Source organism: Salmo trutta, chromosome 16 (genome assembly GCF_901001165.1).
Source record: "Salmo trutta chromosome 16, fSalTru1.1, whole genome shotgun sequence".
NCBI classification, from domain to species: domain Eukaryota; kingdom Metazoa; phylum Chordata; class Actinopteri; order Salmoniformes; family Salmonidae; genus Salmo; species Salmo trutta.
Genome location: NC_042972.1, coordinates 28,359,214 through 28,417,912, shown reverse-complemented (window position 1 = coordinate 28,417,912; position 58,699 = coordinate 28,359,214). Strand labels below are relative to the sequence as shown.

General features: G+C 43.2%; 1 protein-coding gene and 1 pseudogene across 1 annotated transcript; one reads left to right on the top strand and one right to left on the bottom strand.

The window, feature by feature from the left end:
• Positions 1–563: 563 nt before the first annotated feature.
• LOC115150482 (single-strand selective monofunctional uracil DNA glycosylase) lies at positions 564–3,380 on the bottom strand. The gene is made up of 3 exons (XM_029693834.1): positions 3,322–3,380; positions 2,813–3,113; positions 564–2,484 (listed from the first exon to the last, which is right to left on the bottom strand). Exons 1-3 carry the CDS (start codon positions 3,342–3,344, stop codon positions 1,957–1,959), a joined length of 852 nt encoding a protein of 283 aa, XP_029549694.1. The 5' UTR covers positions 3,345–3,380; the 3' UTR covers positions 564–1,956.
• Positions 3,381–14,777: 11,397 nt separating this feature from the next.
• On the top strand, positions 14,778–56,978 carry LOC115149797 (heterogeneous nuclear ribonucleoprotein A1-like 2; annotated as a pseudogene).
• The last annotated feature ends 1,721 nt before the right edge of the window (positions 56,979–58,699 follow it).

Genomic DNA, 58,699 nt, shown 5'->3' with positions numbered 1-58,699 from the left:
AGCATCATTGGGCTGAGCTTGTTGTCATTGCAGGCAATCTCAACGCTGTGCATTACAGGGAAGACATCCTCCTCCCTCATGTGGTACCCTTCCTGCAGGCTCATCCTGACATGACCCACCAGCATGACAATGCCACCAGCCATACTGCTCGTTCTGTGCGTGATTTCCTACAAGACAGGAATGTCAATGTTCTGCCATGGCCAGTGAAGAGCCCGGATCTCAATGCCATTGAGCACGTCTGGGACCTGTTGGATCGGAGGAAATGTCTGGGAACTTACAGGTGCCTTGGTGGAAGAGTGCGGTAACATCTCACAGCAAGAACTGGCAAATCTGGTGCAGTCCATGAGGAGATGCACTGCAGTACTTAATGCAGCTGGTGGCCACACCAGATACTGACTGTTACTTTTGATTTTGATGCCCTCCCCCTTTGTTCAGGGACACATTATTCCATTTCTGTTAGTCACATGTCTGTGTTGTTGAATCTTGTTATGTCTCAGTTGTTGAATCTTGTTATGTTCATACAAATATTTACACATGTTAAGTTTGCTGAAAATAAACACAGTTGACAGTGAGAGGACTTTTTATTTTGTTGATGAGTTTATTTTTAAACACTAACATCAGGTACACACTAAAGTGCATTACAAGGCAATAGCATAAGATTAATTCCATGCATATCTAAAACGATCATTCTTATTAAGGGAACACCTGATTTAGGTTCACACATGTAGAGTGGCACACAGAAAGCTTGATCACCTGACCTGTGGAATTTTGCCTGAGGTGTACAGAATGTTGTGTAAGGGAGGAAGCATCATCGGAGAGAAACCTGCAAGGGAAACACTTTAGTCCCTTTTCCATTACAAGCTTAGCCTCCTGCAGAGCTGAGTGGTATAACAGCATGGTGCAAGACCATTTGATTGGCATGCATGTCAAGGGCTTCTTCTAATTATGCATGACCTATTGGGGCGTCGTCCCAGTACAAACATTATAGAGATGGCTTTATACCTAGCTATGCAGTAATGTGGGTATAGGAACTTGAAGGTCAGAATTTTGCTTAGTAATAATTATAGGATGTCAACATGGTAAGACCTGCTAAGATGTAACAGGTAAGGACAGGGCATCCGCATGCATAAAGCATCAGCCAAGCAACAATGGTTGGCTTGAACATGTACTAAATTGACCAAATGAGAAACATTGCTTTAGCAATGTTGTTACAATGGGCCAAAAAAGAAGAAGAAAAAAACTAGCCCACATTAACTCCAAATTTGCAAACCACTGTCGAGACAGAGAAGAAAATAATAAATCTACTGCAACATGACTTATTTTTTTTGTTAACAAATTACAACACATTGTCATTTAACAGTGAAAATAACTCTGAAGAACAAACTAAAACCTATTCTAGACTAACTGGTCAGTTACATCACCAGTCTGATAGCAACAGAGCTATTAAAAGACCTAAAGCAAGCTCCTCCTAAACCTGTATACAGTATCTACTGTAATCCTGAACATCTGTAATCTTATAATTGTTGTAAATGATATCATTATAAAACGTTTAATTTCTTCATTAGTCTCTGGAACTACTTCCAGGTAATATGCTACAGAATGTCCTCACAAAGGTCAGAGATGAGTACCTGTCGACATGCTGTGAGGCAGTACACACCACAGTAAATTACATACAGACATGACATAATGTATCTTCTCTGTAATGGATATAACAGCATCTGAGGAGAGTCATTGTGATGCAGTATTTCTCCACATGACCTATAAATATGAGAGCTCTGGGGGGGGGGGGGGGGGGGGGGGGGGCGGGCCTGGGTGATGTGTTCTTCCCCCTAAAGATGAAGGTTAGGATTTGGAAAGGGTAAGCTGACCCTAGATCTGTGCTAGCGGGCAACTTATACCCCCAGGCCAGCATACAGCAAATACAGTATTCGCTCATGGAGGCTGATTAGCTAGGGGTCACATGGTCAGCAGGGATAGGACACCCAGTTCCTCCAGCTTGGCCTTGGCTACCGCCTCCCAGCCCTTATTGGCCAACGGGTTCCTGGGGGATGGGTGCATGATGCCCTCCACCCGTACCTCCATGCCCGCCGCAGAGAGGGCTCGCCGCGCTCGCTGCTCTGCCACTCTGCCAACCCCAATCACCATGGTGACGCCAAGGGCAGCCACAGCCTGGCACAGTGCCGTGTCACAGAGAGCCAGGAGGGCCTCACGTTCCCCAATGACCAGCTCGGGGGGTGTTAAGTTCTTGCCGGTGGTACCCATGAACATAAGTGGGCACAGGTTGTGTACGAAGAAATGGCGGAAGAACACATCTGGCTCACCACACAGCTTGCGGAAGAAGCCCCAGAAACGGGCACCACTCACTTCACTCTGAATGCAGGCCAGGCCTTTGATTAGTCGCTTTGGGTGCTCCAAAGGGGGATGTCCCACCTCCCCAGTGATTTTCAGCCAATCACGGACATAGTTTACCTCACCAAAGGGTACCTGAGAGCAGAGGAGGACTTATGACTAGGTGGATAATAATACAACTCTATTCTACCCTGACTTTGATCAGATTCAAACAGAGTGGCAATATTGACTTATTCATGTGTACGCCTTATTCCAGACATTTCCATTCTGCAATGGTGAATATGAGAAAGTGGTAATTCCCAGTATTCACACATGATAAACGTTTATATTATCCTCTATCAACCAAAAGTTCTAGGAGGCTACTATTTACCTTTTGCCTTGAATGGAAGTAGGCTAACTTAACAATGTAGCTAACAAGTGGGAGTTGTTGCTCTCTCCTTTTGGCCTGCCTGCACATCCTTACCCCGGTCTGAGCCATTCCGAAGGGTCCCGGGTTCATCCCCAGAAAGAGAATACTCTGTCCGCCGCGACAATACGTCTCAACAAAGCAGCGGTGCGGTTCCCAGGCATACTCCAGCGGGTTGTAGATGTAGTGCACGGGCTCACTGAACGACAGCCGGCGAAGGTGAACGTTCAACTCCAACTCTACGTGCAGAAAACGAGAGGCTACCGTGGAACCATCCAACATCAACCCCGGACCCAGAGAGAGTGAACAAACGTTGTTCTCATCCGGTTCGTGTTTCTCCGCATCTCCCTCTCCAACCCTGCGGACAAATAAATAAAACACTCCCGATATTTAGATTATCAATAGGAATGCTAACCCGCTTAGCCCTCAACGTCAGCGGATATTAAATTACTGAGCCACAGAGTTATTTTAAAGTAGGCATAATATAATGCACATGTCCCCTTATAACAGAACGGCTGCATTAATGTCCTTAAAACAGCACATTTGTCGCTGTAGTTGGACTGTACCTTTTGAGTTCATGTGTGTCCATCCTGAGCGGATGTTTTCCGGAAACAAAGACCAGCAATTGCATTCTGGGAATAGTAGTTCCACGCAAATAGGCGACCAACCCTTCTTATTATACGGTAGCGCAGCGCTACCAACCAACGAAGGTGATGGTTTATGTGTTATGTAAACAGCTCCACCTATCGTCTACTGCACTAGCACCAAATTGCATGTTTCTACGTGAACACAGGAGCATGCGTATTTTGTTCTGGGTCAAAGCGCAATATTCGATGGCTTTCGTTCTCTGTGATGAGTCTCCTATGATCTGCACCGAGAGGGATTTGACAAAAAATAAACACATATCATGCACTTGCACAGGGTTGGGGAGTAACTGATTACCCTACATGTAATCAGTTACATGTAATCTGATTACTAAAAACGGTACTACCTGTAATCAGTTACTTTACCAGCAAAAATATTGTAATAAGATTACAGATACAGAAAAACGAAATCATTACTTATTGGATTACTTTTAAATTCAGAAAGGATACATTGACACCTTTCTGTTTTCTCAATGACATTCAATTCAGCATTGAAAAAAGGTGCAAGTTGAAGTTTCTTCCACCTGAGCGAACCTGACCACAAGTCAGAGACCACTATGATGACCCACCAAATGCATTTGATGGATCATTTATGTCTTCTTCTAATGCCTCTTAAGGGAAAGGTAATAGAAAAGTAACTGAAAGTAATTCCGTTACTGAGTTTGGGTAATCTTAAAGTTACATTACTGACTACAATTTTGGATAGGTAACTAGTAACTGTAACAGATTTCATTTAGAAAGTAACCTACCCAACCCTGCACACACACACACACACACACACATTTAAATGGGTAACATTACATACACACAAGCTTAAAGGAATAAGGTAGTCGGTTTACTTAGAGCCATCCCATCCTCTCTCTCTCTCCTTGTCCTTTGCATGACATCGAACATGGAGAAAGTAGAGTTAGCATAGCTTTGACCCTCATATCAGACGAACACTGCCACCAATCTTCGATGTTACTAATGGGTAATTGGTTATCACTGACGTGTGCCAGTGTTATCTCCTGTCCTCTGAGACTTCAGGTCAAAGGTTTAACACGCTGCTACGGTTTATTTTTAATTAGCGACATTTATGTAATTACTGTTTGCATTAAAAGCTTCCTTCAAAGGTTCGTAGCACGGCTATATTGCACAAGCTGACCTCCCACTTTATTCAATATTTGTCTACAACATCCCCTAACCATTTCATAGGCCTTCTTGACTATCCGTGGCAATCCCAGGTGAAATTTAATTAATGTTTCTACAGCACTTTATTATCACCTTTATTCATCTCATTGGTCCACAGTTTTTAAACAATAATTGAACCGCAATTAAAGAACAACAAACACTTAACACTAATGGCATATGTTCAAGGGTGACATATTTATTTTCCGTATTGATGATTTACCATAGAGTTTCCTTGTGCATGTATATTTGTCATGGTTCTTCCTTCACTGCAGAGCTCAACAAACTGGAGAAAGAATGCTGACGATAAAATGAAAGATACACCTGGAGGAAGAGTAGGAAATGGGGGAAATTTACAAATAGAAAGAGAGAGGGGAGAGAGGGAGGGAGAGAATGTGGTTAAGGATTGAGTGGGAGAGATGACAGGAGTGTTACATTTGAGACCGAGACTCCAGCTCCTCTGTGCAGCCAGTCTAGTGCTGTTGCCATGGCAGCCCTGTATCTGCAGAGCAGGCAGAGAGCCTACAGTCCGCAACAACACACACACACACTCACACACCCCTCCCACGCCTGAACTGCAGCTGAACCTGAGTGAGGTTATAGGTTGGAAGGCTGGGAGCAAATAGGTGACAGTGAGCGATGAGTAGAGGATAGAGAAAAAGAAGGAGCAAGTGAGGGAAAGAGAGAGAGAGAAAGAGGAGGATGTGCCACACAAATGGGGCGAGGGGGGACTGAACAGGATCTAATTATCATACAGGGGGAAAATATATTATTGACAGCGGAAGGGTTTCTGCTTCTTTTGCCATGAAAAAGGAGGGTTCCTATCTCCTTGTTTTTTTATTATTCTTCTGGGTGGGGGACCGCTATTTTTGCTTATTCTTTATTTTGTATGGAAATGTGGGTTTAACAAAGGATATCAAATACAAACGCTTCATACATTTCACCATGGATCATTTCACTCATGTGTGGTGTGTGCATGTATCTCTATGAGTGTGTGTTGGCGTCTTCTTGTTGAAGATGAGTGAGGTTTGAGGGAGTATGTGTGGAACTTGTTCCTGTTTGCGAAATGAGTTTGCCTGCATGTCTGTGTGCATTCTGCATGCATTTGTCTTTGTGCAATGCCTCACAATGGTGTTAGACACAACACGTGTTTGAGCTGTGTGTTGTTCACTCTACCTGTCCTGCCTGCCTTTGTACACACTCTGTGTGCGCATGTGTGAGTGTGTATTGTAAGTGTGTTTGCATATCTGGTAGATGAACTCACTTGATGGATGGTATTTACACATCCCCCTGTAATTTCCCACATAATGCTCAGGGTGGGTGTGTGCGCTGGGTGACTGTGTGTGGGTGCATGCATGTTTTTGTGTAACCTGGTGCCACAAACCTGGTTTATGTTATATTCTCAATTTCCATGAAGTACAAGCATAGTCAGGTACTGTAAACACAGATCGTGACGTGTCTTGGTTTCTGGTATTTGATGTTCAAGGTTACAGCTTCATTAAATAGTACGTACAGAGGCCCATTATCAGCAACCATCACTCCTGTGTTCCAATGGCAACTGAGCAAGAGAACAAGTACATTAGACTGTCTAGTTTGAGAAACAGACGCCTCACAAGTCCTCAACTGGCAGCTTCATTAAATAGTACCTGCAAAATACCAGTCTCAACATCAATAGTGAACAGGCGACTCCGGAATGCTGGCCTTCTAGGCAGAGTTCCTCTATAGAGTGTCTGTGTTCTTTTGCCCATCTTAATCTTTTCTTTTTATTGGCCAGTCTGAGATATGGCTTTTTCTTTGCAGCTCTGTCTAGAAGGCCAGCATCCCGGAGTCGCCTCTTCACTGTTGATGTTGAGACTGGTATTTTGCAGCTACTATTTAATGAAGCTGCCAGTTGAGGACTTGTGAGGCGTCTGTTTCTCAAACTAGACAGTCTAATGTACTTGTTCTCTTGCTCAGTTGCCATTGGAACACAGGAGTGATGGTCGCTGATAATGGGCCTCTGTACGCCTATGTAGATATTCCATTAAAAAAATCAGCCATTTCCAGCTACAATAGTCATTTACAACAGTAACAATTTCTACACTGTATTTCTTAGCAATTTGATGTTATTTTAATGGACAAAAAATGTGCTTTTCTTTCAAAAACAAGGACATTTGTAAATGAGACCAAACTTTTGAACGGTAGTGTAGTATAATGGAGTAACGGTCTCCGTCAGGGTTTCTAACCGTTCTAGAGGTCTTGATAGGATCTTATCCAACAGTGACTTGGATACAGTGGGGTCAAATGAGTTCCCCGTTGACCCCTCACCTTACTAAGGGGTCAAACAGTTGAGGTCATGGCTGCAGGTCTGTTTGTGAAGTGTCCTAATATTTAGACATACACAGTTATCACTGTTGACAATATTGGCATTAACAACAGTATTGGTACTATTAATAATAATATCATATTGTTTCATTATCATTAGTAGCAATAATAGGAGGGGTATTTAGTCAGTCCTTGATTACTAATAGCTGCTATAAAAACAAACATTACAGACATTTTTAGGAAACAGAGAGAAGAGGATTGTATACTGGAGCCTCCATAGAAAATGAATCACAGAGTGCCCTCTAGTGGCCTGCTGATATCTCATTATTATCTACAGGGGCTGATTGTTAAGTGGGATGATGTTATTGCAACGCATGCAAGTGTCATAGAAAATGTCATGTTCTCACATAATATTCTCTCTGACGCTCTGTCTCTCCCTCTCTCTCTCTTTCTCATGAACTCAATGCTCCCCCCCACCTGATCCTCGGTCACAGCCTGTAAACATATTAGGGGGGTACAGGCAGACATCTACAGGAGCCTCTCCATCCATCAGAACACAGCCAATGGCTTTAGCAGGGCTCCCTGGGTCCGGCTGGGATTGGTGTACACCGGAATGTACAATGACCCAAAGCAACCACACATTCGTAGAATGGACACACACACACACACACACACACACACACACACACACACACACACACACACACACACACACACACACACACACACACACACACACACACACACACACACACACACACACACACACATACAGGTATGCCTCATTCCAAGGCATCTAGCAAGTGCAAAATGGTGCTCAACCACACGCATGTGAAACCACACGCTAACACTGAGCTCTATGTTCTCTATGGCTAGAGGCTGGATCAGGGCGGTGAGGGTCATCATCCGTTCTGCCTCCTCGTTACCATGCCGTGACTCCAACCTCCAACCTCCACACACACACACACACACACACACACACACACACACACACACACACACACACACACACGCACACACACACATTACCCCAGACAACTCTCACTCTCTCTGCACCCCAGTCAAATCTGTTTTCCAATATCGATTGTCTTATGGTCAGAAATGGTAAACCAATACTTTTACTCTCTGTATTGTAATACACGGTTTTGAAAAGCAGGTGTATATGTTACTGGGATGTGGTAATGTGTAATCTGATTGAAGTACTATAATGCTTTATTGTTGATTTCCCCCTGTGTATCTCTTTTTAAGTCAAGACTTGGGTAACAGGAACTAGGTTTTCCCCTGAGCTTTCAAAGAGTGATTTCTGAGCTTTTTTCAAAAGTATTTCCCTTTCTACCTAAGCTATCATATGCATTAAGCCATTATATGCTATTATACTATCATTTTCTGTGCACTGACTATAGATAAGAGCAACAGCTAAATGAATAAATATACAATAAGAGCATCAGTGAGGTCTGATGTGATTTCCAGGCCAGGCAGACTAAACTAATGCAGATCCTGCCTGGTGCCTGGTGCTGTGAGTACAGGATGTGAACCACATGCTCTATCTGATGATGATTAGGCTGTGCTCCTGGATTACCCTGTCTGTCACACCACTCAACTCCTGCACCATCGAGCCTCTGTTTCATCTTCAAGTGTCTTCTGCTGCCTGCACCGGGCTGCGAGTACCCTCAGAGTGTGTGTGTGATTACTTTTGGAGTACATATTTGCGTGCGTGCGTGTGCACGTCTGTGTCTTCCTTCCCTGTCTCTGTGCACAGCTGTTCCATCCCTTCACCTCTTCATCCTTCTTTTCCCTCACCTCAGGGTGCATACAAAGCTGAACCAGAAAAAATAATCTTTCCCTCCATCTCTGTTTAGCCTTTAGCATATCTTTCTCTTTTCATCTCTCGGCTTCCCTACCCTGCCTCCTCCGCTCTCTTCCATTCTTTATCTCCCGCTCTCTCCTGTTTTGCTTTCTCTTTTTCTCTCCATCCTTTCTTATACACTTTCCTTCCGCTCTTTCTCTTTTGCATTTTCTTCCTCATCTCTCCATCTCTATCTCCCTACCACACCTCTCTCTCATACACTCCCTCTCTCCTCTCTGTCTGATGGATCACCTTCCCCTCCCGTTGAACTCCTCTGATAATCCAGGGAAGCAGTAAGACTTCATCCATCAGCAACGCTGACAGAGCCGCAAGCTGGTGCAGTCTGCCATACCACCACTCTGTCTGTAACGTGTGCGTGTGTTTGTGTGTGTGTTTGATGTGTTTGCTTGTGCTCTTCGTAGCAGAACGACTTGGCTGACATGTTATGAACATGCGCGTATATGCATGTGTGAGTGAATTAACTCAGGGCTCCTGTACGGATTGTTGTTTTGAGGGTGAAATTTCAACCACTGGATAATGTCATCATGGTAACCAAATTTCAACATAGACAAATCTTGTATAAAATATGTTGAATTTGTACCTTTAAAACAACGTCATACTTTTACCCCTTTTTCTCCCCAATTTCGTGGTATCCAATTGGTAGTTACAGTCTTGTCTCATCGCTGCAACTCCCGTACGGACTCGGGAGAGGCAAAGGTCTAAAGCCATGCGTCCTCCGAAACACAACCCAGCCAAGCCACACTGCCTGCTTAAGCGCACCAATGTGTCAGAAGAAACACCGCACACCTGGCGACCGTGTCAGCGTGCATTGCGCCCGCCCCGCCACAGGAGTCACTCGGGCGCGATGGGACAAGAACATCCCTGCTGACCAAACCCTCCCCTAACCCGGATGACGCTGGGCCAATTGTGCGCCCCGTGGGTCTCCCGGTCACGGCCGGCTGCAACATAGCCTGGACTCAAACCAGGATCTCTAGTGGCACAGCTAGCACTGCGATGCAGTGTCTTAGACCACTGCGCCACTCAGGAGGCCCCAGATTTTCAATGTTATGTCCGCTATCAGAAGAAAAAAACAATAGGCTGGGCAGCACCTCCTACTGGAGAATTGATCAATCTACAGCTACCTTTTGGTCTCCCATCAATGGTTTTAACCGAGCCCAGCCCTGCACAGCTAGGATATTTGTCACTGACTATTGAGTACCACAGTATGAGTCATAATACCCATAAGACCTAGCGTTTCGTGTAGGCTTACCCTGGCATGACGTTTTCATAACCGCGCAAATCTCTCTCGGACAAGGTAACTTTTATCACTATATTCGCCTGTAATGACCCCTTAAAAATGAAATGCTAATTAGCCGTTAATGTTGCTATCATACAGAACTGCACATCCTGACACTAACTTAGACATACTGTAATCACTCAAGGCAGGGTGGGAAAAACCTCCACATTTTTCTATGCAAACTCATCAACAAGTAGCAAGTAACCTAGAAAGTAGATTTTTGTTTCTTGTGTAAATAATTAATATTGCGTATTTCTCGCCTGCATTCTTATTTATCATTTTTTTAATTACCCTGGCCTTTGTAGCTAACTACCCAACCTTAGGTCTCTCCGTCAATCAGAAGCAAGGATGGTTCTGTGCTATGTACCGGACTGTAACCACTACTACGATAACCACATGTGCATTTGATTGTTTTAGCAAGTGGTGTCGCTGGAGCTGTGTGAGTGGCGCAACATTCTAAGGCACTGCGTCTCAGTTCTAGAGGCGTCACTACAGACCCTGGTTCGATTCCAGGCTGTATCCCAACAGGTCGTGATTGGGAGCCATAGGGCGGCACACAATTGGCCCAGCGTCGTTCAGGTTAGGGTTTGGCCGGAGTAGGCCGTCATTGTAAATAAGAATTTGTTCTTAACTGACTTGCCTAGTTAAATAAAGGTTGTACATCCGGCGCCGACAGAGATGGCCGCCTCGCTTCGCGTTCCTAGGAAACTATGCAGTATTTCATTTTTTTATGTGTTATTTCTTACATTGTTACCCCAGGAAATCTTAGGTTTTATTACATACAGTCGGGAGCAACTATTGGATATAAGAGCAACGCCAACTCACCAACATTACGACCAGGAATACGACCTTCCCGAAGCGGATACTCTGTTTGGCCCACCACCCAGGACAATGGATCGGATCCCAGCCAGCGACCCAAAACAACAGCGCCGCAGAAGGAGCAGACGGAGCGGTTTTCTGGTCAGGCTCCGTAGATGGGCACATCGCGCACCGCTCCCGAGCATACTACTCGCCAATGTCCAGTCTCTTGACAACAAGGTAGATGAAATCTGAGCAAGGGTTGCCTTCCAGAGAGACATCAGAGACTGTAACGTTCTTTGTTTCACGGAAACATGGCTCACTCGAGACACGCTATCGGAGTCAGTACAGCCGCCTGGTTTCTTCACGCATCGCGCCGACAGAAACAAGCATCTCTCTGGTAAGAAGAAGGGCGGGGGTGTATGCTTTATGATTAACGAGACGTGATGTGATCATAACAACATACAGGAACTCAAGTCCTTTTGTTCACCTGACTTAGAATTTCTCGTGGACTGGGATATGTTCCGCATTGCGTCGAACAACAACATTGATGAATACGCTGATTCGGTGAGCGAGTTTATTAGCAAGTGCAACGGTGATGTTGTGCCCACAGCGTCTATTAAAACATTCCCCAACCAGAAACCGTGGATTAATGGCAGCATTCGCGCAAAACTGAAAGCGTGAACCACTGCTTTTAATCAGGGCAAGGTGACCGGAAACATGACCGAATACAAACAGTGTAGCTATTCCCTCCACAAGGCAATCAAACAAGCTAAGCGTCAGTATATAGACAAAGTAAAGTCGCAATTCAACGGCTCAGACACGAGAGGTATGTGGCAGGGTCTACAGTCAATCACAGACTACAAAAGAAAAACCAGCCCCATCGCGGACCACAATGTCTTGCTCCCAGACAAACTAAACAACTTCTTTGCTCGCTTAGAGGACAATACAGTGCCACTGACATGGCCCGCTATCAAAACCTGTGGGCTCTCCTTCACTGCAGCCAACGTGAGTAAAACATTTAAACGTGTTAACCCTCACAAGGCTGCAGGCCCAGACGGCATCCCCAGCCGCATCCTCAGAGCATGCGCAGACCAGCTGGCTGGTGTGTTTACGGACATATTCAATCAATCCTTATCCCAGTCTGCTGTTCCCACATGCTTCAAGAGGGCCACCATTGTTCCTGTTCCCAAGAAAGCTAAGGTAACTGAGCTAAATGACTACCGCCCCGTAGCACTCACTTCCGTCATCATGAAGTGCTTTGAGAGACTAGTCAAGGACCATATCACCTCCACCCTACCTGACACCCTAGACCCACTCCAATTTGCTACCTGCCCTCCAGGACACCTGCACCACTCGATGTCACAGGAAGGTCAAAAAGATCATCAAGGACAACAACCACCCGAGCCACTGCCTGTTCACTCCGCTATCATCCAGAAGGCGAGGTCAGTACAGGTGCATCAAAGCGGGGACCGAGAGATTGAAAAACAGCTTCTATCTCAAGGCCATCAGACTGTTAAACAGCCATCACTAACTTTGAGTGGCTGCTGCCAACTTACTGACTCAACTCTAGCCACTTTAATAATGGAAAAAGTTACGTATTAAATGTATCACTAGCCACTTTAAATAATGCCACTTTATATAATGTTTACATACCCTACATTACTCATCTCATATGTATATACTGTACTCTATACCATCTATCTTGCCTATGCCGTTCGGCAATCACTCATTCATATATTTTTATGTACATATTCTTATTCATTCCTTTAGTCATTCTTTTTCACGTCGTGACATGCTAGCTAATGCCAAACCCACTGGCTCCAGGTCATCTACAAGACCCTGCTAGGTAAAGTCCCCCCTTATCTCCGCTCACTGGTCACTATAGCAGCACCCACCTGTAGCACGCGCTCCAGCAGGTATATCTCTCTGGTCACCCCCAAAGCCAATTCCTTCTTTGGCCGTCTCTCTTTCCAGTTCTCTGCTGCCAATGACTGGAACGAACTACAAAAATCTCTGAAACTGGAAACACTTATCTCCCTCACTAGCTTTAAGCACCAGCTGTCAGAGCAGCTCACAGATCACTGCACCTGTACATAGCCCATCTATAATTTAGCCCAAACAACTACCTCTTCCCCTACTGTATTTATTTATTTTATTTTGCTCCTTTGCACCCCATTATCTCTATTTCTACTTTGCACTTTCTTCTACTACAAATCTACCATTCCAGTGTTTTACTTGTTATATCGTATTTACTTTGCCACCATGGCCATTTTGCCTTTACCTCCCTTATCTCACCTCATTTGCTCACATCGTACATATACTTATTTTTCTACTGTATTATTGACTGTATATTTGTTTTATTGTTGTATGTTGTCGAACTGCTTTGCTTTATCTTGGCCAGGTCGCAGTTGTAAATGAGAACTTGTTCACAACTTGCCTACCTGGTTAAATAAAGGTGAAATAAATAAATAAAATAAATAAAAATAAATAAAATGTTAGCCCTCCAGCCAGGGCAGGGATATAGCTAGCTAAATATTCCCTGGTGGGCTAGCTAGTTAGGCACTTTGGTAGCTAACGTTGCACCGTATATCATCGTGGTGCAGTCAAACTTTCCTGACAGGAGGTGATATGCCAGCGAATGTGCCTAACGTTAGTGATTAGCGCAAACTAGCTCAAGTTAAATATTCCTGCCATGGTGGACTAGCTAGCATGTCACCATCTGTGGGGTCTGGGGAAATGTCGGACTACACAAACGATGAACTAACGTAATTAGCAAGCTATACGTTAGCTAAATATCCCTGCCCTGGTGAGCTAACATTAGCTAGCATGTCACCACATGGAAAATGTGTGACTACACGAACGGTGAGCTACCGTTAACTAGCTGGCTAGCTACATCACATAGGACTTGTGGGCCCAATGTTTTCCCATACAAAACACAAACGGTTTTGTTCCACAAGTACATCTGTTGTACATCAAATGATCTGTGAAGTCAGTTAGCTATACATGTCAGCAGGGATGGAAATTAAGCTAGTCTGAGGCTAGTACTTTTCAGACTGGGCTAGTAGACAATGTGCCAAACTAGCCTGACAGCAGTGAAATAGCTAGTAGAAAATGTGCCAAAGTAGCCTGTCACAGCAGTGAAATTTTGCCTTTACAAACATCGCATGCCACAGATTTAGGACCTGGATGTTACCATGGCTAGTAGAAATCGTGGTCTGCTGGCCAGTGCCCGAAATCCTAATGTTCCATCGCTGCATGTCAGTCCCTTTCAGATGATCCCCCTATCACTGTTGGTCCTCCTCAGTGGCCTCACAGCTGAGGGTTTTAACTTTCCTCTTGAGAATTAGAATCAGAAGTACAGTCATATCACAATACTTCACCTCTTTGGGCAAATAGTACCCTACACTGTCCTGATCATCTAGTTGAGCATTCCAAATAATTCCTCCATCCCAGCAGAAATGTCCCATCCACATAGTAGGATTTTAGATGTGCAGATAAACCAAAGCCCAGTCTATTTTACCATTACTATAGTCTGTGGGTTATGGTATTTTAATATAGATGTTACCATTTTAGTTATCAACTTGGCTACCTAGTAAAAGTAACTTTTTTGTCTTTCAGATGGACAGACCAAAAACACAGTGACAACACTTTGGTCTGCAGCTTCCATTTTCCGGTGGGAAAGAGAAATGGCCCTGTATTTCCAAGAAAAGGTAGCTCATCCACCATGGCAGAAGAGGAAGATCCAGACTTTTGACTGGGAAACAAGAACAAACAATGAGGCATGAGGATTGGGTGTTGAGGGACCACTTGTCACATTGTCCAATGTGGGTTTGTGTTATGATAAACAATGCATTTTCTGTCCAGATAAAGATGTTGATACGGCATTGAAAAAGACCCACCACTGACCAAATGTCTCATTGTTTTCCAGTCCAATAGGAGTGCATCCCTCAGACCATCCGGTTCATGGACATCCTGTGCCAGTGTGATCCGAAACTACAGCAGATCAAGCCTGTGGACAGACAGGACAGTAACTCATCACATATGATACCATATTGAGTAAAACAATGAATTTGTATATGCATAGACATTTTGACTTTATGTCCCCTTTTCCCCATGTTTTAGACATGAGGCGTGACATGCAGAACATCAGGCTCACCCCACGAGAAGCAGTGCATGATCAACACCACCCTCAGCAAGGCAATCTGCTGGAAGTGATATACTCTCTCTCTCTCACTCTGGGGGGAAGACTTATAAATTCCCACTGTGCCCATGATAAAATGCAATGTGAATGGTGTTGTACTACTGAATGAAACTGTTAGGAGATGCACTAAAATGTAACTTACGTTGACTACATTACTTTAGTTGGCTGCTTTGAGCAAAACTTGAATGTAATATAACCTATTGTTTGTGTATGATCTGTATTCATTGTTCACTTGTTTTCAACAATGTTTGGTCCAAGCACCTGGGCCTTCAGCAAGACACAAGGGGTACGAAATAATTTGTACATCACAGATACAAATTCCTACTGTGCCCATGATAAAGGTTAAATACATGACTTTAGCTGGCTGCTTTGAACAACACTTGTATGTAATATAACTAGGGCTGTCATACATTTTTAAAAAAATCATGATTAATTGCATTCAAATCTGTAGTTAATCGCGATTAATAATTAATATTTTTTTAAAATGTGTTCCTAAATATAGAAACAGTGTATTGAGTTATAGGCATGTAGGGACTGAAACACAAAAAATATGGGAGAGGAGGGAGAGGAGAGGATGAGGAAGAGTTAGTTAGGTAACTCTTTTCCCATTATACAACCATTCATGCACGCAAACATACGCAAACACACACACACGCACGCACGCACACACACACACACACACACACACACACACACACACACACACACACACACACACACACACACACACACACACACACACACACACACACACACACACACACACTGTTACAGCTTCAGCAATTAAAAATTATTGTTCTCCCAATTACTGATTGGAGGGTTGGCTAAAATAAAAAATAACTGGCTCTATGGATGCAAAGAACAAAGAGCATAAACCTATCCAAAAATGTCATGAATTCCACAGAACATAAACCTGTGATCATACGCTTCAGTCATCCTTCTTTTTCTTTTCACTGAGCCAGGTGTTCCGTGTTTGACCACTAGGTTTTATGAGTATTAGGACGCATCCACTGTGGCGGGCTATTACCAATGTGGTATCGTGAGAATGATTGTTCAGAGATCTTCACCTAAAAAATAAATAGATTCACTGTTGCTATCGAAGTCATTCCAAGGGTAGGTTGAACAGAGCAAATGAAATGTGGCCATACTTTATCAATCCTCAACGATGCCATTTAGGCCTATATATAATTTGCAAAGTCATCAGTAATTGTTTGAATTCAACCCATAATTCAACTATTACTGAAGAAAAATATAAATGTAACATGTAAAATGACGGTCCCATTTTTCAGGAGCCTGAAATAAAAATTCCCAGAAATTTTCCATACGCACAAAAAACTTTTTCTCTGAAATTTGATGCACAAATTTGTTTACATCCCTGTTAAAACTTCTTATGGCTGGAATCCCGTTAGCGGGATCGATATGACAACAGCCAGTGAAAGTGCAGGGCGCCAAATTCAAAACAACAAAAATCTCATAATTAAAATTCCTCAAACATACAAGTATTATACACCATTTTAAAGCTTTACTTCTTGTTAATCCAGCCACAGTGTCTGATTTCAAAAAGGCTTTACGGCGAAAGCATACCATATGATTATGTTAGGTCAGCGCCTATACACAAAAAAACACAGCCATTTTCCAGCCAAAGAGAGGAGTCACAAAAAGCAGAAATAGAGATCAAATTAATCACTAACCTTTGATGATCTTCATCAGATGACACTCATAGGACTTCATGTTACACAATACATATATGTTTTGTTTGATAAAGTTCATATTTATATCCAAAAATCTCTGTTTACATTGGCGCGTTATGTTCAGTAATGTTTTGCCTCCAAAACACCTGGTGATTTTGCAGAGAGCCACATCAATTTACAGAAATACTCATCATAAATGTTGATGAAAATACAAGTGTTATGCATGGAACTTTAGATAAACTTCTCCTTAATGCAACCGCTGTGTCAGATTTCAAAAAAGCTTTACCCGAAAAAGCACTCACAAAAACATGCCATACAATATATCCGCCATGTTGGAGTCAACAATAGTCAGAAATAGCATTATAAATATTCACTTACCTTTGATGATCTTCATCAGAATGCACTCCCAGAAATCCCAGTTCCACAATAAATGTTTGTTTTGTTCGATAAAGTCCATCCTTTATGTCCAAATACCTCCTTTTTGTTCGCGCCTCCAGTTCACAAATCTAAATTCACGACGCGCAGGTCAGACGAAAACTCTAAAAATTCCATTACAGTTCGTAGAAACATGTCAAACGATGTATAGAATTAGTCTTTAGGATGTTTTTATCATAAATCTGCAATAAAGTTTCAACCGGAGAAATCCTTTGCCTTCAGAAATGCAATGGAACTGAGCTACCTCTCACGTGAGTGCGCATGGCTGAGGCTCATGCCCTGCTGGCAGTCCTCTCACTCATTGAGCTCATATTCTCCCCCACTTCACAGTAGAAGCCTCAAACAAGGTTCTAAAGACTGTTGACATCTAGTGGAGCCTTAGGAAGTGCAAAATTACCCCACAGACACTGTAGTTTGGATAGGCAATTACTTGAAAAATTACAAACCACTCCCAGGTTGGATTTTTTTCTCAGGTTTTTGCCTGCCATATGAGTTCTGTTATACTCACAGACATCATTCAAACAGTTTTAGAAACTTCAGAGTGTTTTCTATCTAAATATACTAATAATATGCATATCTTAGCTTCTGGGCGTGAGTAGCAGGCAGTTTACTCTGGGCACGTCAGTCATCCAAGCTACTCAATACTGCCACCCATCCATAAGAAGTTTAATGAGCATTTCTCCTTTGCCAAGATAATCCATCCACCTGACAGGTGTGGCATATTAACAAGATGATTAAACAGCATGAGCATTACATAGGTGCACCTTGTGGTGGGGACAATGAAAGGCCACTCTAAAATGTGCAGTTTTGTCACACAACACAATGCCACAGATGTCTCAAGTTTTGAGGGAGTGTGCAATTGGCATGCTGACTGCAAGAATGTCCAACAGAGCTGTTGTATGTCTGTCTGTAATAAAGCCATTTTGTTGGGAAAAAATGCATTCTGATTGGCTGGCTCCCCAGTGGGTGGACCTGGCTCCCAAGTAAATAATCATTTGTTCTTAACTGACTTGCCTAGTTAAATGAAGGTTAAATAAAATAAAATAAATTAAAAAGTGGGTGGGCCAATGCCCTCCCAGGTCTACCCATGGCTGAGCCCCTGCCCAGTCATATGAAGTCCAGAGATGAGGGCCTGATGAATTTATTTTAATTTACTGATTTCCTTCTATGAACTGTAACCCAGTAAAATGTTTAAAATTGTTGCATGTTGCATTTATATTTTTGCTCAGTGTAAAAAAAGACGATACAATAGGCCTAGGGTTTCAAGCTCTGGTTGATTTCAAATGTAATGATATTTAGTGATATTGAATTGTCAATGCAACCAAATATCAACATTTTAAGGAGATGTAGTAATAATAACAATAATATATGCCATTTAGCAGACGCTTTTATCTAAAGCGACTTATCTTCTGCTTGGATAGTTCCATCTGTGCCACTGATTTAGTCTGCCTTTAATTCCAATTTGTCTGCAAATTCATAATTGCTATGTTGGATTCACGTCTCCAGCTCAGTTAAAGAATAGGACTGTACAGGTGTGCCAAGCTTGTAGCGTCATACCCAAGAAGACTCGAGGCTGTAATCGCTGTAAAAGGATAAGAGCGTCTGCTAAATGACGTAGATGAAAAAAAATGTAAATATGCAGTTACTGTAAAGTACCTTGACACCTAGCGAACAGCACTGCATGACCTCAATCCATTATTATAAACTGGGTGGTTCCAGCCCTGAATGCTGATGTTCTGACAGCCATGGTATATCAGACCGTATACCACGGGTATGACAAAACATTTCTTTTTACTTCTCTGATCTTTGGTAACCAGTTTATAATAGCAATAAGGCAACTTGAGGGTTTGTGGTATATGGCCAATGTGGCCAATGTATCCAGGCACAGCGCGTTGTGTCGTGCATAAGAACAGCCCTTAGCCGTGGTATATTGGCCATATACCACACCCCCTCGTGCCATATTGCTTAATTAGACCTCTTAATCTCTCTGCATTAATTTCAGTATAACAGCATGTTGTTATGATGCGTTCATATTCCCAGGCAGTCATGTCAGCCAGAGCGTCTTCAAGACAGGTTTCATCTCTCTTCCCACTGTGTTTGGTCCTAAATGGAGCAGTAAGCCGGGCCTCATTTAGCTCTCCATGGGGCAAAGCCATTTCCTTCTCCATCCTCCTCCTCTCCTCATATTTTTCCCATCAAAATAACAACAGCCCAAAATATCCAAACCACAGTAGTCAGTAAAGAACCCTTTGTCATCAGAACACTGCAAGCACCATCAAGTGGTGGAGATGTAATATTGCATGTTCTGCATAATTCTAGAAATTGCCACAAATAACCACAAATGGCTATTGATGTGGATGGGGAAAACAAAGAGTAGGCTACTTCAATGCAAATTGTGTACAAATTGACCAGTTATGTAGATAGGAGAGTCAATGAGCGGACAAAGACAGTGGAGTGGATCTGCTTGTGACCTCATGCACAAGGAGAACAGACTCTTTCAAATCAGAAATGATTAAGGATATACAATGTGACATGACTAGAACACACACTTGGTCCATTAGACCTGATCTGGAAAAACGCTAGGCCCTTGTAAGACCTGACCAGGAAATACTCTAGGTCCTTATAAGAGCCTATAACTAGGGCCCAGAGTTTTCCTGGCCATAATGACTGCTAACATGCAGGTATGTAGGCTACAGTATGAGTCAGTACATACCTCAAGGCCAACAGCTACCTGACATGATGGCAGCTTCTAATGATTATAATCAAGTCATTTTGACTGTCAGGATCATCACTATATGATTCATTGCACTTAGTAAATGGAAACTATCAGGGACCTCAATGGAATTGCTGGTATTTTTATAGAAATGCACATCAGTTATGTCACAAGTGAACTATCTGAGAGTATTGAAACATTTGTTTGAACATGATGTAAGTGTTCGTGCATTTGAGTGTTGATTGAATAGTTAATTTGTGTGGTGCTTGTGCATGTGTGAGGTTGAACAATGTGCATGTACAGTTGAAGTCGGAAGTGTACATACACTTAGGTTGGAGTCATTAAAATTAGTTTTTCAACCACTCCACAAATATCTTGTTAACAAACTAAAGTTTTGGCAAGTCGGTTAGGACATCTACTTTGTGCATGACACAAGTAATTTTTCCAACAATTGTTTACAGACAGATTATTTCACTTATAATTCACTGTATCACAATTCCAGTGGGTCAGAAGTTTACATGCACTAAGTTGACTGTGCCTTTAAACAGCTTGGAACGTTCCAGAAAATGATGTCATGGCTTTAGAAGCTTCTGATAGGGTAATTGACATCATTTGAGTCAATTGGACGTGTACCTGTGGATGTATTTCAAGGCCTACCTTCAAACTCAGTGCCTCTTTGCTTGACATCATGGGAAAATCAAAAGAAATCAGCCAAGACCTTAGAAAATAATTGTAGATCACAAGTCTGGTTCATCCTTGGGAGCAATTTCCAAACACCTGAAGGTACCACGTTCATCTGTACAAACAATAGTACGCAAGGATAAACACCATGGGACCACGCAGCCGTCATTTCGCTCAGAAAGGAGACGCGATTTGTCTCCTAGAGATGAATGTACTTTGGTGCGAAAAGTGCAAATCAATCCCAGAACAACAGCAAAGGACCTTGTGAAGATGCTGGAGGAAACAGGTGCAAAAGTATCTATATCCACAGTAAAACGATCCTATATCGACATAACCTGAAAGGCTGCTCAGCAAGGAAGAAGCCACTGCTCCTAAACCGTAATAAAAAAGCTAGACTACGGTTTGCAACTGCACATGGGGACAAAGATCGTACTTTTGGAGAAATGTCCTCTGGTCTGATGAAACACAAATACAACTTTTTGGCCATAATGACCATCATTATGTTTGGAGGAAAAAGGGGGAGGCTTGCAAGCCGAAGAACCCCATCCCAACTGTGAAGCACGGGGGTGGCAGCATCATGTTGTGGGGGTGCTTTGCTGCAGGAGGGACTGGTGCACTTCACAAAATCGATAGCATCATGAGGTAGGAAAATTATGTGGATATATTGGTCGCAAATGGCTTATGGGTCTTCCAAATGGACAATGACCCCAAGCATACTTCCAAAGTTGTGGAAAAATGGCTTAAGGACAACAAAATCAAGGTATTGGAGTGGCCATCACAAAGCCCTGACCTCAATCCCATAGAACATTTGTGGGCAGAACTGAAAAAGTATGTGCGAGCAAGGAGGCCTACAAACCTGACTCAGTTACACCAGCTCTGTCAGGAGCAATGGGCCAAAATTCACCCAACTTATTGTGGGAAGCTTGTGGAAGGCTACCTGAAATGTTTGACCCAAGTTAAACAATTGAAAGGCAATGCTACCAAATACTGAGTGTATGTAAACTTCTGACCCACTGGGAATGTGATGAAAGAAATAAAAACTGAAATAAATCATTCTCTCTACTATTATTCTGACATTTCACATTCCAGAAATAAAGTGGTGATCATAACTGGCCTAAAACAGGGATTTTTACTAGGTTTACATGTCAGGAATTGTGAAAAACTGAGATTGGCTAAGGTGTATGTAAACTTCCGACTTCAACTGTATATGAGTGATGGAAACTCAGAAGAGAAACACATTGTTATGTAATTGCAGGTTCCACTGTTCCCCTGTCACTAAACTCCTCGTGTGTGTGTGTGTGTGTGTGTGTGTGTGTGTGTGTGTGTGTGTGTGTGTGTGTGTGTGTGTGTGTGTGTGTGTATGATTGCGTATGTTTGCGTGCATGAATAGTTGTATAGTGGGAAAAGAGTTACCTTCCTCACTCTCTCCTCTTCCTCTCTCTCCTCCATCCTCCAACTACACCCCTAATTCTGCGTTTCCTTTGAGTTTCCACATTTCTCATTGACAGTTCAGAAGGCTAGAATTAGTAAGTGCACCATTACTGTGAAGAGTGCTGAAAACCAGATGCGTGGTGGGAGGGATTCCAGCACCATCAGAAATGTCACATTGTTTTTTATATCTATCTGTGAACATTCTGTATAGGGATTCAAACAATTTAAATATGTTTTTAGAATACTGTATTGTGATGAAGAAAATAATTAAGTTGAATATTCATTTCTATATATTAGATGCTTGGGACTGTTTCTCTATCTGTTGGCGTTCGTACCTGGAAGGTCTGTTATAGTGGTACTAATGGACACAGATAATAGTTCAATGTCTCCCCTTGGTGGTAAATGTTTGCTCTTCAATTATTCTCATTATGTACTAACATACTCAAATCAAACTTTATCTGTCACCTGCCGAATACAACAGGTGTAGACCTTACTCTGAAATGCTTAGTTACAAGCCCTTAATCAACAATGCAGTTCAAGAAATAGAGTCAAGAAAATACTTACAAAATAAACTAAAGTAAAACAAAATAACAATAACGAGGCTATATACAGGGGGTATCGAGTCAATGTGCGGGGTTACAGGTTAGTCGAGATAATTTGTACATGTAGGTAGGTGTAAAGTGACTATGCATAGACAATAAACAGCGAGTAGCAGCAGTGTAAAAACAAAGGGTTGGGGGGTCAATGTAAATAATCTGGGTGGCCATTTGATTAATTGTTCAGCAGTCTTATGGCTTGGGGGTAGAAGCTGTTAAGGAGCCTTTTGGACCTAGACTTGGCACTCCGATGTCGTTTGCCGTGCGGTAGCCGAGAGAACCGTCTACTTGGGTGGCTGGAGTCTTTGACAATTTTTGGTGCCTTCTAAATTATTAAGGTCCTGGATGGCAGGAAGCTTGGCCCCGGTGATGTACTGAGCTGTACACAATACCCTCTGTAGCGCCTTACGGTTAGATGCGCAGCAGTTGCCATACCAGGCGGGGATGCAACCAGTCAGGATGCTCTCGATGGTGCAGCTGTAGAACTTTTTGAGGATCTGGGGACCCATGCCAAATATTTTCAGTCTCCTGAGGGGGAAAAGGCGTTGTCGTGCCCTCTTTATTGGTGTGTTTGGACCATGATAGTTTGTTGGTGATGTGGACACCAAGGAATTTGAAACTCTCGACCCGCTCCACTACAGAGTGACTCTGAACTTACAATGGCTAGCCCCAAGTTGTTATATTTTTTTTCTTGTGCATTTTGCTATTTGCCTCATGACTCTTGCATGCTTTGTTGACTATGAAGTTTCTTGTTTAGCCAACCGTGGGACAGACTGTTTGTCCCCACACTCGGGACTCTGACTCTCTATTGGTTACACAGACTCTTGGCCTACCATTCTACTCTAACCACCTCTCGCCGGCTTTGTATTCATGTTACCTGATGAAATTGCTGTACAGTATGATCTTGTTGCCATCTAATGCACATTCAAAAGTCAAAAATCAACACTGCAGAGCTCTCCCTGTCCTCTCCCATGCATTGATTGTATTACTGTTGATGATATCTGGAAATGTGCATGTACACCCTGGCCCATCTACTGTTGCTAGCCCCAATTCTGACTTGTGCTCTGATATCTGCTTCACTGTGTTCTGCTCTCGTAAAAGCCTGGGTTTTCTGCACGTTAACATTAGAAGCTTATTACCTAAAATGGATCAATTGAAAGTGTAGGTTCACAGCTCCAATCCAGTTGTGTTGTTCATTACTGAGACTTGGCTAAGGAATAGTGTTTTGAATACTGATGTTAACCTTTCTGGTTATAGCCTTTTTCGGCAAGACAGATCTTCCAAAGGTGCGGGAGTCCGTCCTCAAACAATTTGATTTGCTGGTTTTAAGCATTAAACTTTCAAATAGCTCTTTGTTGACTGTTGCTGGGTGTTATCATCCTCCATCAGCACCGGCCTGTACCCTACCTGCCCTAAGATCTCTCCTGGCCCCTTACACTAAGTCTGAATTTGTCCTGCTAGGTGACCTAAACTGGGACATGCTTAAACCACCTAACCAGGTCCTAAAGCAATGGGACTCCCTGAAACAAATAATCCTGATAGGTATCAGTCTGGTGTTTTCTGATCACCTTAGTGATCACTATTTTACAGCCTGTGTGCGTAATGGCTGCTCGGTGAAACGACCTGTCCTGATTTGTCATAGACGCTTGGTAAAAAACTTTAATGAGCAAGCCTTCCTTCATGACCTGGGCTCTGTAAATTGGTATAGAATTAGCTTGATCCCCTCTGTCCAAGATGCTTGGACCTTCTTTTTTGATATTTTCTGTGGTATTGTTAACAAACATGCCCCCATAAAGAAAATTATAATTAAAAACAGGTTCAGCCCCTGGTTCGAACGTGATCTTGCAGAGTTACTCCACCTCAAGAATTGCATTTGGTGAAGAGCTCGGCACACGCATACTCAGGCTGACTGGCTGTCGTTCAGCAAATGAGAAATAACTGCACTCAGGTTATCCGGAAGGCCAATGTTAGTTACTTTAAGGAGCAGTTCTCTCTCTGTGGGTCTAACCCCAAGAAGTTCTGAAAAACAGTTAAAGACCTGAAGAATAAACCCTCCTCCTCACAGCTGCCCATGTCCCTTAAAGTTGATGATGTGGTTGTTACTGACAAGAAGCACATGGCTGAGCTCTTTAATCACCACTTCATTAAGTCAGGATTCCTATTTGACTCAGCCATGCCTCCTTGCACGTCCAACATTTCCTCATCTCCCACCCCGAATGCTCCTCCCTCTTTTTCCACTGCCGCAGTACAAAGTTTCTCCCTGCAGACGGGACTGAGTCAAGTTAAGGGAGCCAGCCTGGTGTGCCTCTGGAGTGGGGACCCTCGCCGCCGACCCCGGACTGGGGACCCTCGCAGCGGGCCCCGGACAGGCGGGCAACTCCGGCAGCTCCGGACTGGAGGGTGACTCCGGCAGCTCCGGACTGGAGGGCGACTCTGGCAGCTCCGGACTGGCGGGCGACTCTGGCAGCTCCGGACTGGCGGGCGACTCTGGCAGCTCCGGACTGGCGGGCGACTCTGGCAGCTCCGGACAGGCGGGCGACTCTGGCAGCTTCGGACAGGCGGGCGACTCTGGCACAGGACGCACCAGGCTGGGGAGACATGCGGGAGGCCTGGCTCTGGGAGCAGGCACAGGACTCACCAGACTGGGGAGACATGCAGGAGGCCTGGCTCTGGGAGCAGGCACAGGATTCACCAGGCTGGAGAGACATGCAGGAGGCCTGGCTCTAGGAGCAGGCACAGGACTCACCAGACTGGGGAGACATGCAGGAGGCCTGGCTCTGGGAGCAGGCACAGGATAGACCGGGTCCTGGAGACGCACTGGAGGTCTGGAGCACACGGCCTGCACAACCCATCCTGGCTGAGTTGTCACTGTAGCCCGGCACGGGCGGCGCGCTGGCACAGGGCGAACTGGGCTGTGCTGGGGAATGATGGCTGCCGTGCGTAGAGCAGGCGCAGGGTAGGTTGGACCTAGGAGACGCACTGGTGGCCAGATGTGCTGCGCCGGCGCACTTCTCCCTGGCTGAGTGCCAACTCTAGCACGGCAACGCTGAGGAGCCCGTATCGACCGCACCGGGCTATAGCTGCGCACTACTGACACAGTGCGTAACTCAGCATAACAGGGTGCTTGCTTGATCCGTCGCTCTCCATAATAAGCACGGGGAGTTGGCTCAGGTCTCCAACCTGACTTTCCCCAACTCCCCGTGTGCCCCCCCAAAAAACATTTTGGGGGCTGCCTCTCAGGCTCCTGTAGCTCCCTTAACTTGTCCTCCCAGAATCGACGTTCCGACTTCCATGTCCATCCTTCTCCCCGGTGCTCCAATCCACGCTGCTTGGTCTTCTTTTGGTGGGTGGTTCTGTAATGGCCGTTGCAGGGAGTAGACCAAGGCGCAGTGTGTTGAGTGCTCATCATGTATATATTGTACTGAGAACACATAAACAAAGAAACAAAAACCGACAGCCAAACAGTTCTGTCCGGTTAGCAACACTAAACAGAAATTAACCACCCACAAAACCCAAAGGAAAACAGGCTGCCTAAGTATGACTCCCAATCAGAGACAACGATATACAGCTGTCCCTGATTGAGAACCATACCCGGCCAAAACAAAGAAATACAAACCATAGAAAAAATGACATAGAATGCCCACCCTAGTCACACCCTGGCCTAACCAAAATAGAGAACAAAAAACTTCTCTATGGCCAGGGCGTGACACATTCTTGTGGGCCGGCTAAGGAGTATTGGTGTCTCTAAGGGGTCTTTGGCCTGGTTTGCTAACTACCTCTCTCAAAGAGTGCAGTGTATAAAGTCAGAACATCTGCTGTCTCAGCCACTGCCTGTCACCAAGAATGTACCCCAATTCTCGATCCTAGGCCCCACGCTCTTCTCAATTTACATCAACAGCATAGCTCAGACAGTAGGAAGCTCTCTCATCCATTTATATGCAGATGATACAGTCTTATACTCAGCTGGCCCCTCCACGGATTTTGTGTTAAACGCTTTACAACAAAGCTTTCTGCTTTCTTGCCCTTAACCTTGTTCTTCACACCTCCAAAACAAAGTTCATGTGGTTTGGTAAGAAGAATGCCCCTCTCCCCACAGGTGTGATTACTACTAGCTTGAGGTAGTCACCTCATACAAGTACTTGGGAGTTTGGCTAGACGGTACACTGCTCTTATCTCAGCACATAATAAAGGGGGCAGGCTTTGGAGCAGGTTTTTATCAAGGATATCTCTTTACTTTGCTCTGTTCATCTTTCCACTCAATCCTGACTAGTCTCCCAGTCCCTGCCTCTGAAAAACATCCCCACAGCATGATGCTGCCACCAGCATGCTTCACAGTAGGGATGGTGCCAGGTTTCCTCCAGACATGACGCTTGGCATTCAGGCCAAAGAGTTCAATCTTGGTTGCATCAGAACAGAGAGTCCTGTTTCTCATGGTCTGAGAGTCCTTTAGGTGAATTTTGGCAAACTCCAAGCGGGCTGTCATGTGCCTTTTACTGAGGAGTGGCTTCCGTCTGGCCACTCTACAATAAAGGCCTGATTGGTGGAGTGCTGCAGAGGAACTCTGGAGCTCTGTCAGAGTGACCATCGGGTTCTTGGTCCCCTCCCTAACCAAGGCGCTTCTTCCCCCATTGCTCAGTTTGGTCGGGCAGCCAGCTTTAGGAGAGTCTTGGTGGTTCCAAACTTCTTCCGTTTAAAAATGATGGAGGCCACTGTGTTCTTGGGGACATTCAATGCTGCAGGAAAGTTTGGGTACCCTTTCCCAGATCGGTGCCTTGATACAATCCGGTCTCGGAGCTGTACGGACAATTCCTTATACCTCATGGCTTGGTTTTTGCTCTGACATGCACTATCAACTGTAGGACCTTATATAGACAGGTGTGTGCCTTTCCAAATCATGTCCAATCAATAGATTTTACCACAGGTGGACTCCAATGAAGTTGTAGAAACATTAAGGATCATCAGTGGAAACAGGATGCACCAGAGGTCAATTTCGAGTCTCGTAGCAAAGGGTCTGAATACTTACTGTATATAAATAAGATAACTGTTTTTAATTTTTAATACATTAGCAAAAATGTCTAAAAAACGGTTTTCAGTTTGTCATTATTGGGTAGGGGCGTGGATCAGAAAACCAGTCAGTATCTTGTGTGACCACCATTTGCCTCATGCAGCACGACACATCTCCTTCGCATAGAGTAAAGCAGGCTGTTGATTGTGGAATTTTGTCCCACTCCTCTTTTCCCTCTTCTTTTCTCTACTTCCTTCAATACGGTGTCCGAGACCATAACGGGAGGCTACTGCCACGCGACTGGGTAAGTTAAGCCGCCTCAACATTTCTTTACTGAATTAAATATTAATACTACCTTTTTAAAGGTGTACCTGCATCTTTATTTCCCAAACTCAATTTAACACAATCAATTATTTTAAGTATATTTTAACACAGGCTTAACACTTAACACTGTAGTTTTTTACTCATATCCCACTTTTAACACTTTTAACATAGGCCTGTTGTTACCTCATATCCCATGGTGGTGGCAGTATCATGCTGTGGGGATGTTTTTCAGTGGCAGGGACTGGGAGATTAGTCAGGATCGAGGGAAAGATGAACGGAGCAAAGTACAGTGAGATCCTTGATGAAAACCTGCTCCAGAGTGCTCAGGACCTCAGACAGGGGCAAAGGTTCACCTTCCAACAGGACAACGACCCTAAGCACACAGCCAAGACAACGCAGGAGTGTCTTTGGGACAAGTCTCTCTATGTCCTTGAGTGGCCCAGCCAGAGTCCGGACTTGAACCCCATCGAATATCTCTGGAGGGACCTGAAAATATCTGTGCAGCGATGCTCCCAAACCAATCTGACAGAGATTTAGAGGATATTTTCTTTATTATTTTTTATTTCACCTTTATTTAACCAGGTAGGCTAGTTGAGAACTAGTTCTCATTTACAACTGCGACCTGGCCAAGATAAAGCAAAGCAGTTCGACACATACAACAACACAGAGTTACACATGGAATAAACAAACATACAGTCAATAATACAATAAAAAAGTGTATATACAGCGTGTGCAAATGAGGTAAGATAAGGGAGGTAATGCAATAAATAGGCCATGGTGGCAAAGTAATTACAATATATCAATTAAACACTGGAATGATAGATGTGCAGAAGATGAATGTGCAAGTAGAGATACTGGGGTGCAAAGGAGCAAGCGAAATAAATACAGTATGGGGATGAGGTAGTTGGATGGGCTATTTACAGATGGGCTATGTACAGGTGCAGTGATCTGTGAGCTGCTCTGACAGCTGGTGCTTAAAACTAGTGAGGGAGATATGAGTCTCCAGCCTCAGTGATCTTTTGAAGTTCGTTCCTGTCATTGGCAGCAGAGAACTGGAAGGAGAGGCAACCAAAGGAGGAATAGCCTTTGGGGGTGACCAGATATACCTGCTGGAGCACGTGCTACGGGTGGGTGCTGCTATGGTGACCAGTGAGCTGAGATAAAGCGGGGCTTTACCGAGCAAAGACTTGTAGATGACCTAGAGCCAGTGGGTTTGGCGATGAGTATGAATCGAGGTCCAGCCAACGAGAACGTACAGGTCGCAGTGGTGGGTAGTATATGGGGCTTTGGTGACAAAATGGATGGCACTGTGATAGACTGCATCCAATTTTGTAAATGACATCGCCGAAGTCGAGGATCGGTAGGATGGTCAGTTTTACAAGGGTATGTTTGGCAGCATGAGTGAAGGATACTTTGTTGTGAAATAGGAATCCGATTCTAGATTTCATTTTGGATTGGATATGCTTAATGTGAGTCTGGAAGGAGAGTTTACAGTCTAGCCAGACACCTAGGTATTTGTAGTTCTAAGTCAGAACCGTCCAGAGTAGTGATGCTGGACGGGCGGGCAGGTGCGGGCAGCAATCGGTTGAAGAGCATGCATTTAGTTTTACTTGCATTTAAGAGCAGTTGGAGGCCACGGAAAGAGAGTTGTATGGCATTGAAGCTCGTCTGGAGTTTAGTTAACACAGTGTCCAAAGAAGGGCCAGAAGTATACAGAATGATGTCGTCTGCGTAGAGGTGGATCAGAGAATCACCAGCAGCAAGAGCAACATCATTGATGAGAAGAGAGTCTGCCCGAGAATTGAACTCTGTGGCACCCCAATAGAGACTGCCAGAGGTCCGGACAACTGGCCCTCCGATTTGACACACTGAACTCTATCAGAGAAGTAGTTGGTGAACCAGGCGAGGCAATCATTTGAGAAACCAAGGCTGTTGAGTCTGCCAATAAGAATGTGGTGATTGACAGAGTCGAAAGCCTTGGCCAAGTCGATGAATACGGCAGCACAGTAATGTCTCTTATCGATGGCAGTTATGATATTGTTTAGGACCTTGAGCGTGGCTGAGGTGCACCCATGGCCAGCTCTGAAACCAGATTGCATAGCGGAGAAGGTACGATGGGATTCGAAATGGTGGGGTATTCTGTTTGTTAGCTTGGCTTTCCTTAGAAAGGCAGGGTAGGATAGATATAGGTCTGTAGCAGTTTGGGTCTAGAGTGCTTCCCCTTTGAAGAGGGGGATGATCGCGGCAGCTTCCAATCTTTGGGAATCTCAGACGATACAAAATAGAGGTTGAACAGGCTAGTAATAGGGGTTGCAACATTTTCGGCAGATAATTTTAGAAAGAGAGGTTCCAGATCGTCTAGCCCGGCTGATTTGTATGGGTCCAGATTTTGCAGCTCTTTCAGAACATCAGCTATCTGGATTTGGGTGAAGGAGAAATGGGGGAGGCTTGGGCGAGTTGCTGTGGTGGGTGCAGGGCAGTTTACCAGGATAGGGGTAGCCAGGTGGAAAGCATGGCCAGCCATAGAAAAATGCTTATTGAAATTCTCAATTATAGTGGATTTATCAGTGGTGACAGTGTTTCCTAGCCTCAGTGCAGTGGGCAGCTGGGAGGAGGTGCTCTTATTCTCCATGGAGTTTACAGTGTCCCGGAACTTTTTTGAGTTTGTGCTACAGTATGCAAATTTCTGTTTGAAAAACCTAGCCTTAGTTTTCCTAACTGCCTGTGTATATTGGTTCCTAACTTCCCTGAAAAGTTGCATATCACGGGGGCTATTCGATTCTAATGCAGTACGCCACAGGATGTTTTTGTGCTGGTCAAGGGTAGTCAGGTCTGGAATGAACCAAGGGCTATATCTGTTCCTGGTTCAATTTTTTTTGAATGGGGCATGCTTATTTAAGATGGTGAGGAAGGCACATTTTAAGAATAACCAGGTATCCTCTACTGACAGGATGAGGTCAACATCCTTCCAGGATACCCGAGCCAGGTCGATTAGAAAGGCCTGCTCGCTGAAGTGTTTTAGGAAGAGTTTGACAGTGATGAGGGGTGGTCGTTTGACCGCAGACCCATTATGGATGCAGGCAATGAGGCAGTGATCTGCAGAGACGAATGGGACAAATTCCTAAAATACAGGTGTGCCAGGCTTGTAGCGTCATACCCAAAAAGACTCTAGGCTGTAAGCGCTGCCAAAGGTGCTTCAACAAAGTACTGAGTAAAGGGTCTGAATACTTACGTAAATGTAATATCCGCTTTTTTTTATATAAATTTGCAAAAATGTCTAAAAACCTGTTTTTGCTTTGTCATTATGGGGTATTGTGTGTAGATTGATGAGAGGGGAAAAAAACATGTGCCTCGTTCCTTTATTCCTCTCTGCCTCTGCACCAGCCTGCTCTCATAGACTAGACATAACATAGTTGTCACGACTTCCGCCGAAGTCGGCCCCTCTCCTTGTTCGGGCGGCATTCGGCGGTCGACGTCACCGGCTTTCTAGTCACCACCGATCCATGTTTCCCTTTTCATTTTGTTTTGTCTTGATTACACACACCTGGTTTCAATTCCCTTATTATGTTCCTTATTTAACCCTCTGGCTTACCTTTCTGTTTTGTCTGTGATTGTTCTTTGTCAGTGGTTGTTGGAGGTGTTTCTCCTCACACTGTTGTTTCCTGTTGGAGATTTTGCTTGTTTTTTTTGGAGTAAACTAGCCTGTTTTCACTCAAACCTGTGTCCTGCGCCTGACTCCGCTATGTCTCCAACCCAGTTCATTACAATAGTAAACTTAAATCCAGGACACTCAAATGAGTATGATATGTTACAGTTGGTATGGTTACATAAGACAGATGGTTACTTAAGGCAAAAACTAAAGGGTTTTTGGGTTGTTGGTCAGGGTGGGCGTATAACATGAACATCTAGCAACCCAAAGGTTGAGTACTTTTTAGCTACTTTGCAACTACTTAGCATGTTAGCTAACCCTTCCCCTAACCTTAATCCTTTTAGCTAACCCTTCCCCTAACCCTGTAACCTAACTCCTAAACTTAACCCTAGGTTAGCCACCTAGCTAGAATTCGTAACATATCATACATTTTTCAAATTCGTAACATATTGTACATTTTGCTAATTCGTAACATATGAATTGTAATTCGCAACATATCATATGCAATTGGTGATGGACATCCATTAATACATACCATACAAAACATATCATAGTAAATTGAGTGTCTCGGATTTACATACAGAATAATATGAAATGCTGGCCGCACAGGTGTTTACCTACCACACACAGGTGTTTACCTACCACACACACAGGTGTTTACCTACCACACACACAGGACACACACAGACATACAGTTAGGAGAGCACAAACACATATGTATGCACATAAGGGTGCACATACACATATACGGTTCACCATACACATCTAAACACAACACACACATACAAACACACGTGTCTACTCTCTTCATCTGGTAGCCAGCTTGCTGTACGGTTACAGTACAAGATTTGCATTCCCGGGTAATATGATTAGATGTGTGAGGTGAGTTTCTGGTTACAGCAAGGCAGCTCAAGGAGTCACCGCCTTCTCTTTTGATAGTTGTGCACATAAACAACTCTTGACACAGGGCAGGCGTCATGACACACTGTCCTGCCAATAGACCTGTGTGGTTTGGCATGAAATGTTGTGAACTTGAAAGGGATTAGTACAGTATAGTGACATAATTTATCTTTATTATGCATTGGCAGCAGTTAGGAGCCTTTTGTCTTTTGGTAGGGCGTCATTGTAAATAAGAATGTGTTCTTAACTGACTTGCCTAGTTAAATAAAGGTTAAATAAAAGTTTGAAATTCATTCTCTGCTCAATGTTGCCCCCCTGTGGTAATATGAAAGCCATGCTCACTCCAAACCCACTGTTGATTTACTGTTTAAACTCACAACTACAATCGAGACAAGTACACTTTTGAATATGTTAAAAAAGAATACAAAATTGCAGTCAAGCCTGCCCAACATTGGGGTGAATTAGATAGAAGTTCTGAGGAATGTGGGATTACAGGACAGTTCTCATAGACCATAAATCGTAGGCTACTCAATATAGGTGGGTGTTCTTTGAAAAGCAAGGGCCAACCGGAAGTTTAAGGCTTTTTCAGCACTTTCCTACTTGAGTTTCTAAACATTTTCATTATTGGACATTGTTTCCACGTCTTTCAACATTCAGTCGACAAATGACCAATGCTGTTGTGTTACTGTTTAATAATAATTTTGTTAGTGTCATGATACATTATGATACAAGTATAATTGTATGATTGTATGAAGTATGATTGATTTTGATATTAGCCCTTTTATCAAGCAGGGAGCACATTTGTGCAAAAATGCTGTATATCAAAATGCCATGAAGTAGCCCAGTCAGCAGTAAAACTGAAAACAGCATAAAAATGGGGATTGCTAAAACTCCTGAAAGTTCCTCTCCTCCCCTTCCTCCACTCCTGTACTGTACATTGCACTCTTCTGGTTTCTCAGAGACAAAGCCTGTCTCCCCCTTCCCTTCCGTCTCAACATGTTCCTTCTCCCAACCCTCCAGCCAGCCAGCATCCCCCAACCCCACCCCACAGTGCCCCAAACAGAGGGAGCCTGATGAGGCAGCAGCACCTGGATGTGAGTCTCAGCAGGTGTGTGGAGCCTGGAGGTCAGGGCCTCCTGCCAGGCAGCCCCAGTCCAGCCCCTCGCAGAGAGGGCCCAGCCCAGCTAGCTACGAGATAATTTCCTGTTTCTCTCTCCCTCTACCTCCGTCCTGCAGAGCTACTAAACAGATGGGCTGTTTATTCAGGAGGGCAGACCCCCCCCAGTTGCCATAGTAACACATCTGACACATTTTCACATAGTAAAGACAAAAAAAAGGTGTTGTGGTCATTAAAAGCGTGTTGTGGTCATTAAAAGCAGGCATTCCCCAATCCTGATCCTGTGTTTCTACTTATATTTTTAGCAATGGGACACTTTCAGGGAGGAACAATGTGTACAGTGCTTTTAACTCAACAACAAATTAAGAAAAGTTAAATATTTGGACATCTACAATTCTGAAATGACCAGCTGTCTGGGAACATCGCGGGCATGGGTAGGGCTCAGGCTTAAAATTCATGCCTGTGCAGGGCTCTATTGGAGTGTTAGATGCTACTGTAGGGCAGTAGGGCACCAATAAGCAAGCCATGTACACAGAGCCATGCAGTTTTACAAGTCACAGTTAGAGGGAAGTCCTACACATACAGAGTTGGCACACAAAAATCCATGCGAAATGTCTTTATTTTTTAACACCTACATACAGTAGTATAGTCTCTTCCTTCATAACAATCTTCTTTTTCTCTTTGTCATATTCACAATCTTTCTTAATTACATTTTCAGTTTGATACCTAGACTGGAGTTCCACCTGTGCTTTCTGTGACAAAAATGTGAAAAGTCTCTCAGACTGCTCTGTTTCATATCCACCTCCACTCTCTGTTAACGACTAGAATGATTCCATTTAAAATTCCAGTTTGACAATGCATGAATCCATGATCGAGTTAAAGGTGGAACAGCTCAACTGCCATCCATACCTGTCTTCTCTTTCTATCAATTCCATGGTGGATCCTATTGGATTACCTGGTATCTTTGAACCCCACTTTGCACTTTCCCCTAGTTCCTTTCCACTCCTACTCAATCTACCTTCACCATTCTCTCTGATGATCTGAGCTTGATTGTGCATGGCAAGCATTAGCATTGGGCTTTTATTACAGTCATAAAGATTTAGAGTGAAGGGATATATCAGCTCAGAGCACACCAAATTAGTTAACAATGCATTATCTGCCCTTTTATGGCAGCTATAACTCTCGTTCTGCCTCCACTTGGGAGAGAATGGGAGAGGGAGAGAAGGCAAAGAGGTGGAGAGACAGAAAGATAAAGACAGAGGCAGAGGCGGTTGAGTCAATGAGAAGCCTGAACTCTCAATAATAGCTGAGCTCTGTGGTAATTCAATGAGTGAGCCTGATAGCCACCAAACTGGCCATAGTTGACAAACAGTTTCTCATGCGAAGTCAACTTAGCCTGTTGTGTCTTCTTTCTCCTTTGTTTCCTTGTTGCCCTTTATTAAGTTAGCTTGTTGATCAAGGCTATAGATTTCCACATGAAAAAAATTGTTCAAATCAGTAAGGCTGGTCTGAATGGATCGGCACTTTTCATTCATCTAGGAAACTCATAACTCCTAGTCTGCCTTCAATTCTTCCTTAGATTAATTTCTTTCCAACTCTCTCTTTCCCCTCCTTGCCTCTTTTGACCTCACCCTTTCCCAATCCCCTCCAACTCACAAGGCAGGCAATACACTTGACCTCATCTTTACTAGAGGCTGCTTGCCTACTAATCTCACTGCAACCCCACTCCAGGTCTCTGATCACTACTTTCTTTCCTTTTCTGTCTCCCTTTCCTCCAACCCTAACCACTCAGCCCCTACCCAAATGCCGTCGCAATATTCGCTCTCACTCTCCTACTCTCTTCTCTTCTATCCTATCATCTCTCCCTTCTGCTAAATCCTTCTCCTTTCTGTCTCCTGATTCTTCCTCTTCGACCCTACTCTCCTCCCTTTACGCATCCTATGACTCGCACTGTCCCCTTTCCTCCCGGCCAACTCGGCCCTCCCTTCCTGCTCCGTGGCTGAGTGACTCATTGCGAGCTTACAGAACAGGGCTGCGGGCAGCTGAGCCAAAATGGAGGAGAACTAAACTTACGGAGGAACTATCATCCTTTCACTCCCTCCTCTTCCTCTGTATCTGCTGCTAAAGCCACTATCTATCACTCTACATTTTCGCGCTTCTGCCTAACCCTAGGAAACTATTTTCCACCTTCTCCTCCCTCCTTAATCCTCCACCTCTCCCTCCTCCCTCTCTGCTGACGAATTTGTCAACCACTTTGAAAAAAAGGTTGACGACATCCGCTACTCATTCACTCAGCCTATTGAGTCCACTGGTCTCACTCACACAGAACTACCTTATATATCTTATAGATCTGTCATTCTGACTGAAGGCAAGTCTAAGAAGCAGTAGATCTATATATATATATATTTTTTTTTTTTGGGGGGGGGGATTTTATTAGGATCCCCATTAGCTGTTGCAAAAGCAGCAGCTACTCTTCCTGGGATCCACACAAAATATGAAACATAATACAGAATGAGATTATACAGAACATCATTAGACAAGAACAGCTCAAGGACAGAACTACATAAAAACATTTTGAAAGGCACACGTAGCCTACATATCAAGCATACACATAAACTATCTAGGTCAAATAGGGGAGAGGCGTTGTGCTGTGAGGTGTTGCTTTATCTGTTTTTTGAAACCAGGGTTGCTGTTTATTTGAGCAATATGAGATGGAAGGAATTCCCATGCAATAAGGGCTCTATATAATACTGTACACTTTCTTGAATTTGTTCTGGATTTGGGGAATGTGAAAAGACCCCTGGTGGCATGTCTGGTGGGATAAGTCTGTGTGTCAGAGCTATGTGTACAAACAATTTGGGATTTTCAACACATTAATGTTTCTTATAAAAAGAAGAAGTGATGCAGTCAGTCTCTCCTCAACTCTTAGCCAAGAGAAACTGGCATGCATAGTATTTATATCAGCCCTCTGATTACAATAAAGAGCAAAGCGTACTGCTCTGTTTTGGGCCAGCTGCAGCTTAATATATGTTCTATGTGCGGTATTTCTATGCTTCCCTTTCTGAAGATTCGTTTTTGAGACTTTTACTTTCGGTTTTGTTCACCAGCTTCAAACAGCTGAAAAGAAATAAAATATTTTTGGTTATGGAAAAGATATTTCACAGCTGTTTAGATAGAACAATGACTCTCTAAACTATAATTGTTTGTTTTGTCACAAACTGAAATTGGATATTTTAGAAATACAAAATTAGCCCAATATTGGACTAAAGGAACCCAACGTTACTCCTTAGTCCAGAGACTAAGAGATCAAAACGTGAATCAATTGTCAATTGAGGTACAGTTCTAAAACTGAACTAAAATATGAACACAAATTGCAACAATTGAAAAGATTTTACTAAGTTACAGTTCATAAAGGAAATCAGTCAATTTGAATAAATAAATTAGGCCCTAATCTACGGATTTCACATGACTGGGCAGGGGCACAGCCATGGGAGGGCCTGGGAGGGCATTGGCCCACCCACTTGGAGCCAGGTCTACCCACTGGGGAGCCATGCCCAGCCAATCAGAATGAGTTTTTCCCCACAAAAGGGCTTTATTACAGACAGACATAATGGGACCAACACTTTACATATTGCGTTTATATTTTTGTTCAATATAAAAACAAATCCCTATACTTCCATATCACATCAAAATATTTTCACAAATGCAAAATGCACTGAACATGGTTAACCGGTTAACAGTTGCAGCTGACAGTATTTTTCAGTAACAACACGTACACAGGTATTCCACTGTCTTCCGTCTGTTTTCTGTAAACAAGCACTGTAACATGGAAATATGGCCGTGTGGGAATCCTAACCCTATAAAAGGTGTGTATCAATAACAAAAAAACATTTTTTTGTTTTTTTGCTGATATGACAGCAGGGGCTAAGATAAAGACAAAAAAATACCATGACAGACTTAAGTCGATCTCAGGTCGATTGTCTGTAGCCAACTTACCCTCCCCTTTCAAATCAAATCAAATTTTATTGGTCACATACACATGGTTAGCAGATGTTAATGCGAGTGTAGCGAAATGCTTGTGCTTCTAGTTCCAACAGTGCAGTAATATCTAACAAGTAAATATAACAATTCCCCAACAAGTACCTAATACACACAAATCTAAAGGGGTGAATAAGAATATGTACATAAGTATATTGATGAGCGATGGCAATGCGGCATAGGCAAGGTGCAGTAGATGGTATTATAATACAGTATATACATGTGATATGAGTAATCTAAGATATGTAAACAATATTAAAGTGGTATTGTTTAAAGTGGCATTGTTTAAAGTGACTAGTGATCCATTTATTAAAGTGTCCAGTGATTGGGTCTCAATGTAGGCAGCAGCCTCTCTGAGTTAGTGATTGCTGTTTAGCAGTCTGATGGCCATGAGAAAGAAGCTGTTTTTCAATCTCTCGGTCCCAGCTTTGATGCACCTGTACTGACCTCGCCTTCTGGATGATAGCGGGGTGAACAGGCAGTGGCTCGGTTGGTTGTTGTCCTTGATGATCTTTCTGGCCTTCCTGTGACATCGGGTGCTGTAGGTGTCATGGAGGGCAGGTAGTTTGCCCCCGGTTATGCGTTGTGCAGACCGCACCACCCTCTGGAGAGCCTTGCGGTTGAGAGCGGTGCAGTTGCCATACAGGCTGTGATACAGCCCGACAGGATGCTCTCGATTGTGTGTCTGTAAAAGTTTGTCAGGGTTTTGGGTGACAAGCCAAATTGTTTCAGCCTCATGAGGTTGAAGAGGCACTGTTGCGCCTTCTTCACCACACTATCTGTGTGGGTGGACCATTTCAGTTTGTCCGTGATGTGTACGCCCAGGAACTTAAAACTTTCCACCTTCTCCACTGCTGTCCCTTCAATGTGGATAGGGGGGGTGCTCCCTCTGCTGTTTCCTGAAGACCACAATCATCTCCTTTGTTTTGTTGACGTTGAGTGAGAGGTTGTTTTCCTGACACCACACTCCGAATGCCCTCCAGATGGGATAGGGCAGTGTGATGGCGATTGCATTTTCTGTGAACCTGTTGGGGCGGTATGAAAACTGAAGTGGGTCTAGGGTGGCCGTTGATATGATCCTTGAGTAGCCTCTCAAATTACTTCATGATTGCAGAAGTAAGTCAGCCACGTCAGCCACGGAGAAGGAGAGGAGGGATGCAGTCTTTGTTAGTGAGCCGCGACGGTGGCACTGTATTATCCTTGAAGCGGGCAAAGAAGGTGTTTAGATTGTCTGGAAGCGTGACGTCGGTGTCCGTGACGTGGCTGTTTTTGTTTTTGTAGTCCGTAATTTCCTGTCGACCCTGCCACATACGTCTTGTGTCTAGGCCATTGAATTCCCACTCCACCTTGTCCCTGTACCTGCATTTTTATTGTTTGATTGCCTTGCGGAGAGAATGACTACATTGTTTAAATTCAGTCAAATTTCCAGACCTGTTTCCATGGTTAAATGTGGTGGATCGCGCTTTCAGTTTTGCACGAATGCCACCATCCATCCATGGTCTCTGGTTAGGGTAGGTTTTAATAGTCACAGTGGGTACCACATCTCCAATGCACATCTTAATAAATGCATTCACCAAGTCAGCGTATAGGTCAATGTTGTTCTCTGAGGCTGAACGGAACATATTCCAGTCCGCGTGATCAAAACAATCTTGAAGCGTGGCTTCCGATTGGTCAGACCAGCGTTGAATGGTTCTCGTCACTGGTACATCCTGTTTGAGTTTCATGTAAGAAAGTCATGACCATCATGCTTTTAGGGAAAGCAGATTATTTTGTACATGTATTAAACTTGACCAGTTCTAGTTGGAATTTGACCAGTGGCGGTCAGTGCCATTTAAGAGGGAGGATTAATTTATTTTTTATGAACATGGCCTTATTTCTATAACAGCATATTGGAAAACTGTCATTCATATTCCATTCACCCAATGTAACTGATAAGAGAATTATATAATAAAGGTAAATGAATAAAGAATCCAACCCTGTCACGTAACCAATTAGTAATTAGTAGTTATGTAGCATGGGTAATGAATAATTAAAGTACTGAACGGAAGTCCCATAAGGTCTAGTAGAGACCCGGAAGGGAGAGAAATGTGTGTGTGTGGGTGTGATTAGTGGGCCTAAGGGAACTGTAGACATGTGCGTGTGAAGAAACAGGGAGTAGCCTTCAAGGTTCCCCTAATCTCTGGGGAAAGGAACAGGCAGCGCTGGATAGTGATTAACAGTGGTGGGAAGTCCGGGGAGGGATACTATTCATCTACTGTTCGGGTGTATGGGTGTGCGTAGAATACTGTTTGTGTGGAGGTATGTGCGTAAGCGGGGAGAGAGAATAAAATGAACTTCTTTGTGTAATGTTCGGCAGAACGTTCTCTGAATAAACCGTACAAACCTTTTGCAGATGCTGAGTCTTTGCCTAATTATTAACCCATTGTCTTACAAACCTTGGGAATTAGTCAAGGCTTATTGATTGTTAATTATTATCATGGGGATAAAATAATTCCCTTGACAGCTTGGTCCTTCGAAAGCCGTATCTCAATACCTGCTCCTGTCGTTCCATGGAGACACCGAAACCGTGCACGGGCGGATGAAATATCCGTAGATTAAAGACCTGGCCCCTTGCTGAGGGTTCTTTACAGGCCGGTGGCGAATTGGTATATGACAGAAGCGGTGACGAGATCCGACCAACATTGAAACCTCAGCTGCAAAAACATAAGGTCAGTGCTCTTTATTCACGGATTTGGGGGATAGCACCTGTATGATTGCATTAACAATAATAGGTAAGTATAGCAAATGGGTAGAAGCGTTACCAACTTACTTGGTGGACACGAATAGGGTAGCTAAAATATGAGGTCAAAATTTTATCCCTAGAGTGGTTTACTAGGATCTATCTCTTTAAATGATGAATTACATTTAGCTAATCAGGTAGAACAAATAGAATACCAGAGTTAGAGAGACCAGAACAGGTAGACATAGAAGTTGAAGATATACTAACAGACACATGAGAAGACTGTTTGTTAACCAAACCCGTATGTCCAAGATTTTGTGTCCAACAGGTGAATTACAGGAGAAGGTGATTCACTCAATCCAACCAGAAGACTGTGTGTGGATCCAGTCCCTGAGGAGAAAAAACTGGAAGCAGCCCCATACCAGGTTCTGTTAAACCACTGCCTTTGCCATTAGAAAAGCTGAGAGAGTCACTTGGGTCCACATTATCCACTGCAAGAAGGTATGTACACATATGAGCACTGCTGATCACACACAGAGTTAGGAGAAGAACCGAGTACCAACAGGGTTCGGGGCTTACCTCCTTAACCTGTCTGGGCTAGGGGGCAGTATTTTCACGGCCGGATGAAAAACGTACCCAATTTAAACAGGTTACTACTCTGGCCCAGAAAGTAGAATATGCATATTATAGATTTTGATAGAAAACACTCTGAAGTTTCTAAAACTGTTTGAATGGTGTCTGTGAGTATAACAGAACTCAAATGGCAGGCAAAAACCTGAGAAAAAGTCAACCAGGAAGTGGAGGATCTGAGAATTGTAGTTCTTCTTTCTAGTCCCTTTCGAAACTACAGTATCCGTGGGGTTACGTTGCACTTCCTAAGGCTTCCATTGGCTGTCTAAAGCCTTCAGAAAGTGGTTTGAGCATTCTCCTGTCACTGGGCAGATAATAGGAGCTCAGTTTCTGAGTGGACTTCCTGGCAACAAAGGGATTGGATATGCGCGGATATGCTTCTTTTTCTCCTTGAATGAATACGCTATTGTCCGGTTGGAATATTATCGCAATTTTACATTAAAAATACCATAAAGATTGATTTTAAACATCGTTTGACATGCTTCTAAGTACGGTACTGGAACATTTTGACTTTTCGTCTCTGGTTCCGCGCTCGCGCGTTATGCCTTTGGATAAGTGATCTGTACGCACAAACAAAATGGAGGTATTTGGACATAAATATGGATTATTTGGAACAAAAACAACATTTCTATACTAATAATATGCATATTCTAGTTTCTGGGCCAGAGTAGTAACCTGTTTAAATTGGGTACGTTTTTCCTCCGGCCGTGAAAATACTGCCCCCTAGCCCAGACAGGTTAATCCTAATAAAATACCAAATACCAAAAGTGATCTTGTGTTACTTTTCATTTCATTTTTTACTTTTTATTTAGCAAATATTTTCTTAACTCTATTTCTTGAACGGCATTGTTGGTTAAAGGCTTGTAAGTAAGCATTTCACGGTAAGGTCCACACCTGTTGTATTCGGCACATGTGACAAATTTGATTTGATTTGATTTTGATTCTATTGGACAAATTCAGGTGTTTATCCCCATTTCGTTCCTTTTGCTTCCGTTTAAGAAACGTTTTTCAACAGAATCGGCGCAATCAGTACACCCCTGATCACATGCAAATACAGTTTGCTTTCATACCATACACATAAACAGCTCGTTGTATATATAATTCCTTCTCGCAACTATCTCCTCCTCTCACCTTTTCCCTTCACTTGTAGACTTCAGTGCATAACACATCAGCTGTGTGTGACCAGGCGAAAAATCCTTTCCAAGCCAAACCTTCATATCATGACCTCTAACCGATACACAGCCTACATCGCTGTCAGGTCATAGTCAACATAGCTACTAGAACTAACGTGTTAGTAAACCCACTACAATCATGCAGTACAGTGTAGTAAGCAGCAATCAGTTAAACACTTACCTTGACTTGGAAGAGTTCATTCGTTGGATATCCAAAGCCAGGTAGCTAACATTGCATCCCTCTCTGTTTGTGCTGGGTGTTTGAGTAGCCTAAACTAGCTAGCTGCATTTGACACTAGCTAAGTAAGTGAAAGTGAAAAAATATATACTATGAAATATAACTAACTCTCCTCTCCCTCTCTTCTCCTTAATTTTGGGAGAAATTACTTTTTTTCAAAACTGTTCAGCTATTGTCTTTTTATCTCTTTGAGTCAACTACTCACTACATTTTATGCACTGCAGTGCTAGCTAGCTGTAGCTTATGCTTTCAGTACTAGATTCATTCTCTGATCTTTTGATTGGGTGAACAGTTTATGCTGCAAGAGCTCTGATAGGTTGGAGGATGTCATCAGGAAGTTGTCATAATTACTGTGTAAGTCTATAGAAGGGGGTGAAACCCATGAGCCTCCTAGGTTTTTTTAAGTTAATGTACCCAGTGGAGGACATATGCTAGCCTTTTAGGAACAGATGTTCCGCTAGCGGAACGCCTCACCAATATCCAATGGTAGAGCATGGCGCGAAATACAAATACCTCAAAAATGCTATAACTTCAATTTCTCAAACATATTACTATTTTACACAATTTTAAAGACAAGACTCTCGTTAATCTAACCACATTGTCCGATTTCAAAAAGGCTTTACAGCGAAAGCAAAACAGTAGATTATGTCAGGAGAGTACCCTGCCAAAAATAATCACACAGCCATTTTCAAAGCAAGCATATATGTCACAAAAACCAAAACCACAGCTAAATGCAGCACTAACCTTTGATGATCTTCATCAGATGACACTCCTAGGACATTATGTTATACAATACATGCATGTTTTGTTCAATCAAGTTCATATTTATATCAAAAACCAGCTTTTTACATTAGCATGTGATGTTCAGAACTAGCATACCCACCGCAAACTTCCGGTGAATTTACTAAATTACTCATGATAAACGTTCACAAAAAACATAACAATTATTTTAAGAATTATAGATACAGAACTCCTTTATGCAATTGCGGTGTCAGATTTTAAAATAGCTTTTCGGCGAAAGCACATTTTGCAATATTCTGAGTGGATAGCTCGGCCATCACAGGCTAGCTAATTTGACACCCACCAAGTTTGGTGCTCACTAAACTCAGAATTACTATTAAAAATTGGATTACCTTTGCTGTTCTTTGTCAGAATGCACTCCCAGGACTTCTACTTCAACAACAAATGTTGTTTTGGTTCCAAATAATCCATAGTTATATTCAAATAGCTCTGTTTTGTTCGTGCGTTCAGGTCACTATCCGAAGGGTGATGCGCGAGCGCCTTTCGTGACAATTTTTTTCAAAATATTCCATTACCGTACTTAGAAGCATGTCAAACGCTGTTTAAAATCAATTTTAATGCTATTTTTCTCATAAAATAGCGATAATATTCCAAACGGGCGACGTTGTATTCATTCAAAGGCTGAAAGAAAAAAATGGAGTAGTCTCGTGAACGCGCATCTCCAGTGTCACTGTTCCCAGGCTGACCACTCACAAATTCTCCTGCTGTTTTTCGCCCAGAGACTGCAGACACCCCATTCCACTTTCTGGCGCCTTCTGAGAGCCAATGGAAGCCTTAGAAAATGTCACGTTACAGCACAGATGCTGTATTTTTGATAGAGGTGCTACAGAAGGACAACAAATTGTCAGACAGGGCACTTCCTGTATGGAATCTTCTCAGGTTTTGGCCTGCCATATGAGTTCTGTTATACTCACAGACACCATTCAAACAGTTTTAGAAACTTTAGAGTGTTTTCTATCCAAATCTACTAATTGTATGCATATTCTAGTTTCTGGGCAGGAGTAGTAACCAGATTAAATCGGGTACGTTTTTTATCCGGCCGTGAAAATACTGCCCCCTATCCCAAACAGGCTAGCTGTCCTCCGGCTACACCATTGTGCTACCTTACAGAATTCTGCTGAGGCTATTGTAGACCTTCCTTGTAAAACTGTGTTTAATAAATGATTTGGTGATAACTTGAATGCACCTGGAGAGGAATACTTACATTGCATAGAACACACAAGTCGACTATGAAAATAGGTAAACCATAAATCAGTTCTACCTCATTTCTATCAACATGTTTTTTCCAGATGGAAAAAAATTCTAGATCACCTGTACTCCACACACAGAGATGCGTACAAAGCTCTCCCTCGCCCTCCATTTGGTAAATCCGACCACAATTCTATCCTCCTGATTCCTGCCTACAAGCAAAAATGAAAGCAGGAAGCACAAGTGACTCGGTCTATATAAAAGTGGTCAGATGAAGCAGATGCTAAACTACAGGACTGTTTTGCTACCACAGACTGGAACATGTTCCGGGATTCTTCCAATGGCATTGAGGAGTACACCACATCAGTCACTAGCTGTATCAATAAGTGCATTGAGGATGTCGTCCCCACAGTAACTGTACGTAACTGTACGTACATACCCCAACCAGAAGCCATGGAATACAGGCAACATTCGCACTGATCTAAAGGGTAGAGCTGCCGCTTTCAAGGTGCGGGACTCTAACCCGGAAGCTTATAAGAAATCCTGCTATGCCCTCCGACGAACCATCAAACAGGCAAAGCGTCAATACAGGGCTAAGACTGAATTGTATTACACCGGCTTGTATTGTACTACACAGACTACAAAGGGAAGCACAGCTGCGAGATGCCCAGTGACACGAGCCTACCAGATGGGCTAAATCACTTCTATGCTCGCTTCGAGGCAAGCAACACTGAGGCATGCATGAGAGCATCAGCTGTTCCAGACGACTGTGTGATCACGCTCTCCGTAGCCGAGGTGAGTATGACCTTTAAACAGGTCAACATTCACAAGGCTGCTGGGCCAGATGGATTACCAGGACGTGTGCTCCGGGCATGTACTGACCAACTGGCAGGTGTCTTCACTGATATTTTCAACATGTCCCTTATTGAGTCTGTAATACCAACATGTTTTAAGCAGACCAGCATAATCCCTGTGCCCAAGAACACGAAGGCAACCTGCCTAAGTGACTACAGACCCGTAGCACTCACGTCCGTAGCCATGAAGTGCTATGAAAGGCTGGTTATGGCTCACATAAACACCATTATCCCAGAAACCCTAGACCCACTCCAATTTGCATACTGCCCAAACAGATCCACAGATGATGCAATCTCTATTGCACTCCACACTGCTCTTTCCCACCTGGACAAAAGGAACACCTACGTGAGAATGCTATTCGTTGACAACAGCTCAGCGTTCAACACCATAGTATCTTCAAACCTCATCACTAAGCTAAGGATCCTGGGACTAAACACCTCCCTCTGCAACTGGATCCTGGACTTCCCAACGGGCCACCCCCAGGTGGTGAGGGTAGGTAGCAACACATCTGCCAAGCTGATCCTCAACACTGGAGCCCCTCAGGGGTGCGGGCTCAGTCCCCTCCTGTACTCTCTGTTCACCCACGACCGCATGGCCAGGCATGACTCCAACACCATCATTAAGTTTGCAGACGACACAACAGTGGTAAGCCTGATCAACGACGAGACGGCCTATAGGGAGGAGTCAGAGACCTGACCAGGTGGTGCCAGAATAACAACCAATCCCTCAACGTAACCAAGACTAAGGAGATGATTGTGGACTACAGGAAAAGGAGGACTGAGCACGCCCCCATTCTCATTGACATGGCTGTAGTGGACCAGGTTGAGTGCTTCAAGTTCCTTGGTGTCCACATCAACAACAAACTACAATGGTCCACACACACCAAGACAGTCGTGAAGAGGGCACGATAAAGCCTATTCCCCCTCAGGAAACCAAAAATATTTGGCATGGGTCCCCAGATCCTCAAAAGGTTCTACAGCTGCAACATCGAGAGCATCCTGACTGGTTGCATCACTGCCTGGTACGGCAACTGCTCGGCCTCCGACCGCAAGGCACTGGGGGGGTAGTGCGTACGGCCCAGTACATCACTGGAGCTAAGCTGCCTGCCATCCAGGAACCCTACACCAGGCGGTGTCAGAGGAAGGCCCTAAAAATTGTCAAAGACCCCAGCCACCCCAATCATAGACTGTTCTCTCTACTACTGCATGGCAAGCGGTACCTAGGACAAAAAGGCTTCTCAACAGTTTTTACCCCCACGCCATAAGACTCCTGAACAGGTAATCAAATGGCTACCCGGACTATTTACATTGTGTGCCACCCCCCAAACCCCTCTTTTACGCTGCCGCTACTCTCTGTTTATCATATATGCATAGTCACTTTAACTATACATTGTCATGACGTTGCCCTCTTTGGGTACAGCGAGTACTATTCCCCCCTCCCTCTGCACCAGCCCTTTTCTATGCACCATCCCCCTACCTCTGTCTCCCACACCCAGGCTGCTGTGGTCAGAAGAGGTTATAAATTCCTAGAGAAGATCCTGCCTCATGGCCAGACAGTATAGAGAGAGTGAGTTTTCATAGAGAGAACAAAGGAATTTCTTCCACCTCACAGAACTTGACAACCGAACAATATTCAGGTTCTGGAGAAGGTATAAAAGATCGGTGAAGAATCCAGCTACGAACTGGTCCATTTGGTACAATTTTGTGAAACTCATGGGAGACAACGCTGTTTAGACAATAGCCTCAGTTATGAGGCGTACATCTAATTGTTGTATAAGATGAATGAGTGAGGATGATACTGTTTGTGAAATTGTGTAATGTGATTTTGGACTGTTTAATGAAGGAAACTCCAATTCCCTAAAAGGTTTCACTAAGTCATTGGCACACCCCCAGGGGCACAGACAGGACCTGGCGTCATGAGACAGCCTTTTCGATGTTCCGAATAAAACCCCCACCTGGGTTTTCCCATTGCAGACCAGCTTACCTCGATAACGAGAGGGCCAAGGTTTGAGACGAGACTAAGCTTACCTCAATTACGAGACGGCTAAAGGTTGCAGAACATGCATTTCTCTTGCTGAACTTTTAACCATACCACGTGGTTAAACTCTTAGACTATCGATACCGACAGAATAAGAACAAGTCTTTGATATTAATTACTAGTCTGCAGCTAGGAATTCGGTATCATTGAACGCGAAGACCGACAACCGCTGAAACATCTATTCTATAACGACATGAATAAATGTCACTCTGAACTATCCATTCTAACCATGAGAGAGAGAGAGAGAGAGAGAGAGAGAGAGAGAGAGAGAGAGAGAGAGAGAGAACAAACCCTCCAAAAGAAACAAACTTTTCAACAGAGATCCCGACGACACACTGAGCATAAATATATATATTGATTGCAATTATTCCCGAATGAGTGAGCATTCAGGTGCAAAGGATTAGCATTCCAATTGTTATAATTATCAACTCTGTAGTGCCTCCTCAGCTGACCCCCCACTCCCCTTTTGTCTAACAAGCCGCCATGCTGGTTTAGCCCACTAGGGCACATTCTCCTATAATTTCCTTGTAACCATATCTACTGTTTGTTACGCATTTCTGTGAATTACAGAGTTAGTAAATAAATGATTTTAAGACAATTGATGTATGAATGACTCATAGTGAAGACTGGGTTCGTGCAGATAACCAACAATTTACGACGTTTGGAATGAGACTAACGTGAGGTAAATAATAATTCATTCAATTGAAGACTAATTGATCAGATATTAAAATATCTGAAAGTTATATTAGGAAAATTATAACTTTGTAATCTGAATATTTTCCTTGGTGCCCCGACTTCCTAGTTAATTACAGTTACATGATTAATCAGTTTGATCATGTAATAATAATTACAGAGAGTTATTTGATAAATAAGTCTTCAGTTTCAATGATGCCAAAGACACGACAACATTCATGTACATACTACCTCAATTAGCCCGACCAACCAGTGCCACCGCACATTGGCTAACCGGGCTATCTGCATTGTGTCCCACCACGACCACCCGCCAACCCCTCTTTTACGCTACTGCTACTCTCTGTTTGTCATATATGCATAGTCACTTTAACCATATCTACATGTACATACTACCTCAATCAGCCCGACTAACCGGTGCCTGTATATAGCCTCGCTACTGTTATGGCCTTGCTACTGCATATAGCCTCGCTACTGTTATTTTTCACTGTCTTTTTACTGTTGTTTTTATATCTCAACTTACCTATTGTTCACCTAATACCTTTTATTTATTTTTTTTTTTTTCTTTTAGAAATGACACTGTTGGTTAGTAAGAATTTCACTATAAGGTCTACACCTGTTGTATTCGGCACACGTGACAAATAAACTTTGATTTGATTTGATTTGACTATGGGGTTGATTAACTCTACATGGCAAAAATAGTAGCACTGGAAATGTACATCCGGAGTGATAAAGTATAGGCTTTGAAGATCTGGTCACAGTCTGTACTATGCAGGTCAAACCTTGTCTGGAATACGGTGAAGTGCTGTTAGTTGGATGCAGTAAAAAGCAGCAGGCCCAACTAGACAAGGTGCAGAGGGCCTTGAGGATCATCTCCTGAGGTGGAGCAGTCCAACCACAGCTCCCTTCACTGCAGAGCAGGCAAGACTAGGCTGCAGTGTACCTGGTGAAGGACATGCACACTCTTCACCATCCACTGAATGACCTGCTCCCTCCAAAAAGAGGTAATTGTGCCACCAGGCTCCTGAGAAACAGCCACGAACTGTCCTGTATAACTGCCTGCATGAACCGCCTGCGAAAAGCCACTCTACCCACTGCTATCAGACTGTATAATAACTCTAGCTCTTAAAATGGTTTTCCCAAAAATTATATATTTTTTAAATCATATTTTAATATTTAAATTTGAAAAATGTCCAGGTAATGTTTCAAGTGTTCTGTATTCTATTTATGTAATCTATTATGTGTTACATATTTTAAATGAGTGTTTTGCAAATATTAGTAATGTAAATTCTGCATTCCTTCAGTTTTATCTGTGAGCAAGAGTAAATAAATGAATAATGCTGCACTGGTGCGCATTATAGACTATTTAATTCCCTTCATCTTAACATCGGCATCATCAACAATCATGCATGTCAGTTGAGTGCACACAGCATAACAGAAAATTAAATATTTGGGAATATATTTTACAGAACAGACATGCTGGAAATGGAACTGAGAGTCATGATGAAGGGCTACTTAATTATAGACAGCAACCTTATTGGAGGGCGATGCCAATAAACCTTAAAGCAGCAAAGCATCTCCAAACAAACCAACTCAAAAACAAATGGGCATTATTGCAGTGGCTTTACATGATAAAAAAAATGAATATTGTCACATGAATAAAACTTGCTGATGGACCAACTTAACACATACCATTCAGAACAATAAACCACACCCCAAACATGTCTTCAAGACATCATGGACACAAAATGGTTGCTCACACAAGCAAAGTACAAGGGAGTTGTACTCCCGTCTAGTAGGTGGCGGTAATGCAACATTTAGTGGATGCCAACCGCCGTTGAACCTGATCGAAGAAGAAGATCAGTAGGTTGTTGATTCTTATCACACATACAGCAATGCTGTTGACGTTTCTAGCTTTCACGAGCTCTCGCATAAAGTAGTTCGGTTTTATCCACGCTACGGCTGAACCATAAAAACATGTCGAAGGAGGTATCTACGTTTGTATTTATTGGATACTATTCAGTGTTGTAATAAATATATTCTTTATGTCTCTTGATACTAATGTGATATTGCCTAAACACTGCCAGTAACCTTACACAATCATTATACCAAGATAACATCTTGCAGAACAGTTAATCCTAACCACCCACACACACACACAATGCCTGGTTGTGGGGCCGCTCAAGGACAGGTGTACGGGAGGGGCTGGTAGCAGAAACTGTCCTAACTGTAGCATAAAAACAGGCACTGTCCTTGGGTGTCTGACTCTCGGGTACACACATGAAGATAAGCTAGAAGTAGTGTAGGCTGAATAGACTCGTGACACACACACACACACACATCCCTGAGGGCTGGGTTTCAAGAACAAAGAACACTGTCAAGAGCCAATGAGAAGTCGACATCAGTCGGGGACGGGACCGCCCTCAACACTCATCGACCAGTCAGGAGAACGGAACTACTAGACTCAGCCTACGTCAGCCTACGTCATCTCACTGTACAAAATTCAATGCACACTAATGTTTCGGGGCTCTCTTCTGCTGACTCCTTAAGAGGTGACAGAACGAGTCCGTGCACGCTATGCCAAATATCTTTGTATCTTAATAAAGCTGCCTTACGATAATTGAATCCACCCTGTCCGGCGTCTTGACTTGGTCTCCTTCTCAAGTAACTGATCATCAACAGTGTTAGCTAGCTAGTTAATGAACGGGTTAGGTTGTCATGTGTTATTTGTATGCGACGCAGTATTAGTTACCTAGCTAGCCACCTGAACATGACAGCCGGCCATTTAGACCTCTGGCTAGCTAACATTAGCTAGCACTGCAGGCGTAAAGGTCTGTCTGAATTGTTATTTAGCCTATCATCAATATTTTAACTTATTATGAATATAGATTTTTGTAAGGTCATTACCCCATTTCTTCACAATAGCAACTACATTTTAATGGGACATACATCAAATAAGGTGTACAGTTGCCATTAGCTAGCCGGCTAAACTAGAAGTACTAGTTAGTAACTTAGTCGAGGGCGCGCAGTGATGCTAGCAAGATTGGCTGGCTAACTAACTATCTAGCGCTCTCTGTGAGAACCTCTTAGGCTTGTGTCGCTGACTTTAAAGAGCTAACTAAGATATTTGCGTTAAAAAATGCATTTTAACGGTACAGTAGACCATTTCTGGCGGTTGTAGTAACACAACTATATATTAAAGATGTGCTATCTATAGCCATTACCGGTCAGTGGAGACCTGGCCTGCCATGAGTAACTTAGTAGCTAATTATACCCATTTTTGTCTAACACATTTTTTTCCCTGCTATTATTAATTTCAGTATCCCCGTGAGCCGGAGTAGCTCCGCAAGCTCTTCATTGGTGGGCTGAGTTTCGAGACCACCGACGAGAGTTTGCGGAACTATTTTGAACGATGGGGATCCCTCTCAGATTGTGTGGTGAGTATACATTTTTCATAATATTAGGGTATTTTGGCTTTCCTAATTGTATCAGCAAATTAACAGTGCCAATTCATTCCTCAGGTGATGACCGATCCAGTCACAAAGAGATCAAGGGGCTTTGGCTTTGTCACATACAGCTCAGTGGATGAAGTTGATGCATCAATGGAGGCTCGTCCTCACAAGGTTGACGGCTGACAAGTGGAGCCCAAGAGAGTGGTGTCCAGAGAGGTAAACTATGTCTGATGTGACTACAAAACATAGAAACCAGCTGTTTTCATATATGTTGGGGTGGTGCTGGTGATTAATATGAAGTTGAACAGTGGTGAAATGTCCTTTTTGAGGATCTTCTGATTGTCTTTGAAGTGATTGAATGTAATGTGTGTTGGACAGGATTCCTCTAGGCCAGGTGCTCACACGACGGTGAAGAAGATCTTTGTGGGTGGAATCAAGGAGGACACAGAGGAGCACCATCTTAGGGACTACTTTAATCAATTTGGCAAGATTGAAGTCATCGACATCATGACTGATAGAACCAGGGGGAAGAAGAGGGGATTTGCCTTTGTTACATTTGATGATCACGATTCAGTCGATAAGATTGTCAGTAAGTCAACACCATTGGTACAGAAAAGCTGCTGTTGTGTTTTTTTGTTGTTTTTTTTAAAATTCTGACCTTTATTTAAATAGGCAAGTCAGTTAAGAACAAATTCTTATTTTCAATGACTGCCTACTCGGGCCAAACCCCAATAATTTTTTTTAGATGTTTCATTTTTTTTCAGTTCAAGTAATTTACTGATATGTTTTTAACCATCTGTTTTCTCCCTTTGCAGTCCAGAAGTATCATACAGTGAATGATCACAACTGTGAAGTGAGGAAGGCTTTGTCAAAGGAAGAAATTAACCGATCAGGTAGGAATTGGAGAAGTTACAGACCAAAGTTATTTTGCCAACTCCTTGCTTCTCACCAACAACTGAAGCTTTAAACGTGACTTTGAGAAAGTGTCTGACCAGTTTGATGCCTGTCTTTCAGGGCCAAGAGGTGGACACTTTGGCAGAGGTGGTGGATATGGAGGTATATAATGATGAGAGGGGGGGATCGATACAGTTACATATCGAAAACAGTTTTGGGACCATATTATAGTGTTACTTCATCTCCAAGTATTGATTTGTAAAAATAAGTGTGTGTGTGTGTGTGTGTGTGTGTGTGTGTGTGTGTGTGTGTGTGTGTGTGTATACAGTACCAGTCAAAAGTTTGGACAAACCTACTCATTCCAGGATTTTTCTTTATTTGTACTATTTTCTACATTGTAGAATAATATTGAAGACATCAAAACTTTGAAATAACACATATGGAATCATGTAGTAACCAAAAAGTGTTAACTCAAAATATATATATATACAGTGGATATAAAAAGTCTACACACCCCTGTTAAAATGCCAGGTTTTTGTGATGTAAAGAATGAGACAAAGATAAATCATGTCAGTATTTTTTCTACTGTTAATGTGACCTATAATGTGAACAATTCAATTGAAAAACAAACTGAAATTTTCGAGGGGGAAAAATAAAAACTAAAAACCTTACAATAACCTGGTTGCATAAGTGTGCACACCCTCTTATAACTGGGGATGTGGCCGTGTTCAGAGTTAACCAATCACATTCAAACTCATGTTAAATAGAAGTCATTACACACCTGCCATCATTTAAAGTGACTCTGATTAATCACAAATAAAGTTCGGCTGTTCTAGTAGGATTTTCCTGACATTTTCTTAGTTGCATCTCAGAGCAAAAGCCAAGGTCCGCATAAAGCTTCCAAAGCATCAGAGGGATCTCATTGTTGAAAGATATCAGTCAGGAGAAGGGTACAAAATAATTTCCAAAGCATTACATATACCATGGAACACAGTGAAGACAGTCATCATCAAGTGGAGAAAATATGGCACCACAGAGACATTACCAAGAACTGGACGTCCCTCCAAAATGTATGAAAAGACGAGAAGAAAACTGGTCAGGGAGGCTTCCAAGAGGCCTACAGCAACATTAAAGGAACTGCAGGAATTTCTGGCAAGTACTGGCTGTGTGCTACATGTGACAACAATCTCCCGTATTCTTCATATGAATGGGCTATGGGGTAGGGTGGCAAAACGGAAGCCTTTTCTTACAATGAAAAACATCCAAGCCCGGCTGAAGTCTGCAAAAACAAACATCAAGTCCCCCAAAAGCACGTGGGAAAATGTGTTATGGTCTGATTAAACCAAGGATGAACTTTTTGGCCATAATTCCAAAAGGTATGTTTGTTGCAAAAACAACAGTGCACATCACCCAAAGAACACCATACCCACAGTGAAGCATGGTGGTGGCAGCATCATGCTTTGGGGCTGTTTTTCTTCAACTGAACCGGGGCCTTAGTCAGGGTGGAGGGAATTATGAACAGTTCCAAATACCAGGCAATTTTGGCACAAAACCTTCAGGCGTCCGTTAGAAAGCTGAAGATGAAGAGGACGTTCACCTTTCAGCACGACAATGCCCCAAAGCACACATCCAAATCCACGAAAGCATGGCTTCACCAGAAGAATGGCCCAACCAGAGCCCAGACCTGAATCCAATTGAACATCTCTGGGGTGATCTGAAGAAGGCTGTGCACAGGAGATGTCCTCGCAATCTGACAGATTTGGAGCGCTTTTGCAAAGAAGAGTGGGCAAATATTGCCACATCAAGATGTGCCATGCTAATAGACTCCTACCCAAAAAGACTGAGTGCTGTAATAAAATCAAAAGGTGCTTCAACAAAGTATTAGTTTAAGGGTGTGCACACTTATGCAACCAGGTAATTGTGAGTTTTTTATTTTTCCCCCTCAAAGATTTCAGTTTGTTTTTCAATTGAATTGTTCACGTTATAGGTCACATTAAAGGTGGAAAAAGTTCTGACATGATTTATCTTTCTCATTATTTTACATCACAAAGACCTGGCATTTTAACAGGGGTGTGTAGACTTTTTATATCCACTGTATAATTGTTTTTGTTTTTTCTTCTTCAAAGTACCCACCCTTTGCCTTGATGACAGCTTTGTACACTCTTGGTATTCTCTTAACCAGCTTCATGAGGTAGTCACCTGGAATGCATTTCAATTAACAGGTGTGCCTTGATAAAAGTTAATTTGTGGAAGGAATTTCTTTCCTTAATGCATTTGAGCCACTTAGTTGTTGTGACAAGGTAGGGTTATCTTCTGTATACCACCCCTATTTGGTAAAAGACCAAGTCCATATTATGGCAAGAACAGCTCAAATAAGCAAAGAGAAATGACAGTCCATCATTACTTTAAGACATGAAGGTCAGTCATTCTGGAAAATTTCAAGAACTTTGAAAGTTTCTTCAAGTGCAGTCTCCTAAACCATCAAGCACTATGATGAAGCTGGCTCTCATGAGGACCGCCACAGGAATGGAAGACCCAGAGTTACCACTGCTGCAGAGGATAAGTTCATTAGAGTTAACTGCACCTCCGATTGCAGCCCAAATAAATGCTTAAGAGTTCAAGTAACAGACTCATCTCAACATCAACTGTTCAGTGGAGGCTGCGTGAATCAGGCCTTTATGGTCAAATTGCTGCAAAGAAACCACTTGTAAAGGACACCAATAATAATAATAATAATAATAATAATAATAATAATAATAAGAGCCAAGACCAAGATGAGCAATAGACATTAGACCGGGGGAAATCTGTCCTTTATCTGAGTCTAAATTTAAGATTATTGGTTCCAACCGCTGTGTCTTTGTGAGATGCAGAGTAGGTGGACGGATGATCTCCACATGTGTGGTTCCCACCATGAAGAATTGAGGTGGTGTGATGGTGCTTTGCTGGTGACACTGTCAGGGATTTCTTTATAATTCAAGGCACACTTAACCAGCATGGTTACCACAGCATTCTGCAGCAGTACACCATCCCATCTGGTTTGCGTGTAGTGGGACTATCATTTGTTTTTCAACAGTACAATGACCTAACACAAACTTTTGACTGGTACTGTGTGTGTGTGTGTGTGTGTGTGTGTGTAGGTAGGTAGAATTAGCTGACGCTAGTTGGCTGTACCTGTGCCAAAACTCCAGTATTTTTGTATTTTTATCCTATAGCTTGTTGTCCATCTTTTTAAATGGTGAACTAACATGTTTTCAGCACTTATTTCCATGACTGATCAAACTATTTTTCTCATGACTCTCTCTGGTCTCTGCAGCAGACATATAGTGAGCAATATGTTTGGAACATCAAATTGCAATAAAATCGCAGTATCAAATCGCAATACATATGCAATCGTAATACATATCGTAACGGCCCCTAAGTATTGTGATAATATAGTATCGTAAAGTCCCTGGCAATTCCCTGCCCTAGAGATATGAGCACTCAAGGGCTTTTATTACCATTTTAACCATATTCAGCCTTGTTCCACAGGGAATTCATGTACTAGTCGTTTTCCCTGGTGCAATGCAGGTGGCTTCAAGTTAGTCTGACACCAGTAAAGATCAATTTCCCCCCCCAGGTGGTTTTGGTGGAGGATATGGTGATAACGATGGATATAATAACTATGGAGGCAATGGTGAGTTCCTCTGCCTAGTTTTTCAAGATATTCTAAATGAGAATGAGGGGGACGTTGTTGGTTTGTCCAAAAACGTAACTTGTTATACTTGTTTCCTTAGGTGACGGCTATGGTGAAGGCCCCGGTGGGTATGGTGGCAGCAACCAGGGCTATGGCGGAGGCGGCGGCTTTGGCAACCCGGGTGGCAGCTGTGGAGGAGGATACAACAATGACAGAGGCGGTGGTGGTAACTACGGAGGTAGTAAGTCAATCACGCAAGCGTAAACTGCACATGTAAAAAGTGCCATCACTTAGTTTTGAATCTGGTTAGCTGTATGTAATGGATAGCTTGGATTGTAAAATGCCTTTTATCTGTGTCCTCTTGCAGGTAACTATAGAGCTAACGGTGGCGGCAGCAGCACAGCTGGTGGTGGTGCTGGAGATTGCAATGACTTTGGCAATTACAACAGCCAGTCGTCGTCCAGCTACAGCCCAATGAAAGGGGGTGGCAGCTATGGCAGTGGAGGGGGCAGGAGCAGCGGCCCATATGGTGGTGACTGTAAGTCCCATGTCGCTACACTTTCCCCTGACGTTAAAAGAACTGAACTTAAGTCCCTGGTGTTGTAAGGAAGGAAGATAGAGGCTTTTCTCTAGTAGCTAGTCCCTTGAGTTGAGCATTTATGTGAGGCCTGGCCCATTCTCCAGGTGGTTATGGAGAGGGCACCAGTGGTGGTTATGGAGGGGGCACCAGTGGTGGTTATGGAGGGGGCACCAGTGGTGGTTATGGAGGGGGCACCAGTGGTGGTTATGGAGGGGGCTCCAGTGGTGGTTATGGAGGGGGCTCCAGTGGTGGTTATGGAGGGGGCTCCAGTGGTGGTTATGGAGGGGGCTCCAGTGGTGGTTATGGAGGGGGCTCCAGTGGTGGTTATGGAGGGGGCTCCAGTGGTGGTTATGGAGGGGGCACCAGTGGTGGTTATGGAGGGGGCACCAGTGGTGGTTATGGAGGGGGCTCCAGTGGTGGTTATGGAGGGGGCTCCAGAGGCCGACGGTTCTGAGGTAAGCACTGTACTACAAACATTGTACTGCACCTCTTGATTGGATTGTTAAATGTAGTCTTGGAGCCCATACATTAGAGGAATTAAGATAGTCATTTCCACTATGTGGCTTCCTTGACAAGCACACGATGCAGCAGTTTTTAGAAATCAAAGCAGCACCTTCATGTGGCCAGTAAGCCTAGGGTCGGGGGCGATAATCAAATCATCATATACCGTGCGTGATACATGAACATTTGATACATGTGCTTAAATGTATTATCTGAGTTATGTATGGGGGATCCAGCAGCAAACCTTTATTTTCACAGAATCTACAGTGTATTCATACTCCTTAACGTATTCTACGTTTTGTTGTTACAGCCGGAATTCAAAATTGATTAAATAGATTTTCACCCATATACACACAATACCCCACAATGACAAAGTGAAAGCATGTTTTTAGAAACTTTTGCAGATTTATTGAAAAGGAAATACAGAAATATCACGTTTACGTAAGTATTCACACCCCTGAGAATCACATGTGGCAGTGATTACAGCTGTGAGTCTTTCTGGGTAAGTCTCTAAGACTTTTGCACACCTGGATTGTACAATATTTGCCCATTATCCTTTAAATATATTCAAGCTCTGTCAAGTTGGTTGTTGATCATTGCTATACACAGGTGGCAAGGCAGTTAACCCCCAACAACAACTGCTTCCCCGGGTGCCGATAACCTCGAATAAAGCAGCCCCCCCACACCTCTGATTCAGAGGGGTTGGGTTAAATGCGGAAGACACATTTTGGGTGAATGCATTGTTGTGCAACTGATTAGGTATACCCTTTCCCTACAACCATTTTTCAAATCTTGCCATAGATTTTCAAGCAGATTTAAGTCAAAACTGTAACTCGGCCACTCAAGAACATTCGGTCTTTTCTTAGTAAGCAACTCCAGTGTAGGTTTGTCCTTGTTTTAGGTTGTTGTCCTGGTGAAAAATGAATGAATCTCCCAGTATCTGGAAAGCAGACTGAACCAGGTTTTCCTCTTAAGATTTTCTGTGCTTAGCTCATTCCGTTTATTTTAATCCTGTAACTCCCCATTCCTTAGCGATTTACAAGCATATCCATAATATGATGCAACTACCACTATGCTTGAAAATATGGAGAGTGGTACTCAGTATTGTGTTCTATTGGATTTGCCCCAAACACACTTTGTATTCAGGACAAAAAGTGAATTGCTTTGTCACAATTTTTGCATTATTACTTTAGTGGCTTGTAAACAGGATGGATGTTTTGGAATATTTTTATTCTGTACAGTCTTTTCACTCTGTCATTTAGGTTAGTATTGTGGAGTAACTACAATGTTGTTAATCCATCCTCAGTTTTCTCCTATCACAGCCGTTAAACTCTTAACTGTTTTAAAGTCACCATTGGCCTCATGGTTAAATCCCAGAGCGGTTGGTTTCCTTCCACTCCGGCTACTGAGTTAGGAAGGAAGCCTGTATCTTTGTAGTGGCTAGGTGTATTGATACACCATCCAAAGTGCAATTAATGACTTCACCATGCTCAAAGGGATATTCAATGTCTGCTTTTTTATTTTTACCCATCTACCAATAGGTACCCTTTGCGAGGTATTGGAAAACCTCCCTGGTCTTTGTGGTTGAACCTGTGTTTGAAATTCACTGCTCGACTGAGGGACCTTACAGATAATTGTATGTGTGGGGTACCGAGATGAGGTAGTCATTCAAAA

Bases quoted from the DNA above. Each gene is read 5' to 3' on its own strand.
- LOC115150482 (XM_029693834.1), bottom strand. From the start codon at position 3,344: ATGGACACACATGAACTCAAAAG. The intron at 3,114-3,321 runs GTACAGTCCAAC...ATTTGTCCGCAG, and splicing joins GACACACATGAACTCAAAAG to GGTTGGAGAGGGAGATGCGG. The intron at 2,485-2,812 runs GTAAGGATGTGC...CTCTGCTCTCAG, and splicing joins TCGGAATGGCTCAGACCGGG to GTACCCTTTGGTGAGGTAAA.